Raw genomic sequence first — 72,089 nt, 5'->3', positions numbered from 1 at the left:
TGTAAATCATGATAGATGAATGCCATCATTAGTGTTTTAGCAGTTTCAGTTTAGACATGAGAATTGTGGCTTGGTGCAATGGGAATTATAGTGCAAGTACATCTTGTTCCTGACATTCTTAGAAGGAACTGCCAGACTGCACCCTAAAGATGCTCATTGAAACCTGGACTGTAGAGATGTCATCCCGCCAGAATGTTATCTTCACGGAGAGAAAAAAGAAAAAGAAATAAAATTAATGAGATATCCTTCACTATGTATTTTGTAGATATCTTTGCCTGACGCCGGACTATTCCATGACTTTATAGGCTACGTTTATTATCAATGTCAAAACCAATAGATTTAGTGGAAAAACAAAACACAGAGTAGAAAAGATGAAATATTGCATGGAAGCTGGTAGCTGACATTTTCAAATAGACTGGCTTTGTATAGGAAGTTTTGGTACAGGGGAACCTGCTGTGGTGTCGTCTATGAGAAAATGCCAGAAGCTTCTCCTATGTCTGATAGAGTCCCTGCCAGTCAGCTCCAGGATGGATCCACCATTGGCCAAAGCTGAGCCCATCAGTGGCAGTGGTAACATCTCTGTGATAACATATTTCAGAAGGATGAAAAACAAACCAAACCCAACAACCTGTGCAACTGCTTCAAAAGAGTAATGAGAATATGTGAGCATATGTGAGAGGAACAACTGTGCAGACTCCAAGACCTGTGAAGAAGGAGGGAGAGAATGTGTTCCAGGCACCAGAGAAGAAATTCCCCTGCAGCCCGTGGGCCATGAGGAATTAGAGATAATGTTAGCAACGGGCAGAGGTAACTGGCAAAACGTGGAATAAACACTGCTAAAAAGCAAGAATCAGAATGATTGTGGGGGTGTTTTGCTGTTGTAATTGAGGTGAAGGGATGAGAGATGGAGTGTGTGTAAATTGTTCATGGCTGTCAGCGTTGTGATGATGTTATTTTGTTACAGGGAATTCTTTTTGCTGATGTAAGTGAAATTTGTGAAGACTGTCAATTGATTATTATGTATTTCAATTATAATTCTTAAATATGTGATTCTCAGAGGTGAGGGGTGTAATGGAGGAAAGAGTGTTATTTGCAGAGACATCAGAATTTGTCAACATTTTTGGCAAATAACATATGGAAAGAAGTAGAATAATCATCTGAATCTGAAGACCTAAGTGAATGTGTAATAATAATTATTATTGTTATACATTACATAATTGTTGATAATATTATTATTTTCCCATTAAAAACACTTAAATTAAGCAGTTGGATTTCTAAGTATGAATTTTGTAACTCATTTTTGTTAGTTTCTTACAATTTTCCGTTGTTCATTGTCATGACTAATAGACTAATTATAGAATTTTTCCTACAGTGAATGCTGTATTATACAGCATTGGGCTATTGTAGTATGAAATGTGCATACAAAATGACTGTTTCTACAAGATTAAGCTTACATCTTAAAATTCTGGCAGTGAGCAACTGTTTTGTAAATAAGATGTATCTGCTTTTTAATAGGTAGTTCTTCCTTCAATAATAGCATGAACCTAACTAACAAAACATTGATTCCCTGTTGCTGTTATGTATTCTTATTTCAGCTTCCTAGCAGAAGCAGCACAAGGGATTGATAGTTCATTGGTGATAAAGAGTTGAATGTTCATGAACTACAACTGATTTCAACAGTTTCTAATTTACTGTCCTTCTTCCGAAGACTCTCAGGAAGATACAAGTAAAAAAGTTAGACCAATTGAATTTAATTTCTACTTACATTATTCTCTCAACATGCACATGCAAATACCCGATCATTTGAACATCTATGCGTTACAAAAATGCACACAACAATTAACCAATTAAATATGAAATGAAATAGTGGATGAATCTAGAATTGGGTTTTCCTGCTACTTAATGAATTCTGATATGCTGTACTGCAACAAAGAACTTTCAAATACATTCTCTAAAGTTAATAGAGACTCAGTACAATATACAACCTAGTCCTTCAGCCTCATAATTAATTAACACTTGGCCTTTCAAAGATTCACTGAACTTTCAAAGAACTTGACTGAAGATAGAATTTTGCAGCTATATTTGTTACTTATACTGGTTACAGTAGCTTCCATGTTGCACAAATTGTCTCTCCAGGAACACTGGCACACACTGGCTCCATTAACCAGAAAGATGACAAGATGACAAGAAATGAACTGTTTTCATGTTTGCTGCAGCATGTAGTTGATGCAGCATGACAGACCGGTCATTTCATGTTTAATTTCTCTTTTCATGATTTCAAAAGTACTGAACTGAAGCTGCAAAAACTTTTTTTAGTAAAGAAGAACAAACCTTCCCTTGTTGTACAATAGTTGTTCATTTTTACTATGACATTGATGAGTGAGTGACAGTTATTACATCTATTTTTTATACTGTACAGAATGATTCTGGTACTAGGAACTTTTTTTTTTCTATTAAATAACATGCACAGAAATATTTAAAATCTCAAATTAAATCCCAGAAGATGATGATGGTATATTAGGTACATGACTTAATTGAAGACACTCCAGCTCAGAACCGAAAATGGCTATTCAGCATTTATGTCTTGGGGAGCATTTACCCCATGACTATTTGATCTGTGTTGTAGAACTGGAATTAAAACAGCAGCCTGGGCCAAGCCTCATTTGAAAGACAAAGCCTAACTGCAATATAAGTGAGTGAAAAATACTATTATAGGACTGGAATTTAGAAATCATTGATAAATTCCCTGTTTTTCTGCAAACAAGGCAGGTTTTGACCTCTTATTTCAATATAAAAACCCACTTGAAACCGCAATACAGTCAGAAATCAGGCTGTGAGGTAGAAAATACCTTTAAATGACAACTAGAAGGCAGGTTCTATTTCATCAAGGCTTTTAGTATTTCGCAGAAGCTGAGTATTCAGAGAAATCAAGTAGGTAGAACATGTCATTGCAGACTATAGCACGATTACATAACAGCAGGGAAAAGGTGTTTCAATGAGTATCTGCTTGCAAAAGCTAAGACAGAGAAAAAACCCTGGTATCATATTTCTAGAGTGACTTTAATTTAACATTGAAATTGGCTTATTCAGAAGTTTGAGCATAAAATCTGTAAAAACTTTGCTAGATGTTCTTGGCAAACTGGATTTCCTTTCTACATCCAATACTTAAATGACCAAAGCATCTCAGTTATATAAAAGGAAACTTAAACTGTACTGTAAAATTTACGGATTGCTTTGTAAATCCGAGGCTTTCAATAGCCTCTTAGCTGGCTCAGAGAGTATAAGAAATGCAAGGCCTGCCTTTTTTCTCCATTTACAGTGGTGCAAGCAAAGCACTACATTGGTTTATTCAGACCAATGTACAAGCACTGATGCTTTCAATCCAAGTTTGAAAGAACTTACCTAAATTTTCTTATGTATGCTAACACTTCCAGTGTAGTGTTGCAAATGATGAAGTAGAAATGTTACTGTCTCTAGGAAATAAGAGATACAGGTAAATATCCCTTTTCCACCCTTGAAGTAGAGAGTCAACCAGTGGTGAGTTGTAAAAAAAAAATTATGTGCTATAGAATCATATTCTTTCCTAATCTTTGATTTTTGTATCTAAAACAAAAATTACCTCTGGTTTCTGAACCTCTTTTGAAGATACATTGTAGGTTTCCCTTGTAGATCAGGATGCAGAAAACAGGGATGGAAAAATAATTTGTGAAAATTAATTCTCCAGCCAGAACCGTATGTCAGACAGTAATTGAAGGAGTCATTTGGGGTTTGTAGCGGTGTTTGATTTCACCTGTTCTGACAGGCTTCTAGCTGCCGGGCTGCTGCATGATATTCAGGGTTGATGGACCATCAGTTTTCATTGTTCATGAGATCATAGTTCCTCTGACAGGAAAATTAAAGGTGTAGTCCCTGTGGTTTATACCAGTAAATTCTGAGGTTCCTCTGAGAGGAAGGAAAGATTGGTAGAGGATAATGACTTTTTCAATCTCCTTCTAGCATTTACTTGTCTGACCTCAGTAACTGGAAGACCTTAAGATCTGCTGGTAAATGGCAAAATTAAATGTGATTGACCATTAATAGTTAATATATAAATATTTTGGAAGATATTATTGGACTATATGTTATTTTTGCATTCAAAGATATGTATGGCAATTCATTATTAAAAGCAACTCATTATTTTTTTCCCTCTGCAGTTTCCTCATAAAGTCTTTAATGTGTTCTTCACAGTTACAGGTAGCTGGTAGTTTTCTGGAAAATATTTCTCATCTATTTGTTGGAACATGTACCTATTAGCCTCTTTCTCTCTAAGATAAATGCATGAGTTTCTGCCAAAATATTTTATCTATAAGTCTTAGCATTAAGGTTTTTAATGAGGCTCCAGGAATACAATGTGTAATCATATGGCATTGGGAAATATTGTACTGGGTCTAGGATCAACAGCCAGAGATTTTTAATGTGCCATTAAGTAGTAAACTCACAGCTGAATGATAGTGTCTGAGTGACTGTTGAACATAATCATTTAAAAATATGTCCAGAATAAAAGAAAATATGTATAAAAGTAAGGAGAGATCAGTGTTTTACATTTTATAATAATATTTTATCCATGGTAAAAGTGTTCTTTACATAAAGTAGGTAACATACTGTTTACTCAAAGGGAAAAATTGTTATAAAGTATTTAAAGGAGATGAGGACAATTGTGCAGGTAAAACAGTTTCTAATGTTGATTGGAGTGTTATGGTAGTAATAATCAATAAGTAGCATCAAAAATACATCAAAGGGAAAGAGATAAGGAGAAGAGCATTCTGCTTGCAATGCAATAACACTAAAACTCAATTTACAACTGTAATCATGTTAGAATCTTCTAGAAGAATAAACCACAGTAAAATATTAAGTGATGTTTTCCATTCCTATAAAAGAGGGGGGAGGGATTGTAGAAACATCAAGAAATATCAACACATAAATCTAAAAATATTTGAACTCAGAAGTGCTTACAGGTTTTTCATCATGGAAAAGCAGTGATTTGGTGGGTTCAGAAAACCAGCCAGACTGTTGTCAAGCCATAGACAGACAAAATGTCAGTGTTATACAAAAATAGTATGAAAAGAGGTGTTGTAACTATAAACTTGGTGAAGAGAATACCTAGGCTTTTTCCAGTTCTTGAGATTCAGCTTCCAAACATCTGGAGAAAAAGATAATCTTGATGAGATGGAAATGGATGAGAGTACCTTACAAGCTTTTCACATTTATAGGCTCTGATTGTGAAGATGGCAGGCATTCTTTTTCATAGGAACACTGTCTTATAGGGTGTGCATAATTTTAGCATGACATATTGCCTGGAGAATTCATGGCACCCTCACCCCTGGAGGTGCTGAGGGCCATACTGGATGTGGCTTTAAGCAGCCTGATCTAGTAGAAGGTGTCCCTGCCCATGGCAAGGGGGTTGGAACTAGGCAATCTTTAAGGTCCCTTCCAACCCAAACCATTATATGGTTCTATAATTACAACTGGAGAAGGAATCAAGAAAATATTTACCTATTTTACCTTCTCCAGGCTCTTTAGCCTGGAGAAGAGGAGGCTGAGGGGTGACCTCATTGCTCTCTACAACTACCTGAAAGGAGTTTCTAGAGAGGAGGGTGCTGGCCTCTTCTCCCAAGTGACAGGGGACAGGACAAGAGGGAATGGCCTCAAGCTCCGCCAGGGGAGGTTTAGGCTAGACGTTAGGAAAAAACTCTTTACAGAAAGGGTCATTGGGCACTGGAACAGGCTGCCCAGGGAGGTGGTTGAGTCACCTTCCCTGGAGGTGTTTAAGGCACGGGTGGATGAGGTGCTGAGGGATATGGTTTAGTGTTTGATAGGAACGGTTGGACTCGATGATCCGGTGGGTCTCTTCCAACCTGGTTATTCTGTGATTCTGTGATTTTATAACACATATATATTCTATTATTTGCAGTTCAGAGTTACTTTATAAAGACAGGATGTCACCAGTCAGAAAAGCATTTTAAAAATCTGAATATTAGAAACAAAGGAGAACAATAAAAATTGAATCTTGGACTATTCCCATGTGGTTAAAAATTCCCATCTGGTTAAAGACTAGCACACGCATAAATAATTGCATATATCATGGAGAAGTCAGGACTATACAAAACTGATGAGAATACTATTTAGCAATGGAGTGGTGAGTTTCAGTCTGAAAAACTTATATTTGGGGAGAATATCTAGTACAGTTTCTCTTTTCAATGATATTTTAGTCTAGGATATTAACTTGAAATATCTGTTTATTTCTAAAGATTCTATTTCTGCCTATTTTCAAGTTTCATATATTTGGGTTGTATTAAGGGCTATGATATTTTCGACTGCTACAAGAAGCATTTTTTCTTACTTAAAAGATATTAGTACATTTTGATGAAGTATTTTTCTTCATATTTCTATTCTTGTGCACTTTTTGTGTAACAATGTATTGTTATTTTCCTTATCTGAAGAAATTGAAGTTTTGCTAAATTTTGCTTAGCTCTGTAGATGATGTATTATATTATTCCTCTAGTTCATTTCAAGGACACAGTTCTTACTATATGTGCATTACATTTAAAAGTGCCTGTCACTGATTTTAATTTTTTATAAAGTTTTTTCCACTGTATGTTCTGTTTCCGCACAGCTATGGTTCTGATTTTTCCTTCCAATGCTAAGATAGCCATTTTATTCTTAGTGACTTTTGGAGTCTGTTTCCATAGGAACAACTTTTGTTCTGTAATTGATTTTGATATCTTCTGGTACACACTTTGCAAATGAAGAAGTAGCATCTAAAGCACAGAAGCTAATTGTTATTTAACAATTTCAAATGAAAAATCTTTCTTATCCTTTATGGATTCCCTTATATATTGAGATGAGAAGAAGCAAAGCCTTGCTGCAGGTAATCATGCATTTTTCCCCTGTATATGTATATTAAAGATTAAGATGTCCTTTTGGATTCTTAATTGGTTTTGGAATATGAATGACGACATCCTTGCTTTCAAGAAAAATGGACAAAGCCATATGAAACAGGACTAGACAAATAAACAGCAAATACTGTAGTAAACAAGCTCCCAAGTACAAATTTCCAACCTGTGGGTGAAATGTCTGTGGAGATGCATGCATCCAAATTAAAAAGCAGTGACATCAGCTTTGACCCTACTCCCTCTCCCCTGAAGAAACCACTGCTGGAAAAAAATACTCTAGCTTTGTCTTTTGTTTTCTTCCCACCTATTCTGAAGTCTTGTCTTCAGTGGTACTGTTATCTTTCTCTGCTTGGAAATAGGATAAACTGTGTTTGTCTTGTGTAAATTTTGAGAAACTCAGTTTCCTGGTCACACTGGACATGATACATTCCTTATAGGTAGTACAAAGGAATAAGTCCATCATTGCTGAAACAATGACTGTGTAAGGAAAGTCTTTTATTGTGGTTAGATGAAAGTGTATAGAGGATGGGAGAATATCAGGACAGAGTTATATCCAGCTGTACATTCCCACTAGCCATTTTCAGCCCACTGTGTGCAGCCAGCATGTACACTCAATTTAGACCTTACACTGTAACATCAACAGTGAAGGGCTATTGGAGACAAAGCTGATCTCACTAACCTTTACAATACATTGCTTGTTTCTTGCTCTGACAGAGAAGTTTGTATAGGCACAGGCTATAGACTACTTGTAGTCATTCTCAAGAAGGGCAGCAAAAAACATACTATGATATCAGATCTTTTCCCCCTACCTCATTTCTTGTAGGCTACATTAAAAGAGGCAACATTATTTTGTTGCTATTTGCAATACCCTTTAGTGACAAGCAGTGTTACTATGACTGGTAAAAAACAAGAGGGAAGTAGAACTCTTGCAAAATATAACATTCTAACTCAGTATGTGGTCTTTGTGCACTTGGGTCAGGGAAGTGTTCTGCTTTATAAAAAAATCCACGTGTCTATTTCTGGATACTCAACCTGTGTATATATCGAATTCTACACTCAAGTTTACAGAAATGTAAATGAAGTAAAGTTGGTTAAATCAAACAGTAAATCTGAAATATGCAGACTTGGCAAAGTTTGTTGTTTTTCCAGTAATAGACATTACAACATAGACATTGCAACCAGGTATTTTAGTGTTCAAACCTTCAGATTCTTGCCTTTGTCTGATGCTAATAACAACTACCTGTGTAAATGGGATCGGGTGTCACAAGAGCCAAAGATTTGAGGTGGATTTACTTAGATGTCTCCTATAGAAAGCTCCTCAAAAAAGCTCAAAAGATTTTTAAAATTAATTAGAATAATAAAGCCTTTTGAAACTTGGAGTGATAAGTTTTCACATGAATAAAAAAGATATAAAGATGTGGGTTTATATACAGTACTTCTCAGGTTCTGTCTGCCCTTGAAGGCAAGTCTTTTCCTTGTTTGATTTCATCAAACAGGTCCCTACATTAACGTGAAAGCTTTACAGTCCTCTTCTCTTAAGGAAGCTGTTTCTGGGAACACAACATTGGTTTATTGGTTTTGATAAGAAGTGCATTTTGGAAGTAAAATCTCCCTTTGTCCCCACTTAGTGTGCTCTGATTTGCTTTGTGAAGATGGGTGAAGAGGTGAGCTGGCTACAAAAAGCTGCAGTTTATTTTCCCTCACATTTTTCTGTGTGTCAATTGAGTACAGAGATGAAAAAAATTAATTCAGGAGAAAAAGGTCTATCATGACAACAATTTGTAAAGTGGATATCAAATATATAGCTTGTACAGCTAAACAATTTTTCTAACTATGTTTTTTCATGACATGACTGGATTTTACATGTTATGACAAATGTTATAACAGTGCAATGAGAATTAATAAAAAAGTCTGGGATTTTGAAACGTGCTGACCTTGACCATTTTTCACCATTAGAGAGAATAAAGAATTAAGAATTTCACCAATTCTTAAATTAATTGCCTTGAGCCATGCTTGTGCTTCTGTTGAACTGCTTTTTAGAAACATTTATGCATCTGAGTATATTAAGCACAAGAGTTCACGGAAGATCATATTGTAAACTCATTCTCTCAAATCCAACATGAAGGAAAGCATGTATTGAAAAATACTTTTTGCAGTATTTGACTTTACTGTTTCAAGTAATAAATATAGTATAATTCTTCCTCACCAAATAATATTGCACTCTCAGAATCCGTCAAAAACAAAGTCACCCTTTAAATGTCACACATTTTCTCCTCTGACATTCAAATTTAACAATACATTTTCTTTATTTGTTTCCCATGAGATAATTTGCATCTGCTGCAAGTTTATGGATGCTTACTGCTAGCTCTTGTTTCCTAGGATGATCCAATATTATAAAGAACACATTTTTTTTTTATAAGATCAATCCTTTCCACATTTCTAAGATGCTAAGGATGTGCTTATTTTCCAAATAAAAAAGTGTTTTTTCCAGAGCTCCATGATTATTTCTACACTTGCAAATTTTAATTTTTTATATGCCGTGCTTTGAATTTAATACAAAAATATTAAAAATATGATAGGGAAGAAAGAGCTTTTTCAAGCTAATGAGATTCCTGATTTTAGATAGCATGTTCAGTGTCAACCCCTTTGTGTTTGCACATAGTAATACAGGCTTTGAAGCATGGCAAGTATTTGGATTATGAATGAAAAAGGAATACATTCATAGGTAAGACTTTTCCTCAAAGAACCCTTTTATTTCATTCCTTTTTTGAAATAAAAATGTTAATTACATCATCCTACCTCCCAAAGAAGACTAAGTATCAGGACAGAAGATGATGACTGTGAAATAAATCATAGAAAATATTACCTTCAGTTAGATGAGCCTATTCTCTTGTTTATAACTGTTTGTTCTGTTGGTTATCATCATGAGAAAAAAAGTTTACCCTCCCCCATTTTATTTACCACAGATTCCCTAAACACACTTTCTACTTCATGGGATACCCAGTCCACAAAGTCACTGAACAGCCTGTTCTGTTTATCATAACCATCCAGCCTGACCTTGAATGTTCCCAGGGATAGGGTTTTCACCAAATCTCTGGGCAATCTGTTCCAGTGTTTTACCACCCTCTTCATGAAAAAAATTTCTTCCTTAGATGTAATTTGAATCTACTCTTTTTTATTTTAAAATCATTACCCCTTGTCCTATCACAACAGGTCCTACTAAAAAGTCTGTCCCTACCTTTCTCATAAGCCCCATTTAAGTATGGTAAGGCTGCAATAAGTCTCCCTAGAGCCTTCTCCCAACTCTCTCAGCCTTACCATACAGGTATTCCACCCCTCTGACCTTCTCTGTGGTCCTCCTCTGGACCTGTTTCAACAGGTCCAACAGGTCTTTCTATTGAATTGTTATGAAATATTTTTTGTAACATGAAGACTGTAGAAAAACCAGTAACCTGAGATGAACCTCTGCAGAGAAAATAAAAGAGGGCTGGAAAAGAACTGAAGTCTGAATAAGGTTTTATTATGATCACAAGCGCATTCTTGAGTTTATTTTAACTTATTTTCTGATCATTAATTTGTGAATGGCACTAGACTGTATATTCCACTTCAGAGTAGAAAGATAACAACCTTTGATTGATCTTTCTCTGTTAAAACAAATTTATTTTAAAATGGAGGTACAAATGAGTTAAACAGAAAAACAAGCACATACACACATGCACGCAAAACAACCAGCCACCAAAACCCAAACCATGACCAAAAATGTAGTCCCAGAAAGAAAAAAAGACCAAGAACAAGTACATATGATGTACATCATTGCAGGAAAATAGCTGGACAATTAGAATGCCAGAGTCCCTAAACAGACTCTTGATAGGGTACCATTAACTTCAGCCTTGAAAGCTACATGGTAGCCTGCAAGAAAGTAGACAGGATGATGACAGATGGCACTGACTGGTTTTGTGGAAGGAATAGGAAGAAATACAAAATTAATGGAGTTGTTTCTTCAGAATTAGATGAGGGTATAAATTACCTCATATGACTGTGTATCAAAGGATGACTACTTTTGACAAGGGAAGAAAGGAAAAGAAAACAAAAGACATCAAAATGGAAGGGCATCTGCTTACAGCTGTGCTTATGAGATGGTTGTGTTTTTCTTTAAATGTCATTCAGATGGCCACAGAAAATAAGAGAAGAAAAGTGAGTGGCAAATGAAGATATTATTTTTGTGAGTCAATATTTTTGGTAGTAGGATTTCAATGAAGTGTGATTATACAGGTAAAAAAGTGAATGGAAAAGATAGGAATTTAATTATTGTTTGTATTATGTGTTATGCAGCAGTGATTACAGCCCCATTTGCTAGATCCTGAACATGAACAAATACATCATCTGTTATGAAGAGGTTATAACATAAGCAGCAAAGACAGTACTACTGTAGAAAAAAGTAAAAAGATAGATACGCAAAAGACAAAGTGATCTGAACAAAACTGTAGAAGTCTTGTGTAATTTAATGATACATTTTGAATACCAGACCAACTCTGTTATTCTGCAGACTTAGGCACTTTTCTAAATGTCATATAAGAACAAGATTTAAAGGGAAATTGTAGAGTGGGGGTGTACAGTTTTACTTATTTATTTCCTTATTTTTTTTTCCCCCTCTGGAGTAGTAAGAATTCAATAAACAATTTTTCGTCTGCTTGGTATGATAGATTTTATGTGCTGTGATTGCCTGAGATACTTGCATGGACCTAGTATAGTCAGAGGTGTTTCCGTAACTTATATTTCTCCCTTCTGTAATTCACAGATAAAATATTTTAGTTCTCTTATAAACCGGGACTTGTTAGAAGCACTGACATAGCTAAATACTTTTGGATGAGATCTGGAGATTTGTCTTTTTCACTGAATGTTTGTTTAGCTTAGCTAAAATTAAAAACACTTTGCTTTTTTAGCTTCCTATTAGCAACAGCCATATTTCTATCTGTTTGATAACTAATTTTTGAACAGCTGAGGTTGCAGACCATGTTAGTACTGTCTTTCCGGACATACACACTTTATTTCTTCTTTCAATTTCTTCAGATTCCTTTTCAGAAAGGTTTTTCAGACATTGCTCGTTCACTTTTTCCACCACAGCTGTCCTTTTACATCCTTTTCACCACCCTTGTCTGCCTATACAAATAGATGCTTGCAGATGTCCATTCACTCTGTTAATGAGTTTACCATGAATATCACTGTCAGAGTTGAACAATGTTTAGGTATGCTTCCTCAGTGCCCTGTTTGCCTGGATGCAGAACTGACCTGTGTAGTTATCAAATCAGAAATATCTTGCATTTGGCAAACAACTTCTAGCTATAAAAAAAACCCCATATCTACTCATACTCATCTAAGAGGACACCTTTGTTATTTGATGTTCTCCTATTGTAAATGAAGGTCTTCAAGGTGAAAGAAGAAATTTTTACTTAGTCAATTTTCTTTGCTAAACCAGTTCACTGAATTCCTTATTTAAATTTGTCTGTTTGAATCATCATTTTTTTTAAAAAAAAAAGTTTATTGTCTTCAATATATCTGCATTAGTAACCAGAGCATATTCACCATAAATGTTTCTGGTAGAAGGAATTATCTTGGAAGCACTGAGGAACTTGGTCAGGCAGCAGGTTTTGAAAGCTTAGTATTAAGTAAAACTGTAGTTCATTGCAATTTAACAGTTTCCGGAGGTGAGACACGGTTTTGATAAATTTACTTGTCTTTACATGGGATTTGGAGACAGAAGAACGCATTTTGTAGAGTGAAGGCTCCCTTTTATAACTTTCAAAATGTATGAAGGCAGAAGAAAGTGGTGATGGAGGGGAGATATTCAGAAATGAGCAGAGTCATTTGAGGTGATCTCCTGTTCCAGTTACAGGAACAGGCTACAGAGACTTGAGGCTACATCCGATACAATGACTGTTGGGCAACATATATAGGCTTTCCTTGAATTTTTGCAGGAGGACATTGGGGGCAATCAAATGAAATCTAAAACTTAGAGCAAGCTAATTAGAAGCCAGGAGCCTGTCCTACCTCAGAGCACAGGTAACTCAATGTCAGCTGGATGGACACACTGAGTGCTCAGGACCTGGGATGGCCATTCTCCCTATCAGATTTACAAGGCAGAGATGGCAGAGGTCTTTTCTACTAATAAATGTCTACAAGCATGCTTCTGAGGAAGATACATGAGTATTTTCACTGAAAAGAGGCAGGAACCAAAATCCCTAAAATATGTCATAAAGAAGTTGTAATTGTCTGGCATTTTATGGAATAATAAGGAAAAAAGAGACATTTTTTCAGTAGCTTCACATTGAGACCTCCCAAAGCAATACTGAAGTAATAGACTGAAGACATTTTGCTATATACCCTTCTCAAAATGATACAACTGAGACAAAGAATATAGCCTTCACTGAGCCAGGAGGAGTCATCCAGATTCAGTACAATTTTTGAATCCTGATGATTTTGTCACCTTGGAGAGAGGAAATGCAGCTCAGTCTTAATCTGTGGGAAAATGTATTTAATTTGGCAATGTTTCATTAAACCAGAGATGTTTGAATGAAACCTTTCTGTCTCAATAATATAATTGCTATTCTCCCCTTCAGTAGGAGAATTAGCCTTGATTTTGCTTCTGCAGGCTACTCGTGGCCTGGAATACCAATGAGACTGAGTCCTTTGGAGGCCAGCCTTCTGGAACTCAGTCAGGGATTGCAACAGGCATGTGTTGAGATGATCGGATTTTTTAGGCCTCCAAGACTGTGTTTGTTTAGAAGAATGCCTATGAGGTGTAATGCTTCATTTTCATTGTTTTGTGTAAGTGGTGTGACCATTTAAGAATATAAACTCTGTGTTTAAATTTCTTCAAATTTTCACTGGAATATTAGTAACATCTATAAACTGTATAAGGAACTGAAATACTCTGGTTAAATTTTATTGTGAGATAAAAAGCAAATACATTCTAATAAAAAAATGTTTCATATCACATTCAGTAGGTAAGACTGTTAAGCAGTGTCCTGAAAGCAAGGATGTCATTGGGAAGCAAGCTGGCAGAACAGTCTGGATTTTACCCAAGACAGAGGACTTAATTGCTGTCACACATTCCATTGCTATTAGTCTAATCCATTTTGAAAGACTGAAGTCCAGAAAAATATGACCTTTCCAAAACTATGCTGCTGACTGATGTGGCCAAAGTTTTTTCTTTATTCTGGATGCAAATACTAAGTTAATTTTCTGTTGGTGAAAAAAAAAATAGTTTTTCATACTATTTTAAAATCACACATTAGCATGTTAGTCATGCAGGCAGACACATTGATATAAAATTTCCATATCTTGAAGAGATAAATCCCACAGAATTAATACTACTAGGTCTTTGAAATATGGTCTGTCTAATTTTACATACACACACTCTTAAAATATGAAACTTGCATACTGGGTCATTTGGAATGCTTCTAAACATCAATGATAGTTGAACAAATGTAAGATTAGTTTGGGTATCTTCTAAAACACACAAACTATTTTGTGGTTTATGTGTCATATTTATATAGCTTTTTAAATTTTAACATTATTAATAACTTACAGTGGAAACACCATTTTATTAATATTCATTTATTTTAAAAATGTTTTTATGGCATTTCAGTCTCATTATACACACATATATATATATAAGATCCTGGAACAAAAGACCTAGGAAGGCCTGTTTGATGCAAGGTTGGGGCCTGAAATTTTCTCTAAATAGGGAACCTGTCAATTGAGTGTTTTCAGTCCTTAAAGGCAACTGCTGGTAACATCTACTCTAACTTATATTTTTCCCTGCCAGTGTCTAAAAAGATATTAGTAGATTGATATGGCTCTAAAAACTGACTTCCAAACTTCAGGTGTCGTGTCTAGATCACAACTATGTCATATATAGCAAACAGCACTCAGTCAGAACTGACACTTCATTACAGGCAAATTTCCTTTTCAGGGTTCTTTTCAAAATAATTAAGTTACATGTTGTTAGTCTGAGCAAATTCTTACATGCAGATTTTTTGCCTACTGTGAATAAAAATGTTTTAGCCCTGGTGCAAGTTGCATATACATGGAAAGATTTAAAGATAAAAATAAATGCATGCATTTGAATGTTTTGCTTTGTTTAATATACCTGTTTTATTGCTTAGCTTTGTTGAACTTCTTCTGTCCATAAGTTGTTAAATGTTCATAATAAAAGTGAATATGTTCATTGAAAATGAATGCATCACTTTGCGGATTTCCAAGTCTTGGGCTTGGAGTTTTTTTTCTCCCTAAATATCTGTTAAAAATTCACTCATATTCTACTCCTTTGAGGATTTTTAAAATATGTAAATATCTATTCTGACTACTTCTTTACTGGGAAATATTTCCTGGAGTTTGAACAGCAGTTGGAAATGTAATCAGTTTTGATTTTACAGACAATATAAAGCTGAGCATCAATTTTGTTGCATAGTTTCTAAACTTGCAAATAAATCTGAATGCATTTTGCATGCTATTACCTCTATGGCTATATTTTTGTCCTCTTGCAGTGATGTTACAGATTCAAATCAAAACACCTTTGAAGACCTGATACTCTGGGTATTTTATACTCAGAATGTAATTATTTTCCCTGGAAAATCACCAGAAGATACTGGTGCATTGCAAATCATCTTTGAACTTGTACAGAAAACCTGAAGAAAGAATCTTAGTAACATTTTATCTTCTCATCTTTGTTGTTTTATTTTTAATTTTTCTTACAATTTGGATTCCTCAACTGGGAAGTTTTAATTATTCTCTTTCTCTTTTGTGTAGATTTCTACTTCTGACTGCTTTATCCTCCAGCAAACGCTGCAAACACAGAAAAAGAAGGGGAAAAAACATCAAAACACAGCCAGATAGTGAAAGAGCAAAAAGCTGTTTAGATTTGACATCTGCTTCTAAATATGTGCAGCAAAGACGAGCCAGGATACTGCAAATGGTGACAGGGACAAGAAGCAGAGTACCACTGCTGCTGTAGAAAACTGTATGAAAACACACAGGCGTGAGAGCAGCATTCATGGGATGCTAGTGTGTCACCTGGCAGGTACAGCGACAGAAGATACCACCATGACTAGTTGGCAATGTTCATTGATTACAGCCTGTTTTGTCACTGGTCAGGATAAATTGCTACATTTTTGGTAGGAAAAAATCTGTAGGATAGATCAGAGAAGATGCATGAACACTATTCTCAGTGGGAGGGAGAGGGTAGTGAGTGAGGAGGAAAGAAGAAACTTGCTGATCTGGATTGCTTAGCACAGATGTTTTTAACGAATTTGGCAACCAGACTTCCTTATTTCATAACTGCTACAGATTATGCAGATTATTGTGAAAATTTCCTTAAAACAAGTGTCTGAAAGTTCAGTAATTCATACTGGAAACAAAAAAAAAAGAAAGAAATTGAGGTAAAGTCGTATTTAACATATGTGCTTTTAAAAACTTTTTCTTTTGACAGCTTTTCTGCTTTCAAGTTCTACTTGTTAGATACCTTGTAGCAATAGCCAATATTTTGGGGTAAGTACTACAAGGGGACTGGAATTCCCTGTAGAAATCTTCTCCAAAATAATCCTGTTCACTAGTTATTCTGCCTTTCATAGTTTAACACCAAGGAGTGCACAGACGTTCTTTGTCAAACCTCTAGCAAGAAGCTGAGTTCCTCAGAACTGTGAATCTTCAATGATACCTGAGAGGGAGATGCTGCAATTTGATTCCTCTGATCTGTGGCAGATGAGATGCTGGAGTCCTCCTGGTGTTATTTGTCTCAGGTAGGTCCATTAGTTCCTGAAAACTTCTGCCAAGTTAAAAAAATTTGATAATAGCCAGACAAGGTTGGACTCGATGATCCGGTGGGTCTCTTCCAACCTGGTTATTCTGTGTGATTCTGTGAAGGAAATTTGTGAATATCACAACGAGCAAAAGAACAGACTCCTTCTCAAGCAATCCACATTCTATCACCCCCCCCCTTTGTAAAATTAGTTGTAATCAAAGTTCTCCTAGGCTCTGTAGCTGTACTTGTGTGACATTTTTCTTAACATTTGCATTACTGCTGACCACAGGTATTTATTGAAGTCCCGTTTCTGTTACAGTTTACTGTAAAATTCCTGCTAATATGATGCAAAACAAAAAAAAAAAAAGAAAAAGGAGGAGATATAGAAGACCGATGACACATGGGACGTGAGCAGATTTTTGGCTGATCACATCCAGTGGCTGTTGCTCTCCATGGCTGCCCACAGCTGCTTGTGCCATGGGGAGCCTGAAGCAGGTGCCTAGGGAGCTCAAGGCAAATAAAACCTTAGGAGCCTGACCACATTGCTTTCTCTGGAGCAATACTAGGGAGTTGGATATCATGCTTTGCAAATGACATGCCCTCTGGACAGGGGACAAGCACCATGATTGCAAAACAGGGCTCTGGCTGCTCTGGTGGCATCATCAAGTGTGAGGCTCAGTCATGAGCCAATGCAGAGCAGCGGCTCCAAGAGCTGGAGTCACCGCTAAGGCAGGCACAGGAAGAACGAATGCCCTGCACCCCTTCATTACCATTCAGAAATGTCTCTTTCAGAGTCCTCCACTCACACCAGCACTGCAGAAGCAGAGATCCTGCCATAGTGAGGGCTCATCCCACCACCAGGGTAAATCATCACCCACCCAGCAGTGTCACAAAGGTGACAAGAGCTGGAAAAGCTTTATTAAAAGCACACCCACTTCCTAATCACTCTGTCCTTTTCTGGGTTTTTTTTTATTTACGTTTTGTTTGTCTTGTATATGCAATATATCACAGACACTATATCTACTACATTGTAAACATGGCCAGAATTTAAGATGTAGATTTTTCCTATATTTTAGATATAATCTTCTTTACAAATAAGATCTATATTAAAACAGAGAAGAATATAGTTTGTTCAGTATTATAAACATACAGTAGTGCTTCAGTGTTCATACTGTAGTAACCTTTGAATATCAATCCAGTAAACAGAATGATAGGAATATTTTAAGTTATATTAAGTTCCTACAGTAGCTCAGACATTTTAAACTGCAAATAGCTTGTAAAATTGATTCAATTTAACTTAAAATTTTAAATATAATCTAAAATTGGGAGAAGTAATAAAATTAATATCTACAGCCTCACAGTCATTCTTTTTGTAACCATGGTTTGTCTATGTTTCGGAAGACCAATATAAATATTTCCTAGTTTATTTTCTTAAACCTTTTAAGAAAAATACAATATTATTTGAACCAGTGTGTTGATAAATTTACCATTGCTGGCTGAGCAGCTAAAGGTAATGATTGTTATTTAACCACAATAAAACTTGAATGAGAATTACTTTTCTAAATGAAGCTTCGGAGGCTCAGTCAAATAAACTCTCTACAATTCAGTCTATAAAGTGTAAAATAATCTTACTTAGCCATTGGAATGGCTGAACAGAATAATTTTAGTAGACAGAAATGGAATAATGATACAGTATTCCAGTAAAACTTGGCAAATATTAATTAATCCCATTAACGTGCAATTATTGCCCCTTTTTTTTTTTCTTGAAGAAAAGACTATGCAGTGTTTCATATTACTCACAGCAGTAAAAAGCTGATATTTTCAGAAGTTTGGGCTGTGGTATTAGTAATAGCAATAGTAAAAATAGAATGCTATTGGTTGCTACAGATCCAAATTGTAATTTTTTTATGTAGTAACCCAATAGGTATGAGAATATCGTTACTTTAAATGTTTCAGAATCTGAATCTTGGTTAGATAATGCTCTACACTTATAGGCATTTGGTTCATAGAGAAAAATGTAGTATTGGGAGTTCCCCTGCCAATAAATTTCTCAAGGAATTATGAATAAAGTTAGCGATAGGCTCGGAGTTATGATTTAGTTTAAGGTAAGGGGCTACTGGAGAACTTATTGTCTGGTTTTGGGAAATTGGTTTGGCCTCTTTTCTGGGCTACAGTTAGGAGATACAGAACAGAGAAATCAGCAAGATAAAGGTCCTGCATTTCTATATTATGTATAGAAGTGTCACTGATGAGGTAGGAAATGAGGACAGGAAGGATCATGAGTAAAAAGAAATTAGGGAGTCAAGTGTGACAAAGTTTGCAAGTTTGCCCAAAAGCTTTTCACTAAACCACATCCTCTTAAATTTACGAATTTAGTGTAAAAATAGGTAACTTGACATCTGCCCTTTACTGGATGCAGGGAGAACAAAGTGACAAAGGATGAAGACAAAGCTGAGGTACTTAATGACTTCTTTGCCTCAGTCTTTAATAGCAAGGTCAGATGTTCTCTGGGTACTCAGCCTCCTGAGCTTGAAGACAGGGAGGGAGAGCAGAACAAAGAGGGAGGCTCTGCAGAGGGATCTGGACAGGCTGGACCAATGGGCTGAGATCAATGATATGGTGTTCAACAAGGCCAAGAGCGGAGCCCTGCACTTGGGACACAACAATCTTGTGTAGGGCTACATTCTTGGGGAAGAATGGGTGGAAAGTTGCCTGGCAGAGAAGGACCTGGAGGCATTGGTTGACAGCGGCTGAATATAAGCCAGCAGTGTGCCCAGATGGTCAAGAAGAGCAATGACATACTGGCCAGTATCAGAAACAGCATGGCCAGCAGGACCAGGGAAGTCATCCTTCCCCTATGCTCAGCGTTGGTGAGGTGGCATCTCAAATATTGTATTCAGTTTTGAGCCCCTCAGTACATGAAGGACTGAGGTCCTAGAGTGTGTCCAGAGAAGGGAAACAAAGCTGATGAAGGGGGTGGAGAACAAATCTTATGAGAGGCAGCTGAGGAAGCTGGAGTTGTTTAGCCTAGAGAAAAGGAGGCTGAGGGGACAACTTACCGCTGTTTGGAATTATCTGAAAGAAGGTTATAGTGAGGTGAGTATTGGTTTCTTCTCCCAAGCAACAAGTGATAGGACAAGAGGAAATGGCCTCAAGTTGTGCTAGGGGAGCTTCAGATTTGGTATCAGGAAACATTTCTTCACTGTGAGGGTCATCTGGCACTGGAACAGGCTACCCAGGGATGTGGTTGAGTCACCATCCCTGGAGGTATTTAAAAGATCGGTAGATGAGGCGCTCATGGACATAGTTTAGTAGTGGGCAACTATGAATGGACTCGATGATTTCAAAGGTGCAACCAAATGATTCTATGATTATACGATTCTATATTCCTTCCATTTTGGGAGGTCTCAACTTCACTTGTATAGTTACATTATTTATCATACAAGGTATAACAGTTATTTGTTTTTGCAAAATAGAGCTACAACCAGAATTTTGTGTGCCATTATTGTAGCCTCCTCTCAAGCCCCAGGCAGGCTGACTACAAATATTTCTGATATTAAGTAGCAGAGTCATCAAAATCACAGATTTTTTGTTTAATTGCTTTCAGTCCGGAAATTGTCTATGTTTCTATGTGTATATTTATGTCAGTATGTATATGGGATTCATATGTATAATTTCCTATATGCAAGTCCCTATCCTGATAGTTTAAGATGGCTGAGGAGCTAGATAACTGCTGGGAAAATTCAGTGTTTAAAACAGGTTGAGTAGTTTCCCAGACGCATTCCCTCTTGGGCCAGTGTGTATCTACCTCTCCACTAGAAAAACGAGAAATTTTAAGGCCAATTTAACACAAAATTCTCTTGATATATTGCAATTATAGAACATCTGTGCTAAATAACATAGTGAAAATCCACTAGGAATATTCATAGTATAAAGTAGGTCTAAAAGTTCCGATTTCTCTCTTGACCAGTTTAAAATATATGAAAAGCAATACATAAAAAAATAGAAAATAAATCCCCAAACCCATAAAAAATTGTTTATAACCAGATAGATCAAGACATTTCAATTTTCTGGGTAAATGCTATATATTAAACTAAAACAGATGTTCTTATACTGGGCTTTTAAGGAGCATATTACAATGGCTGTTGTACAGAACTGTCTTTCTACAATCCTTTCTGTTTCAAAGGTAGGTTTCAAGTAATGAAAAGATCATGGTAATACGTGACAATTTAAGAAATTTTAAACTATCACTCACTGAAAAGATATGCATCGCTAAAAATTATTTTATTTTCTGAACATTTTGTTTCAGAACTGAGCATTCTTTCAATGTTGCTTGTAAAGGAATAGTTTTATTGATATTATTAACTATGCCATTTCTAACTGGAACAATCTCCTAGGGAGCTCTTCCAAGATCAGTGCCCAGAATTATGAGGTTCACATGACTTACGTAAGCTTGCCCAATGATCTCACTTGCCCTCTTATCAGGCAGTAGGATGAACACTTGTCTCTTCAGTATGTCTCACTAACATAGGGTATTTGTACTACATGAAGGTGGCTACTAAGAGCCATGGATGCAGGGAGTTCTTGCAGTCTGAGATGGGCTCTCACATGCCAGGTAAAGTTTTCTACCCCAAAAGAGACAAACTCAGCTGTCCTTCAAATCTCTGGAAGGTAAGTGATACAGTAACTTTGGTGTTAAACTCTGCTTCCAGGATACCTCTGAATTACACAGTGGATGTAAATAATATGAATACGTGTCTCCATGAAGGAAGAAGAAAGGAATTAACAGATCTTTGGCTGGGTTAGCTACTGCGAAGTGAAACAATTTCAGCTTCCAACAACTTTTTTCTGTTCTATTGTGCTTCAGAAGGTTGTATAACAGGGACACTTAACAACACTACTGAGGGTTACGTCTAGAAATACAATGGCAAGATTGCCAGTGTCATCTGGAAATGAAAAGAAGTTCTTAGGAATGCTGAATTTGATGTCTTCTCTTTGCCAGTGTGGAAACATATTTTATGAGTAAAATAAACCTATCAGTTCATGAAAATGATGAAAATAAACCTGACCGGTGTTGTTATAGTTAGAGTCTATAAATCCATGAGGAAATTTTCAAAGTTAAAAAAGTACTCTAAGTGTTCTATAATACACCATTATAAATTATTGTTGTGTATATGACATAGTTACACCAGAAGAAAGGAAAGTCTTAGTGCATGACATTAACCTTTATGCAGTGCACATGTCCTTAAGATCCAAATCAATGGATAATTTGTACTAGATGTTCAGTTTCTAGGAAAAAACCCAACCCATACCATAGGTTCCTGCAAGTATTTAACACAGTTTACCTTTGAAATATTTTTTTTTCTGAAATGCTTTACACAATATGAAAGCCTGGAATGTTGGCTGGATTATTTTTCTTTTTATGAAACGTTATTCAAAATACCAGAATTTTCTGAAGATGGAAAGTCTTATTTTCATTATCTCAGCTTTCAGTGGAATGTTAGGTGAGAGATATTCAGTTTTTTTTATTTTTATGATAACTGAAAAGACTGTTTGCTGCAGGGATCTTTCAAAGAGGTGCTTGATTGCAGTGCAGTTATATAGATTATTGTACGTCAGATCATCATTATCAAGGTTCCTTTTGAGGACCCTTGGCATTTCTGATGTCAGTGGGGTTTTGTCACCAAATATGTCTTTCAGAAAGTCAGGAATTGGACATGATAAAAATAAGAAAACTACATTAAGTACAAAGCTGGATAATAAAAAACCATTGCTGCTGGAAATATGAATAAGCGAGTAAAAAGCCTGGTGTTGGGGATCTGATGTTTTCCTTGAACATGCCTCACCGTGATCATTTGCCCAGTTTTTGTTCCATTTGCTCAGTTTTTGTTCCATCATTGTTGCTCTTCCCTTTTTCTCTGTATTCTTTATGGTCTGTGAATTCTCTGTTTTTATGTGTGCGTGTTCAGTACCTACAGTTAGATCTTTATTTGTACCCTTAAATGTACCTGTAACGTGGCTGAAACATAATTGCCTGACAGCCTATGTGAACCATAGTGAATTTTGTGTAGTCTGTGAAAGTAGAAGAGATGTTCACTTTACACCAGTACATTTTGGTTTCATTGACAGTAATTCTGATGATAATACTGCCTCATACAATTTAGGAAAAATACTTCTGAATTGTCCTCAGGTAGTAACAGAACATAACCCCTAGAGATGGAGCCTATGAAACCCTATGGATCTGTGCAGATTGTAGTTTAAATGTTAAAGAAAAGAAGTTACTACTAAAAAGCTTTATATAGGCAAAGGCACTAAAACAAACAGCTTTTCAAATTTTAGACTTTCTATTTTGGTTAATGCAGTGCTGTGAATGTATTTAATGAAGAATTGCATATGATATAAAGTGTCACAAACATATGTGCCTGAAGCAACTCAGTTGAGCAATTACAATTCTTTCATTCCAGATTGCTTTTCTCGCTTTGTATACTGTAGTTATAATTCATCTTTCCACTAATCTGTTTTAGCTTTCCCTCTTTCAATAAGGCAATATGCGAGTTCTCTAATTGAAATCAGAATTTGTCTGGCTTCTGTAGAGAAAGAGGAGCAAAATCCATGCCTGATGTTGAAGAAACCCTTCTCTGAGCCCAGTGCATTGTCAAAATTGGATAAGAGCACTTCATCGTTATGAAAACAATTTCCACGTATTACTCCTAATACTGTCAAGGAAAGTGTTGTCTTGGGTCACTGACATCTAATCACCAATCATTTGTTTCAGTCTGAATTAAAACCATGCAAATATATCAAGGAAGAAAAAAAAATTAAAAAGAGAGTATAAGAATTTCGGGCATTTTTTTTTTCCCCCAGCTAGTTAAAGGTTTTATATTGAAATCAAAATATGTAAATACAGATTTTGGAACATATTAGGCTCAGTCAAGTGCAGAGAAATGCTACTTATGTGTGATATGACCACTGGGTATTTTGTGTGGATCTCACAGCATTTTTTGGTGTAGATTTTCTGGTCAGTGTTTATAAATAGACAGGAAGCAAGTAACTTGAGTTGTTTGAGTGCTAAAACTTAATTTTGCCTTTACTGAAAAAAATAATTTTTTTGATTCTATATGAATACTGAAGTACAGCAATATTTCAGAAATAGAGTTAAATAGTGCTCATTTGCAAAATAGAGCTAAATATAATGTTATGTATTATGGCTGGTGTTTACAAAGCCGGTTAGGATAGACTCAAATCACTGCTTAAATTCAGGCTTTTGTGGAATTGTTTTCCTACTAGTTTTGAAAACCCCAAACTATAGATTTCACCATTCATCACACTGACAACACAGATGTTCAGTTCTTGACAAGTGCCACGTAGCAGAGTAATTTTGTAATTTTTCATCCGGTAAGATTTCAGAGAATATCAATGTTTATTCAGACAATAATTAGGAAGATCAATACAAAACTTTGAATGAATTCCCTAAGTCAATAAAGGGCCTTCCACCATGTGTTACTCAAGAAAAGCTGAAATCTTGCTTATATGTAGAAAAGCTGAAAATATTCCTCAATCTGTGATTAAAATTTGGGTACTAAGTTTGAATTAAAATGATTATATAACATAAAAACACCAATAAATTAACATGCCTTTGGACCTTGCCACTTTTTTAAGAAGGAACTTATCACTAGATTATTTCTAAAAATTAGTATATTGGAAAAACTTTATTTTATCTTTTTTAAGTACCATGGCAGCTTTTAGTGACTTGCTACCACACAACCACACAGACTTGCTACCACACAGAAAGTGCGGGAGAACACACCTCCGGGTGCTAAGGGAGATATAGGCAATCTGGAGCTAGCTACTCCAGTTACCAGGCAATTGGGAACAAACTCTGTTCCCTCTAAGAGGGCTGAAGGCTTGGCAGCTCAGCTGAAGTGCATTTACACCAATGCACACAGCATGGGGAATAAGAAGGAAGAGCTGGAAGCTGTTGCAGGGCAAGGAGGCTATGATGTTGTTGCCATCACGGAAACGTGGTGGGATGACTCATATAACTGGAGTGCAGCTATGGTGGGGTACAAGCTCTTCAGGTGGGACAGGAAGGGTAGGAGAGGAGGCAGGGTAGCCCTCTTTGTAAGGGAGGACTTGGACACCATTGAGATGGATTGTGGCAATCAGGAAATTGAGTGCCTGTGGGTTGAAATCAGAGGAGCCCACCAGAAGGTAGATTTTGTGATGGGAGTCTGTTACAGACCACCCAGCCAAGGAGAACCAGCTGATGAGCTCTTCTATAAACAGCTGGGGTTAATCTCTAGATCAATGCCTCTTGTTCTCGTGGGAGACTTCAATCTTCCTGATATCTGCTGGGAATACAATAGAGCAGAAAGGAAGCAGTCTATGAGGTTCCTGGAGTGCATGGAAGACAACTTCCTTGCACAGCTGGTGAATGAACCAACAAGGAAGGGTGCCCTCCTGGACCTGCTGTTTGTGAACAGAGGAGGCCTTGTGGGAGATGTGGCAGTAGGTGGACGCCTAGGACTAAGTGACCATGAGATGATAGGGTTTTCTGTTCTAGGTGAAGTGAAAAGAGTGGTTAGCAGGACAGTAGCATTGAATTTCCAGAGGGCAGACTATGAACTCTTCAGAAGGCTGGTTGGCAAAGTCTCATGGGAGACGGTACTCAAGGGCAAGGGAGCCTATGAGGGCTGGGAGCTCTTCAAAAAGGAAGTCCTAGCAGCTCAGGAGAAAGCCATCCCTGTGTTCCGGAAAAAAAGCTGGCAGAGGAGAAAGCCAGCTTGGTTGAACAGAGAGATCTTGAGTGATATCAAGAAGAAGAGAAATGTTTATGGGCTCTGGAAGAGGGGACAGACCTCCTGGGTGGACTACAGGAGGGAAGTGAGATTGTGTAGAGAAAAAATCAGAAGGGCTAAGGCTCAGCTAGAAATCAGATTGGCAAAGTCTGTGAAAGAAAACAAAAAATCTTTCTATAAATATATAAATAATAAAAGGAGGACTAGGGAGACCATACAGTCCCTATTGGACACAGAAGGAACAACAGTGACAGGGGATAAGGAAAAGGCTGAGGTACTTAATGCCTCCTTTGCCTCAGTCTTTAATTCTAAAGAAAGTCGTTCCGTCTGTGTACAAACCCAGGAGCTAGAGGAGTAAAATGAGGCTCCCGTAATCCAAGAGGAGGTGGTCAGAGCCTTGCTAGCCCGACTAGACACCCACAAGTCTGTGGGGCCGGACAGGATTCACCCAAGGGTATTGAAGGAGCTGACGGATGTGCTGGCCAAACCCCTTTCCATCATCTTCCAACAGTCCTGGAAGACTGGGGAAATCCCACTGGACTGGAGGCTGTCTGATGTTGTGCCCATCTCCAAGAAGGGTTGGAGGGAGGACCCAGGGAACAACAGGCCTGTCAGTCTGACCTCAGTGCCAGGGAAAGTCATGGAGCAGGTGATCTTGAGCGCTGTCATGAAGCACATGCAAGAGAACCGGGTGATCAGGCCCAGTCAACATGGGTTCACAAAAGGCAGGTCTTGCCAAACTAACCTGATCACTTTCTATGACAAAGTGACTCGGCTGCTGGATGAGGGAAAGGCTGTGGATGTGGTCTTCCTGGACTTCAGTAAAGCCTTTGACACAGCTTCTCACAGCATTCTGCTTGAGAAACTGTCAGCCTCTGGCCTGGACAGGCACAAACTCTCCTGGGTGGAAAACTGGTTGGATGGCCGGGCCCAGAGAGTGGTGGGAAATGGTGTGAAATCCAGCTGGAGGCCAGTAACAACTAGGCTTCCTCAGGGCTCAGTGCTGGGTCTAGCCCTGTTCAATGTCTTTATCAATGACCTGGATGAAGGCACTGAGTGCACCCTTATCAAGTTTTCGGACGACACTAAGCTGGGTGGAAGTGTTGATCTGCTGGAGGGTAGGGAGGCTCTGCAAAGGGATCTGGACAGGCTGGACCGCTGGGCAGAGTCCAATGGCATGAGGTTTAACAAGGCCAAATGCCGGGTCCTGCACTTGGGGCACAACAACCCTATGCAGTGCTACAGACTGGGAGAAGTCTGTCTAGAAAGCTGCCTGGAGGAGAGGGACCTGGGGGTGTTGGTTGACAGCCAACTGAACATGAGCCAGCAGTGTGCCCAGGTGGCCAAGAAGGCCAATGGAATCTTGGATTGTATCAGAAACAGTGTGACCAGCAGGTCCAGGGAGGTTATTCTCCCTCTGTACTGAGCACTGGTGAGACCGCTCCTCAAGTACTGTGTTCACCACAAGAAGGATGTTGAGGCTCTGGAACGAGTCCAGAGAAGAGCAACAAAGCTGGTGAAGGGGCTGGAGAACAGGTCTTAGGAGGAACGGCTGAGAGAGCTGGGGTTGTTTAGCCTGGAGAAGAGGAGGCTGAGGGGAGACCTCATTGCTCTCTATAACTACCTGAAAGGAGGTTGTAGAGAGGAGGGTGCTGGCCTCTTCTCCCAAGTGACGGGGGACAGGACAAGAGGGAATGGCCTCAAGCTCCGCCAGGGGAAGTTTAGGCTGGACATTAGGAAAAAAAATTTCACAGAAAGGGTCATTGGGCACTGGAACAGGCTGCCCAGGGAGGTGGTTGAGTCACCTTCCCTGGAGGTGTTTAAGGGAGGGGTGGATGAGGTGCTAAGGGGCATGGTTTAGTGTGTGATAGGAATGGTTGGACTCGATGATCCAGTGGTCTCTTCCAACCTGGTTATTCTATGATTCTATGATTCTAACCTTGCTGAAAGTGATCTGGGAGTCATGGTGGACAGGAGGCTTAAGATGATTCAGCAGCACAATGCTGTAGTGACAAAGGAAAATGAGATCCTGGTCTCCATCTACACGTCTGTTACTAGCAGAGACAGAGATATGATCATAATTCTCTATACAGCATTTGTCAGGCCACACCTGGAATATTATGTCCAGTTCTGGCTCCTACAGTTCAAAAATGGCATGGACAGACTAGAGGATCTGAAGGAGAGCCACAAAAGGGCTGAAGAATGTGGTTCACGAGGGAAGACTGAGGGTATTAGGTCTTTTCACACTGGAGAAGGCAAGGCTCAGGGGGTACCTTATCACAGCTTTCCATTATTTAAAAAGAGGCTACAAAAAGGACAGAGGCTCTCTCATCACAAGGAGCCATGTGAAGAGGACAATGGGCAATGGGTACAAGATGCACTGGAGAGATTTTATCATGATATAAGAAACAATCATTCCCTTGTTATGAGAACAATCATTCATTGAAACAACCTCCCCAGGGACATAGTATAGTCCCCACAGTTGGAGGTTTTTAGGATGTGACTGGATAGGTTGCTAGATAAGCTCATCTAGGCTCCCTTTCTTCCATAAAGGTCAGACCACATAGTCTTTCAAGGTCCCTTCCAATCTCAGCTATTCTATGATTTTATGATTTGGTAAACTGACTAGAAACAATACCTTCATTTATAATGTTTTCATTTCATTGCAAAATCTATGTAGAAACAGAAGGTCTGGCTGCTTTGCCTCACTAAAGCAATAGGAACAGTGGGAACATTTATCCATGTTCATTGCATTTTGGGAGGCACAAGAAGAACTGGCTTCTCTGCTCCACAGCTCTCCCAACTGAGTTTAGCCTTTGTCATGCTATCTTTTCTTTATCCAGAAAAAAACAGATGTTTAGATTTCATGAGAGAAAAGATGTGTCTCCTCTATACACAAATTCTTGGGTTTGCTCTTATTTCTTTTTTTAAATATACCTGTTCTAGTGCTTGTGGGTAATAGAAAGCCAGACGTATAGGGTTATGTATGCCATCTTCATGTCAGTGGTTTTAGTTTGTACTTCATGTCCTGCCCTAATTAACATGTATCATTTACTTTCAGAATATAATCTGTCTAGATGAGATTTACGGAGATTTGTGGTAGGCTTAAACCACAAGAGAGATATTTATTGGAGATTTAACTTTACCAAACCAAAAACTTTGCTCAGTGATTTAACTTTAGAGTAATCACTCCTTTCTAGGGAGGATTAATATTAATGGCTTCATAATAGCTAAATTTTATAATTCACAGATGTAGCTTCCATGCTATTCAGGAGGACTTAACAATAAAGTTCCCTCGTAATGGGAATTTCGTGAAGAATATTGATAGGTCTACTGGGTCCATCAGCTTAAAATGCAAACTTCAAACCAGTCACTTTTCCAAAAGTAAACTAGAAAAATGAACTAAACAAACTTCATATCTGAATCACTGTTAAGACACTGAATAAAGCTGCAGCAAAAATTTAGAATGGGGTATGTTACCTTACAGGACTCGAGACATTTATAACTAACACAACCATTAATTAATTTCAAAAAGAATGACAGGTAAAATGTGAATTGGAAAAACAGTGTGGAAAGCATCAGACTAATAGCTTTAAAAAAAGGGCCTGATTCTATACCTAAAAGTAAAGGGCTACCTATAGTGGAGATACAGTATGCTGAGAGTAATGAGATGGAGGAAAAATCATGTTCTCCTCTCTTATTTTAGTGGGTAAAGAAATTTGTCATGGTTGAAGAGATCCAGAGTTTTGTAAAATGTGTCTGTGAAATAACTCTGAAGTTCACCGAAAGATCAAGTGGCCGAATTCAGCTTAGTGCAGTGTACTGCAGACAGAAGGTATTATATACTTTTAACTAATGAGAAGTATTGTGAGACTTGTAATATTCCTTAATTTTATAAAGCAGTCAAACATATTACGGATAAAATTATAGGAGAGAGGATCAAGTGTTAATAAGAGATACTTTTTACATGAATTCTTGTACCTCCTTTAACACCAACATCAAAGGATCTTCCAGGAAAACATTAACTAATGTGATTGATATAGTCACAGAGGGTTTGCATTCTCTCTCTCTCAGGAAAAGCTGACATTTTTGAGCATAAGCCTGTTTATTTTTCTTTTATTAAAGAAATCAGGTTAAAGAAGTCTGTCTCGCATCTGGAAGAGAAAGCAATGATCTTTAGATCATCTGCAAATTCCTTCCATGGACAGAAATTGTGACAAAGGTCAGTCTTCTGCGGAGACTACCTTTAACTTAACTTTGGAACATGACGTTCATAGTTTATCTTCCTACATTACTATTTATGTAATATGGTTGTACCCTCTTAGTATTTGTGTTTCTTTCACATTTAAAAATATCAAGTAGCATTCTCCTTTTCTATTCATGCCCAGGACAAAACATACTTTGTTACTGTTACGTATGCATCTGCTAGTTTTCAAACAAATAAACCTGTTACACAGTTAATGTATTTATGTAGCTAATGTATTTGTTGTCCAAAGTAAAATATCTCCCAAAGTGAAATCACCAAAGTAGGCAGGTTTGTACTTGGAGTTCACAAAATCAAATTACTAAAACAGATGATATGTATATGAAGATATATTGTTGCATTTAAGATCTCCATGCAAATTGTAATATGCACTCTGTTTTATACATGAATTTCATATACGTATTTAATGGTGAATATAAAATGTCATGACATCTGAACACAGACACATTTGGGGAAAACTGATGGCTTAGATTTATCTCTAAAAATAAATATGCATGATTTTTTTAATAAAATAACTTCATAGTGACATGCAAAGACATATAAAGCTATCTGTTTCTAGACGCCAAGGATTAATTGTAATTAAATGCACACGAAATAGTTTTACCTATAGTAAAGAAAACCTAATATACCTATATAAGCATGCTTATTTCTGCAATGTATTGATCAAAAGGCTTAGAATTAAATTTCTCGTTCTTTATTATTATTTTCATACTAAGGACTTGAGGATTTTTTTGTAGCAGACCTCATATAGCAGGAAACAAATGGTAAAGCTAGATGTGCAGACGAATTCATCTTATGCTGTAATGGTATCCTGCTGCTTAAATGTCAAAAGCAATTATAAATTTACCACACTGAAGTTAGTAATTGGAAAAAAATACCGTAATTACTTACAGTTTTGTTCCACTGTTATATTCTGGTAGCACTCATAGGAGTTAACTGGTTATGAGGACATGAAATACATTGGACTACATATTACACTATACTGTAACGAATAGTCAGACTTTTCAAACTGATGGCATAGTTTGCTGTCAAGCAAATGTATTTATTTTTAAGTAATCATTTTTTTCTTACATTTTCATGAGGTTCTGTTGGCTTTGGAATTTCCTACAGCATGCATGTGAAAGGTTAATTTTCAGAGGAATAATACTGTGTCCTTAGAGTATTCCTAGACTTTGAAACGCTGTCCCTAGCTTCATAGCACATTTCTCTTGTGATGACCTATAGAAATGCATCTACAATGCAATTTCCCATTATGATGCTGTGGTGAGAAATCTTAACGATCATTTTTTGCAGCTAGGTTGTCTATAGCACACTGCAGTACAGTCACACACTGTCTGTATATCTCTATCTTGCAGTGACTCAAAGCCTTTTCTGTAAAATGAGAAATAAAACAATAACCTCATTATCTTTAACTCACCCACTGTATCATGATTCTTTCATTTTTTTTAAAAAAAATTTCCTTCCATTTTAACAACATGACAAGAATATATGCCTTCTATCATAGAAAAATCTACACAGAAATAATCATTCATACTCTAGACCACAGAAAAAAAGGTGCTTTGATCGAATTTTAAAAGAAGGAAGTGGGTATGCCTTGGTTGGAAAGTTGAAATGCTACCCATAAATGAAAATAACCCCTTCTATTTACACATTGCTTTACAAGCAGTGACAAATTAAAACTTTTCTTCAAGAGTTACATGTTTTCTCTGTTGCAAATTGCAAAGGGAAATCTGTAGCAGCTACACTCACTGGCAGGGTGCCAGCTTTGCTCTTTACCCTAGAGACTTGAAAGAGCAAGAAAATGAAGTTGTTCCAGGCTTTATTTGGAGATGAGCTATTTATTTTATAGAAATATAAAAGTATTGAAATTCAACTTATAACAGCCTAACATTCTATGAATGAAATCACAATTTGTTGATAGGACTGCTTTAAGAGTATTAAAATTTATTATGTATTTTTTTTAAATTGGATCCCTATAAACTGCACAGTGAAAACTCCTAAGATCTTACTCCGTGCTTGAGAAAGGTCAAAGATGAAAAAAAAAGAAGCAAAGGCAAATCTGAAAATATGGCACATGAAAAATAACGGAAGCAGTTAAACACAAAACTTAATAATCTGCTTGGCTGGGAATATTGCTCTCAGTTGAAATACAGTCTTTTACTCCTCTTTTGGCTCTACCTCCTTATGCAAGAGAATGTATTTTAATTTCTGTGTCCTGACAGTCAAAATTTTCAGCAGAAGGCTACCGCTAGCGAAGAGTGGGAGGAGAAGGGAAAATGAAGAAGCAAGGGTGTAAATTCTGTGAGATTGCCTAGTGCTCGTAAAGGGGAATTAAGGAGTTTGAAAATTATTTGTTTTTAAGACAGCTATTTGTAGCAGCAAGGTATTGACAGCTATTTGTAGCGGGGAGGTATTTACCCTAAAGACATATTCACTAGAATTACAGCAGCAGATGGGACAAACAGAAGGACTAGGAGAAACTGAAGTTTATGACAGTGTCCAGATTTCCAATGACAAACTGAACAAGACATGGGTAAAATGTTAAACTGAAGAATTGGAGCATGGAAGTAATGCTTTTTTGACGGTCTTTCCGAAGTCATTTTGGATGAACTGGAGATGATGGAAACCACTCTGGAAAGAATTAAAGCAATAAAGTGACTCAATTTTTGAAATGAAGATACTGCATCAGGTACTTTGTAAGGCACTTACAGATTGAAGCAAAGTATTTTCTAAAAGTGATTGAGGGTAAGAATTATTTGTAGGCCAGAAGAGGTATAAGATCAGGTAGATGTTAGGGAAGAGAGGGAGTAAGTGAAGCAAAAGCAGAAATGTACAAGCACTCATTCCCCCCCCAAAATGCTTACCATTTTTGCTACCTATGCAGTGATTTCTGTCTTTGTGTATCCTCCCAGAATTTCAAGAAATAAAGAGCTTACAAAGTCATCTTATTATGAAAAGAATAAGAAAAAGAAGGTTTGAAAAAGAAAACAAACCGAATCTGACTGCCTCTACCATGCTTTGAATATTGTATACAAATGTGTAACTAAGATAAGGAAAAATGGTTTAGGAAAAATGTTTTTAAAAAATGAAACATCCTTTTGTTTTGTGCACTTCCATGCACCAACCGACAGTAAGACAGAGTGAAGGATATGGGAGAAAGTTCAGAGTAAAACTCATGTGAGATGATGTACCTAACAAATACACATAAGGCAAACGTTTCTTGAAGTGCCCTGGGAAGTCAGGAAAATCAATGATCAGAATTATTTGGTGCTTGAGAGTCCTAGTATGATCAACCTGCAAGCAACCTATGGTAGATACATCTGTGCGTGCTGTTTAAGCTGAAGGAGTTTGTGGTTGCAAGGCAGAAGTCTGCCTGTAAGGATGCTAGTTCCATACAGGATAAAACACGGATATGTGTATTCGCAGGGTGAATGCTCCTAGGGCATGGAGAATGAAAGAATCGAAACAACAAAGCAGAGTGATTAAGAACATTTACAGGGCTACTTATGGGAGGATCGTGGGGTGATAAGTGCTCTCTGCTACTGGTTTAGCAAAAAAGAAAACTAAAGCGGAGTGGCCTGCCACAGACAGGCACTGTTTGGGCAGCTAGAATTAACGCTTGGGAACAGATACAAATGGATGCTTTTTACACTCCCCTTTTCCAGATTTCCCTGGTTTTATGAGAGAGGAGGGAAAAGGAGAAGATACGAAATCTGGATGAAACCTGTATAATGTGATCATTTCCTAATCTATCATAAAAGTCACTTACGTTTTAAAAATGCTTTATTTATTTCAGCTAAAGAGAGCAAGAATAGGCACATCCAATTAGAACATCTGCTACAGAAGTCTGAGAAACTCGATGCTTCAGAAAGAAAATGATTGAAGAACAGCTCCATGGGAGGTGGTTTGGAAAGTTGTCAAGGTAGTGTCACTCTGGTTCTTTAAACCTGTGCTCTTAAAAAACAGTGGGATTGTTGGAATGGAGCTCTTTCTTAGGCAGAGCCCAATCTAATATGAAGCTGCTTTCTAATCAGCTTTATAGCTGAAATTCAGTCCATAGAGTCTACACTTCTAAGGATACAGACAATGATCGAGTCAAGGAATGGAAATTTTAAATTCAGAGAGATAATAGCTCCATTATGAGAACAGAAATATATGTACTGGTTGTGACCCCTAAAATCAATGTCAATGAAAGAAAAAAGCATAATCATTTTAATGAACAAAGTAGACAACAACAGTCTCTAGATTTTCTAGGCCTTTATTTCTTCATAAATTGGTGCTGTGCTTCATTGTGTTATCACTAAAATAAGGAAGGATATATCAGAGCTTTAGTATAGCTAAGCATATAAATAGCGTGGTAGGATGCAATTTTTCAAACATTAAGGCACTCTTGCATAAGACTGAAGGATGCTGTTTCCTTGTAAGCTTTGTCTTTTTACTTTTCTTGATAGTAACCAGAATGTGATGCATCCCTCTGGAAGGACAGTTACATAGTTCAGGAGCTTTTCTGTTTTAAGTATGGATTTCTCTATTATAGTAAATATGGCTTAGATATATGTATCTCTATAACATGCTGGTGACGGTGGTGGAAATCAAGCTGTGGTATTCCTCTTTTCTTTAATTAGTCATGCAATTTCCTTTCTATACTTCAGAGAAAGCAGCAAAATATCCAGGAGCAAGAACCAGGAGCAAGTGGGAAATCAATGAAACAATTTAATGAAATACTTAGTGGAGCTGAAAAAGTAAAATCTATAGATGTTTAGCAAATTGACCTTAATAACAGCCACCGGGAAGATATATGCTATCTTTATATGCACATTAACTGTAAGTCTGTTGGGACATAGATCACATACAACTCCAGCAGTCTGGTAAAACATCTGTTCTTTGAACACTGTGTTGTGCATTGTTTTGTACTGCCAAGGCTGATTGATGTGTGCTAACCAATACGACATATAATAAATGAGCCACAGAGCTAGTTTAGGAGACAGATGTAAGCTGGGCTGTGGAAGAGGTGTGCACCCAGGAAAAATGTCCCAGAAATGAGATTCTCTGTATTGTACATAAAGCCGATGCAGCAAAGCGAAGAGATGAGTTTTTATCTGGAACTCTTATTATTAAATATTAGTTTACAATGCACACTAAGAAGAATGTCTGGGAGGAGATTTTTTTTCAATAAACCTGAAAAGTACCACAGCATGAAAAACACCTGTGGCTCATGTATGCTCTTAATAAGAGAATAATTACTGTAGCAATGTAAATATCATGTTAAATTAACCCTCTCCCACCTTCCTCTCCCAGCTCTAACCCAAACTCTGTTATGCCTCAAATCAACATTCAGCAGCTGCTATTCAGCTGTGACACCAGATCCATCTGACTTTTATTTCTCACAGGTTACTGGTCGTGGACTTGTTGAGGCCAGAAGTTGACCTGGATGCTAACAGGAGTCAGATAAGCAGACAGGTGCTCAGACTGCCAAATCTATCAGCAGCTGTGCTTTTCTCCAAGCCAGGCAGAGTATGATGGGCAGGTTCCCACAGCCAGCAGGTAAATATTGGAATGCTGTCTCTGCCCCATCTTGCACTGTGGTATATCAAGCATCCCTGCATCACATTTGGCAGATAGGAATGAATGGGCTTTTCTGGTCAAATTTCTATAAAGTAGATGTAATTTATTTTTCACCTGCTATGAGTGTCTGCCCTCCATGTTATCACAGTTTTGTTTACACTGAATTTTTTTTTCAATCAAGACAAATTCTTATGGAAAAAAGGCTATTATGATTGCTGTTTCACCATTAGCCTGTGCAATTTGTGTTAATGCAAAGTGAAAACAACTGGCTACCTGATCCTATTAAGTATTTTAGCTTTCCCTTCCACTGCTCTAAATGATGATGCAGAGTGCAGCCATGGTGAACTGAGCAAATAGGAGAAATGAAAGATGCATTTTAGTTACTCTTTTATTATAAAAAATATAAGGTCAGATGAGACAAGAGGTATGACCTTGTTTTATTAATACATGTTAAACTGATTTTAATCTTTGGATTTCCATGATGATAACTGGTTTTGCCCATATGGGCATAAGGAAGATACTTCTTATCTTTTTTGCTGAAGCTGTATTGCTAGCAGTAAAGAATTCAAGACTACATTTGCAGCACACAGTATAGCACCATACAGAGGTCCCTGTAGTATCTTCTAGTAAGCTAGCTGTGGGGTGCTAAAATGATATGATTTCTTTATGGCTCTTAGTGTGACCAGTGGTTAGCCCAGAGTTCATGTTCCTCTCACTCAGCTTTATCATAGTCTATGAGCTGTACCACTGCCCTGTGGTTCATTCACTCTTCCAGATTCATATATAAGAGAATTACTTCATAGCCTGTTTTTCTTTCTGTAATCAGACAAAAGTGCCTCATAGTCCAACCCTCTTTATTTTGAGTCCTAAATGTTCCTCTCAGCTGTTAAATATCACAGCCTTGCAAACACAAGGAATAACTATTCCTTTGTCTCTCTGTAGACTTGCAAGTTTTGTTCCTCTCTCCCCAGTACAGAAATGGGTATGCATGCAAATGCAGATGTGTGAAAGCACAAACATACACACATACAGCCTCACTCCCATGCCTTATCCTGGCTTATCTCTGTGAAAAACACAAGTGCTTCTCCAGTTGCTTATTAAGGCAACACTTAAATTTGCGAAGGACTATGGACTAATCTATTCATTTTACTTGTTTACAAGACTTTTGGTAAAGTGTTCTTGCTGTATCTTCCCTTTTTTTTGTCTCTGGAGTTATTTTCTATGACTTAAATGAGTCTTTGTCTTGAGGATATTGTATAGGCAAGGTTACACATCAGCATAATTGTATACAGGACTCTCAATATTAATGTCCCCTCCACAAAAGGTTTTGAAAGGAGTTAGTGAGCCATTAGCAGGATTCTTCACCAGAATGGATACAAACAGTGCAAAACCAAAGTTATATCACGTGAAATGAATCACCTGTGGGTGGGGAGAAACATGGCATAAACTGAGAATAGCTGAACAAATGTTTTCCATTGCGAATGGATTAGTGTGTTTTTACAATCTGGAAATCTTTAGTAAGTGCATGAGTTGTTCCCTATCGGTATGCTGTGACTAACCATGCAGAATAAACTATATTAGCCATGAAATTTTATTTACTTAAAACCAACAATCTTTACATCTTTTAGTCTCAGTTTCAATTAGACTGGGAAAATATTTTCTGGCAGTTTTGGAGAAAGTTTAGTAATGTGACATTTTACAGCACAGGAAACATAAAACTCAAGAATCTGAAACAGGCAGATGAAGCCATCTCTTTATTTATATATTCCATATAATGCAAAACTGCACCTGAAAAATTAATTGCAAGAATTCAAAGCTAGATGGGGTAATTTTAGTTACTGGCTGCAATGGCTTTGGATCAAGTCTTTCATTTGGTTACTCAGATTCAGATGCAAACTGCAGGACTCAAAACTTTATCATAACATATTCTTGAGTATTTAGTTAAATTTTCAATTAATCATTATTTGAATGTTGGCCTTTCAGCTGCTGAAATATATTTGATTAAGAATTAGGCTACATTTAAACCTACATTAGTATATGTACATTAAGCTTTTAATAAAAGCAAACTCCACAAGCAGGGCTCCTTCAGCTGCAGGACAATTCAGCTCTTGCTGAAAAAAAAGAGGAATCCTTAGATTATGTATCTCTGTTTAAGACAACTCCATTGCAATTTAGTTAAAATCAATTATAGTTGTCTTGAATCTAGGTGCAAAATAACCCATGCAAAATGACCTGAATTCAAGGAAGATACTTTTTTCTTTGTATGCGTTGTATATTTCTTTATATACATACTAAATTATATACAATGAATAAGTTATTGTACATAACAGAATAATCTATGTGATTTACACTGAGGTTGTGATCTTTGGAGCTACAGTATCTTTTCTCTTATTACTGACAAGATTTGCAATCAAATATCGCGCTTAGAATAATCATAGAATCATAGAATAACCAGGTTGGAACAGACCCACTGGATCATCGAGTCCAACCAGCCGCTCTCAGCCGCTCCTCGTAAGACTTGTTCTCCAGCCCCTTCACCAGCTTTGTTGCTCTTCTCTGGACTCGTTCCAGAGCCTCAACATCCTTCTTGTGGTGAGGGGCCCAGAACTGAACACAGTATTCGAGGAGCGGTCTCACCAGTGCCGAGTACAGAGGGAGAATAACCTCCCTGGACCTGCTGGTCACGCCATTTCTGATACAAGCCAAGATGCCATTGGCCTTCTTGGCCACCTGGGCACACTGCTGGCTCATCTTCAGTCAGCTGTCAACCAACACCCCCAGGTCCCTCTCCTCCAGGCAGCTTTCTAGCCAGGCTTCTCCTAGTCTGTAGCACTGCATAGGGTTGTTGTGCCCCAAGCGCAGGACCCGGCATTTGGCCTTGTTAAACCTCATGCCATTGGACTCTGCCCAGCTGTCCAGCCTGTTCAGATCCCTTTACAGAGCCTCCCTACCCTCCAGCAGATCAACACTTCCACCCAGCTTAGTGTCATCCGCAAACTTGCTAAGGGTGCACTCAATGCCTTCATCCAGGTCATTGATAATCACCTGTTCCATGACTTTCCCTGGCACTGAGGTCTGACTTACAGGCCTGTAGTTCCCTGGGTCCTCCCTGTGACCCTTCTTGTAGATGGGCACAACATCAGCCAGCCTCCAGTCCAGTGGAACTTCCCCAGTCTTCCAGGACTGTTGGAAGATGATAGAAAGGGGTTTGGCCAGCACATCCACCAGCTCCTTCAATACACTTTGATGAATCCTATCCGGCCCCATAGACTTGTGGTTGTCTAATCAGGCTAGCAAGGCTCTGACCACCTCCTCTTGGATCATGGGAGCCTCATTTTGCTCCTCTAGCTCCTGGATTTGTACACAGACGGAATGACTTTCTTTGCGATTAAAGACTGAGGCAAAGAAGGCGTTAAGTACCTCAGCCTTTTCCTCATCCCCTGTCACTGTTGTTCCTTCAGTGTCCAATAGGGACTTGTATGGGAATGTCTTAAAATTTAAAGACTTGATTATTTTACTACATGCCAATGTCCTTCTTCAAGAACGTTCCTAAAGAAAAAACTAAAAAAAGGAGAAAAATAATGCTCATTTTCAGATAGTCCTTACAATAATGTAAGAATAATTACCTGAAACTATTGTACCAAAAGCAATCACAGTTTTGCCAGTCAAGTAAGAAGGTAAAAGGATGAAATTAAAGTATATATTACCAGTACAAAAATTTCCAGAGCTGATCTAGAAGGTTATCAATACTTGAAGACAAAAATAATTTTTTGGGGGGTTTCATATAATTTTTTTTGTTTCATTGTCTTAAACACAATGTAAGGTAACTTTAGTAGCTTTTAACTGGTGATTCCTTTGTTATTACTATTTAATATTCATTTTCTGAACAGTGTCAGAATTCACCTTGGTCAAAGGAGTGGTAGGACTCTCAACACCTTTTTGTAAGCGCTGCAAAATTACCCAATTCGAATTCTTAAAAATATTGAATATATTTTGTATTGCTGAACAGACAATCCGCAATCATATTTTGTGTGTTTGTTTCATAATATTTGTGTTAGTATGCAAGTAAGCATTCATAATGAAATAGCAATCCATTAGGTGAATGTATTTGAATACCATGTAAATATATATAAACAAATGTAATGTGGGACTTAAGACTCTTTATTTTCTGGACGGATAGTGCAGTTTTTTGGTTCTCATTTAATAACGACCATTCTTATAGCTCAAGGTATTAGCTGTGCCGATTAAAATAAATATATTCTTTTAGGTAGAAAAGTAATACTTTAAGAAGAAAACTAAGTTATGAAACCTTTATAGCTGTTAAGGTATATCTCCTGCACCCTGAAACTCAAAAACAGAGATTCATAGAATAACTATATAATGCTACATCTTGTTTTCTTCATTCTCAAAGAATGAAATAGTCCAAGATTTTCTGCATAATTCTTTCAACCCAAGTTCATTTTTTGTGGAGGATCTGAGATATGAGAAGGTATTATCTTTCCTACTGTAAATCTTGGATCAGAAGAAATTTGAATTTTATATTATTTAGCATCTGTTTATATTCTAGCAGTCAGACATGCCATGGTCAGAAGGATTGTGGGTGCTGGTCATACTCTTCTCTGTCTTGAAGAAGTAAGTGGAAACCAATAAGCCAAGATACTTTTTCAAAGATGGCTAGACCAGAGTAGAGTTCAAAATGGATACTTCAGTTTAAAAAATAAACAAAAATAAAAAAATAAATCTAGTTTTATAGTTCTACCTGTGGATCGAGCCAACATGTGTGTGATGAGATATGAAGTCAGTGAAAATAAACCTAGACTATCTATTAAATGTTCTTTTGAACTTATTTTTTTTAAATATCATTTTTTAAGTATCTTTAATTGTGGCAGAATGTTCCTACTCTGAGAAACTAGAAATAAATTAATAGTTCTTTTTCTGCCTGGTGGCATTTAAAGCTAAACCTACTGCCGTGTACGTTCTGCTGACATTATTTTACCTCATGTTAATCATTAAGCATTCTCTGAATTCTACCAGGACCCTAAACTTCTTCATTCATAATTATTTTCATTCTGAATAATTTTCTCTAAAATTATAAATGTCATGTTAAGAAACTTTAAAGGTCTTAATGTCTTGACCACTTCCCTGGGCAGCCTATTCCAGTGCTTGCCAAACTTTTTGATGAAGTGATATGTCCTAATACCTATTTTAAACCTCCCATGGGGCAACATGAGTACATTTTCTCTTGTCCTATCACTTGTTACTTGGGAGAAGAGACCAACACCCACCTCGCTATAACCTCCTTTCAGGTAGTTGTAAAGTATAATAAGGTCTCCCCTCAGTCTCCTTTTCTCCAGACTGAAAAAACCACAGATCCCTCAAATGCTCCTCATAAGACTTGTACTCTAGAAGGAGGAATCCTACTCATATTGGCTAATCATTTGGATGTTTTTTTGATGACTGAACATTTTGCATGAAGGATCACAGAATCACAGAATCACAGAATAACCAGGTTGGAAGAGACCCACCAGATCACCGAGTCCAACCGTTCCTACCAAACACTAAACCATATCCCTCAGCACCTCGTCCACCCGTGCCTTAAACACCTCCAGGGAAGGTGACTCAACCACCTCCCTGGGCAGCCTGTTCCAGTGCCCAATGACCCTTTCTGTAAAGAGTTTTTTCCTAACGTCTAGCCTAAACCTCCCCTGGCGGAGCTTGAGGCCATTCCCTCTTGTCCTGTCCCCTGTCACTTGGGAGAAGAGGCCAGCACCCTCCTCTCTACAACGTCCTTTCAGGTAGTTGTAGAGAGCAATGAGGTCACCCCTCAGCCTCCTCTTCTCCAGGCTAAACAACCCCAGCTCTCTCAGCCGCTCCTCATAAGGCTTGTTCTCCAGCCCTTTCACCAGCTTTGTTGCTCTTCTCTGGACTCTCTCCAGAGCCTCAACATCCTTCTTGTGGTGAGGGGCCCAGAACTGAACACAGTATTCGAGGAGTAGTCTCACCAGTGCCGAGTACAGAGGGAGGATAACCTCCCTGGACCTGCTGGTCACGCCGTTTCTGATACAAGCCAAGATGCCATTGGCCTTCTTGGCCACCTGGGCACACTGCTGGCTCATATTCAGTCGGCTGTCAACCAACACCCCCAGGTCCCTCTCCTCCAGGCAGCTTTCTAGACAGACTTCTCCCAGACTGTAGCACTGCATAGGGTTGTTGTGCCCCAAGTGAAGGACCCGGCATTTGGCCTTGTTAAACCTCATGCCATTGGACTCTGCCCAGCTGTCCAGCCTGTTCAGATCCCTTTGCAGAGCCTAAATAAGGATATTTATCTGTTCTCCCATAAACACATAGAAACATTCACAGGCACACACTCTTACATTCAATTAAAGCTTGGATTAGCTCTCTAATACACTGAAATGAATTAATGTAAAAGGTATGCTTGTATAATATGACATAAAGTATTTCTAAGTAATAGGTTTTCCCACAGGAAAAAGTTGAAAGTAGTGGATTATTTTAAAGAGATAAAAACACCCTGAGAGTCATGAAAGAATATGAAGAAAAAATTTTCCTTAACACAAGTATAGAAGTAATAGAGCAGTTGCAATTACAGACGTCTGCTTTCTTCATCCAAGTGACAGTTTATATTCTACTCTTCTACTTTTCAAAACTCCTGATAAAACTATAGAGTATTGAATTTGATCTGTCTGTAGAGTTCTTAATCTGCTGTGCTGGTTCTATAAAATGAGAATGGATATAGCGCAGATAGTGTGGGTCAGATAGAAAATTAAGTATCAGATGCACTTTAGTTACCAAAAGGTTTCCTTCTTGCAGGGAAGCCTGCTGGTTTGTCAGTGTCTTCAGTAGCAGAGAATATGCTTTCCTGCTGAGCAGGTACCTTTCCTGCTAAACTGGTCTTCTGTGCTGATAGTAGGTTCAACATTCTCCTCCTATGAGAAGTTGTATTTCCGTGTGTGATAGCTGGATTATGGTAAGCTTCAGAGCTGACTCATCCACAGCTTGAGTTTAAGTGAGCTGTCCGTGCTTTCTGTCAGCAGTAGGTCAGGAAGTTAAATCTGAATTGAAGACATGATGCGCAAAAGTTGTTAGATGTACTACTTATGCTTCCCTTCTCAGTCTGCTGTTTAAGTCACCAGTGTGTGACAATTGACCAGAATGCGCATACATGTATATGTTTCATTTGCTGCAGGCCTTCTATAATACCAATTTAGTTTAGTGAACAGCTTGAGGCATTTGCTTAAATGTCTGATACTTACTTTTGGGTTCACATGCCAGATAGCTGAAATTTTTGGGTAGGAATTCTAACGATACTAGTTGCTAGGATATTATTGACTTGTAATGGGAGGCATAGTAGAACTCTACTATATATATGTGCCCTATGTTTTCATAGCATTAACTATTTACTCTTAAATTTACTAGGAAAGTAGCTAGCTGATGAATTAGCTGATAGTTGTACAAAATATTTTTTTGCAAGTGTAGATGAGATGGCAAAGTTATGAAACAGATAGCTCTGCAAGATATCAGAAGAGTAAACCAGTTTTATATAAAGAGTTCTTTGTCAGAGCTGGAGCACCATACTTGATTGCAAGACCCTGGCTGGGCTACAGTATTTTAGATGATAGGATCGAGATGGAGGTAAGGGTTCTTCCAGCTGGAAGCAGTGCAGTAAAGAGGAGTAGGTCAAACTAAGCTGTATATTCTGTGACGCAGATGTACTGTGCAAGTCAGAAGATGGCAGTCTTCACTCACTGTTGAAATTGCTGCATAGTTAACCTAATGATGTGAACACTTAAGGAGGAAGAATAAAATGAATATGCAGCTTCCTTTTTATTTTTAGCTGTTAAATTTTAATTTCAAATGCATCTCAATAATGCAAAAATGATAGCTTTTTTTTTCTCCGAAATCGTTTATGGTGAGGATGACCAAAATTTTAGTTAATGTTATCTGATTCAAACAAGAATTAAAAAAAAATCAGTTTTAGTATAAAAAAGTTCTAAATACGCCAAAAGCATAGGTGATGTAGAAAGTAGTGTCCAAAAGGAGGATTGACAGAGGCTGCTCAGCAATTGTGTATGCCTGGAGGCACATATGCCTCAGAATCTGATTGCATTCTCCTTCTGTTCATGTCAAAACTCCTCATGTAAGCAGCAAAGAATTTAATATCTTTTCAAGTCACACTGGGATACAGGAATTAGAAAGAAATGGGTCACCATTCCCCAAAGGCTCGATCCAATAGGTGAATGTTGAACGAGTCTGCGTATGCACAGTAGAGTTAGTAATGTCAGCTGCTTGTTATATCCTACTGATTAGTGAATGTCCATGGGCAAATTTAGCTTTAAGTAGCCTTGACACTGAGAAGGATTGAACTTTTATCTTACCTGTCCCAGAATGCAAAGCAAGAATGTGTAAGCAGCTGTAACCCTGCTAGTTAAGGCACTTCATCATCAGCAGGAATTTTTCCTCTAGTCTCCTTTCATAAGAAGGCAAAATATCTTCTTACTTTAGGAAGTTCTAACTGTGACAAGCAAAACGCATAAATTTCTTTCAACAAACTTTGGAAAGTAAGAAACCACCCTACCACTTGAGGGCCTTATCCAGTAGGATTCATTTTCTTACACTCCTTCTGGCAGAGAAATTTTGAATGATTTCTTTGCAGGCAACAAGCGTTTCCTGTTCTCAGGTAGTTGCTAGCCTCTCCCATAGTGCAAAATATATGAATGGGAAGGGAACTGATTTTGGATGCCTTGTATACTGGATAAGTTCCCTGACCACCAGACTACTGTAGAACCTCATTTCCTCTTACCGTCCCACCAAGGACTTGTCAGATATTTGTAGAAAACCTTCATTTCTTATGCAAAGGCTGAGAGTTTTAACACTTATGGACTATGTGGGTCTTTTGCAGCAGACACATTGTGTGTCTGCACCAGCGATTTTCTGCTGGAGTGTTCCTTTTTGGCATAATTTCTCTTTGTGTATGTACTAGGAATTGCACAGCATCCCTTTGAGGACACCATGGATGGAAACTTTAAACAGCTTGCTTCCTAGGGGAACAAAAGCTGAAGGAATGCTTGACTTCTTCAGGCACAGAGGGAACATGTCAGATATAGTTGCTTACAGCAGGAAAACAAATCCCTTTTGCAGCCCTTTAAGCATGCACCACATGTGCCTGGGGCCTTCAGTGCAAGCTTCACTGCTGGTTAAGGTGTGATGTGGATGTGCAGTCCTGGAATAACAGTGAGTCACATCGCATTCAAATTTGGTCCTTCACTCTTGTGCCTCACCTGTCAGTAACTTAAGGACCCGTCCTCCTAAGAAATGGTAATTTTTCTGCTCTTTCTCTTTAACATTTTTGTCTTAGAAAGCATGCTTCCTATCCACCACACAGAACATTTTTTTTTTCTCATTTCAGGCACACATAAGCCAAGTTCTTGGTTTTGTATTCTTATCTGGCTTACAAGTAATTAAAAACTTAGGTTTAAAAGGGTTCAAATTTAAAAAATGTTGTTACTTCTGGTCCTAGTTTATATAAACCAAATACCAGTATCTCTTTTTTTTATTTATAACGCCAGTTCTATAAAGACTTGAATAAAAGCTTAGCTTTAAACATGGGAAGACTCCATACATGTTAAGTCAAATGGGCTATCTGAACATGTTTATCTAAACTTTTAGGCACTCCTCAAGCCTACAGCTTCCCATTTGCACTTTTAGAAATAATAAATCAGATGAATAGCTATTGAAATTCAGCTCCATTGGCTTCAGCAGTGACATACTAATTTTAATCAATCAAAAATCCCAGATGTTAAATGATACAAGCTGGAGGTTTTTATTGGTTTAATAGTAAATATTAAGACATTTCCTATTTATAATGTTGAGAAAATGAACAAACGTACCTTATTTATGTTAATATTTTGACTATTGAAAGTACCTGTCATAGTTAATAATCATAATGTGTTTTTGTAAAGATTTAGCTTTGCTTGCAGATCAAACTGAAAAGACAGTAACTTTAGATTTGACAAAATTTAAAGTTAGGAAAGCAATATTTTCTTAAGAATTCTGTTGATTTGGTGTTATCAACACCAAAACCAATATACCTAATGCTCTGTTCAAAGACAGTTACAATGTCTTACTTGTAAAAAATTGGTAGCAGCATTATTAAATTATTTATTTATTTTATAATCCATCTTGCACACAGAATCCAGAAAAAATATGAAGGAACTCTCTTATTTTTCTTGCAAATAATATTTTATAAAATCTGTTTGAAGTCACTTAGCAGTGAAACAGAAGAGGTAGTAGGTAACAGAAAACAGAAAATTAGTAGCATAAAGAAAAAATAAAAGATTATCCAGTGGGAAATATGTGTTTGTGTATACTTTTTATTTATATTTATATGCTTTATTTAAAGCAGAGTATTTTCTATTAAAAAAAATAGAAGAGTTTAATATTGATTTCATCTACTATTGAGATCAAATATTTACCCCTTCACATGTCAAGGATTGTACCTGGAGAAGTAGCTATCAGCCACAGAAACTATATTGTTCCAGTAAAATTTTCACTTCAGTATTTAAACTGTAGCCTACTAATTTCTCATTTTGTACTGATTTTTCATGAAGTAAACAGCTTGTCTAAACAGAGTGACTTTGAACAGAAAAACGAAGAGTTTCATTTAGATAATGTGAGAACTTGAAAAGTTTTCCACTCTCCTTAGAAAACAACTTAAACCTTTTCACACAAATTTTTCCTTTGAGAAAATATAATGCTAAAAAATGTTGAACAATGGTTGCAGGGTGGAAATTATCATTCTTATGCAACTGCAGAATATGTAGAGAGGTATATAAGTGCTTAAGTAAATAATTCTGATATTGATTTAATGAGTTTGTAATATAGACATATGATGAGATTTTTGAACACTGGATTGTTTGTTTCTATGCATTTTTGTGGTTTGTCTTTCATAGTTCAGCTATGCTTTATGCTTCAACACCAGCACATGTAGCTCACCATGTATCAAGTTCAAAAAGTCAGAGGTTTAAGTCTCATTCCTCTTAAGATGGTCACTTCTGAGTGAAAGTATGCCTTGAAACACCAGGAATTGATACCCTCAAACATATTTTTTTCTGACTTCTACCAGAGACTGTTTCATAATAAATGAACAGGTAGCCTTATTGTTCTACAGAGCTGAGTTAGCTGCTTTGTTAAGATAAAATATTTTCCAACTTGTTGTTTTGCTTACATCTAAGACCAAAGCATACTTTTGAAGTTGGTAGCCTCCGTTAATTATTAATCCTCCAATTTTTGTCCTCTTATCATTGGGAAGAGTATATTTTCTTGTCCAATTCTGCTGTTGAAAGCTTCCTTGTTATATAGCTTGATTCAAGAATACTGAGGAAGCTCAGAGCACCTCTAATTCAAGACAAGAGTACAAGTGTGCAAGTGTTTGTAAAGTCTATTGTTGTGGCAGACCATAGTAAAATGTGATGCACCTTGAAGAGTATTTCTGCTACTAGTCATAAAAGGATACTCTTTCAAGGAAAGAGAAAGATGTAGAAGGAATTGCTGAGTGACCTTTGAAGACTTCTGTAATATGAAGAATAGCTGGATAGTCACATAAAGTTTTGTGGGGAAGATATCTGTCACAACCCTCCAAAATATTCTTTGAGCAGTGATAATTAACAGTGGGAGTTTTCTCTCTTGTTTTAATGCTGCCTCATTCAAAATATATTGTATATGTTTAAATAACCACTTTAAAACTAAAAGATCCATGCCTGCTCATTTCACTCACAGAAACCAAAATTCAGAATGCCTTGAAACACATATCTCCATGTCCCCACTGACACGTCCTTGCATTAAAATTCTCTTTACTGTTTAAAACTGTAAAATTACAGAATAATTCCTCCTTCCCTCATCTAATGAATTTTTGGAATTAATCTTGAAATTTATAACTTACAATGTGTAATTTGGGGGATTACTTTAAAATAAAATAAATAATTAAAAAAATTTAGATATTTTCCCATGAAATTTTCCATTGCTAATGTTTTCTGAATTGAATACCTCTATTGTTTGACATTTTTCTGGCTAGAAATTGTATTTCTGATTTGAATCAATTATGAATATGGAACATCACACTCCATTTGAAATCACGACATAAAGCTATGTTTTTGCAACGCTTTGAAGATCTCTAATCCCTTTGCCTGTGGCATCATTCTCCTTCTGACCTAGTAGGCATTTAATTGGTTATATACTAGTGTAAAGAAACAGGTAATTTCAATCATGAAATATGTGCCCAACTACTAGTCCACTCTGGCCCTTTAATTAGTAATTTCAGCATCTCAATTTCCCCATTAATTGTCTTTTTTAAGCTAGGAATCACACAAAAAGAGCATTTGTATGGAAAACTATGACTTTCTACATAAAGAATACCCGCACCAAATACCCCTTAGTGCCTCTAGAAGTATGACAAAAAATATTTGTTCTTAGTCACATTAAATTCGAGAAATTCCACTCATTTCACTCTATTTCACTTGGCAAAAACTCAGTATGTTTGCTATAAATTTGCCTTTGTTGATTTGATTTTCTGTCTATTACATCTCTGTATAGCTAAATTATTTTTATTTCTTTGCTTGTCTGCTTCTTGGTGTAAATGCCATGAAGTGATGGGTATGTATCTAGGGCGCCTTCTTCAAAACTAAAATACTATACAAAAGTAAATATGTCATTTAGAATCATGGAATGATCAATGAGTATTATTTCGTACTGTGTAGTACAATTTTGGGCCATATTAGGCTTGGAAAAATTACTGAGACACTACAGCTCCATACCCATGCTTATCCAAATAAGGAATATTTTAACTTACTTATTTTCAGGCAGATAACCAAACAAAATCCCAAAAGACAACAATTAACCCATTTGACAGTCTATCCACTTAAAATAAATGAAATGGATTTGAGATATATTTGGATATGGCACACAATATTTTGAACAAGATTGCTACATGATGCTTATATATGGAAACCTCATAAAATTATTACAAGAAATTTTGAAGTTGTATGTATCTATACTTGCATATGTTTGTACATGTTTCATAAATACAAAATGGCCATTGGTATATAAGCATAAGTGAATAGTATGAGAATAAGTTAAGGTGAACGTGCAGAAGAGTTTATGTGGCAGTTCAGTCCACTCACACTATCTGACTCTGGCTTTTTTGTGCCTTGGTCTCTAAAAACTAAAGTCTTGATTAATGTGATCACCCACTATTTCTAAAACAATGCAAAGCAGGACACAGTTATTAAAGAAGACATTTATTCATATATAAGTCATCTTTCTCTTAACCACTTTTGATGCGATTGTTCTGAACTGTTTAGCTTCATAAGGAAACAGAAGTCCCATTTTACCAGCTTAAAGTGCTATGACTACAAATGTAGGTAACTATCAGGGATTGTTTGCCACATTAATTTTTTTTGTTTACTCTTAATGCACTATTGAATATATTTTTATCTTTTTTTTCCCTTTCTAGTGACTCTAATTCATTGTTGGAAACAGAACATCCAGGTATGTGATCAACATATTTCTAGCACTTTTTCTTTAGTATAGGGCATATGAATTTAATCCTCTTGTCAAGATAGACATAACAATATCCATTCATAATGTTTTCATTTAATATACTTTCAAAATATCTATCTGCTTAGTGGAAAACTTCTATAGACATTGTACTTATTCCAAGTGGTGCTAAAAGATACCATCACATTCCAAAGTCTGTAATGAAATAAGATGCATTTAAATCTGTTGCAAGAACAGTCTTTGAGTTTCTTCTGATGTCTTGAGATAACATATAAAACATCTTCTTCAGTAATACAGAAAGATTCATTTTTTAAATAAAATTTTGCAGTTTAATCACTCCCAGTGTATCCTACCTTTATTTCAGAGTTGTCTTTCATCTATCAGTTGCTTACAGCATTTTGCAGCTTAGGTACTACTTCTTAAACCACAAAAGGAGAAGAAAGATCATGCAGGAATATAAACAGATTGGATTTCATGGATTTTTTATGCTATATTTTCAGTGAAGTTCTCTTTTGCTACTTAAATGATCAACAGCACTCCTGATGATGTGCAAAAATAAAGCTAAAATTGTTATGCAGACTCTCAAAATTTTTGGAACTTTCCAAACATTAGTAAGACAAGCTCAGATGATTTTGCTCACTAGAGCGTAGGAACAAGTGTGAATAACATATAGAGGACAGACAATCCAAGTAATAAGCCAAATCCAAGTTGCTGTCACTAAAATATGTATTTTATTTTACCAAAGCCTCATCTACAAAGGAGAAGACTTAGATAAATGAAATACATTGACAACATTAAGTACTGACATTTTAAAAGATTATCTGAAAATGTTTTGAGAATGTTCTATGAATGCTGCATTATAGGACTAACTGATACCAATTATTTATTTCCTGAAAAAAATTATGGAACACACACAATTCCAAGGACAATAATGTGTAAAAGCTGCTAAGCTATTATTTATTTGCATACATCTTTCAGTCCTTGCATTAATGTGCAATGCTATATTTGATAAAGTAGTTTATGCCTTTTTTCCTTCTTGCTAAGAAGACGTGTTTCATATTCTTGAAAAATAGACTTTATTTCTTTATGCTATTCTTCTCTTCTGTCTAGTATTTGGCAGAAATGTGATGTAAGAATTAAGCTGAATGCTTAGGAATGTTTGAAGCCATGACTTTGGCTAATGAGAGCAGCATAACTTCAAGAATGACCTCTAGTTTACATCTAAACTGTGCAATTCAGTGGTAAAATCAGTCTTTACCTACAATGAACCCTGTAGAATATGTTGCATTTTAGCACTGTTACCCAAATATATTCTTCATAGCAAGAGATATATTGGTAGTTAGGCATATATTTTTACTAGTAAAAATGAAATATTCACCCTTTCAGCTTTAAGGGACAAGAAGTCTCATCTTGTCTCATCAATATTCTTGTTCTCTCTGAAATTGTTAAGATAATGAGGCTGAACTAATAAAGATCCTATTTAATATCACGGTTATACTGTCTGCATTGCAAGTGAGTTAATGGGTATTATTTATAAACATACACATATGGTTATCAGTGCCACCATGCTATTAAAACAAGAACCTATAATATCAATGTCTAAACGGCCCTTAAGTTATATTTATTTGCATGTGCATTAACAGGAACAATAATATTATATGGTGGAATTATGTGAAAAATGGGGTCCAAAAATGAAATTTTTGACAAACCACTCTGAGTAATTTCATGATGAACCTTCTATCTTGAAACTTAATAGGAGTTTAAACATTAATGACATAATAGTGAGTTTGTTCTGCAGGCTCATTTAGCTCCATTTGCTATTCTACACACTAGATGAGGAAGTAGTAGGGGAATGTAGAAGGAAGGGCTCCTGGATAAAGCATAGGCAGGTGAAAGTAAAGCCAAAGGGTATGAATGCCCACAGTATGTATGTCAGAAAAGTGAAAAAAATTGAAATTCTCCTACCCTCAGTTATTTGCAGAATGAGCTTGCCCTGTCTAAATTTGAGAGTCACAATTCTGCATAGGGTAGCAGGTTCCCCACTCAAATACAGCCATAATTAAGAAAAAAGGGAACCCAAAAGTAGTGCTTCCTGGACTCAAATGAGGAGCTGCAGTCTTTGAAGTGAATACTATTTGGTGGTTTTCCTTCTTACCTCCTCAAAATACTAGTAAAAGTTTGTAATGGAAATAGTTCTATAAATTAATATGAGAAATCAATACTGTTTTTCATGATAATGTCAATTCACAATCAACATTCTGTAAATCTGTTCCCTGTAATGCTTTTAGGTGCATTTTAATTTCATCAGGCAATAGCAGAAGCAGCCGTTGTAAATGATACCACTGCTGAATGCAAAGGCTGAAACTTTAAAGTTAATGACACTATTGAGGAGTCAACAATAGTGCAGAGAGGTTTTAAATTGTCTCACAATATGTTCTCTGTGATAGCATTTGGGTGTCTGCCCCAGCGTCAGCTCTCAGTTAAGACGCCTGCAGCAGCAGCAGTGTGAATCGTAACTCCCTTGTTTTATCTCTTCTGTTAAAGTCATTCTCATTTCTGCATCTGTACTTGGTTGGGGCTCTGTCTCTTCTTTTCTATTTACTTATACTTAACGTGTACACAGTAAGCCTGACATACTAGAACAGAATTCAGAAAAAAAATCAGAAAAAAACCAAAAAATACCGCTAGGGACATGACTTCTGAAGCTAAAAAAATTAAGACTGTTGTAGGATTCTGTCTGTCCTTCAATCATTGCAGTCATCAATTAATCCACACATCAATTTTCTCTCATCTATCCCTATGTTCCTAAGTTTTTCCCAGTAAAATCAGCAGCAAATTCCCTAGTGGAATTTCTGGAATATCCAACTTCTTGGAGTCCTTTCCACTTCTGGGAAGATAAAGTAATGAGGACAAGCATTTCAATTCATGGCAAAAGTTAGAAAAAAATTTATTGGTAAACTGAAGGAAATCCCATTTCCCATACAAAGCTGAAAAGTATAAATGCTGCTCAGTTTCTTAGGTAAAAAACTAACTTTCAATTCCAGAACAGAATTTTTATTTACAAGAACAAGCACCAAGGAGGAAAAAAACATCGTAACATCTATGTAAAAACTATGCTCTGAATGTTCCTAGTAGTGCTGCTGTTTCTCATCTCTTCTCACTCAGAATGTAGATGTCTGCATTTCTTGCAGCTACACTTGCACAGGAGAAAGTCTCATCCTGCCCTCTGTGTTTTCCTTTTTTCATCTACATGAGGTCCACCAAGATTCAACAGATGTGTTTAAGTCCTGATTAAAAAGGCAAGGATTTGATTAGCTAAAATATTGGCAAGCCCCAAAAGCACTGATAATCCGATAATAGAGTTACCTCATCCATTCTGTATGATGGGACTAAAACAGGGTCAATGCAGAGGCAGCTGTCAAGAGTATTTTCATGGACTACTTGAAGTTAGAAGAAGAAGCAGAGAAACCGTACAGAAATGCTTAAAGATGGTTAGTCAAGTGGATAACTAGTATAACACACATAAATTTGTTACAGCAGATTTTTGAAGGCCTTAGGCAATGTTAGTGACTGTGTTTGTCTGGAGAAATATAAAGAAGCAACCCCTGGCTGACTGCATGCAAGCTAGGGATGACTTGGTCAAAGCCTTGAAATAAAAATCTGCAGGAATTCAAATTCATTCTAAATCTGTATTTTTAATACAGACTTTCCAAGTTAACTGGAACAGACAGAAACTGCGGGAGGGACTGTGAAATGTCAGAATAAGAAGAGCTAGAGAATTCTGAAAGTACAAGATGACTCTTATTGCAAATGTAGTTTCTGGAATATTATTGCAAGGGCATCACAGCAAAATGTCAACTGACATAGTAAAGAGTATGAATCTATTACATTTAGTGACTTCAGTGATAAATTCCTCATTATTTCTATAAAAGCATGTTTAAAACAAGCTGTACTGAAGAACATCTATTGTAAAAATGTGATCACAATAATTAATATAGTTCTACTGACTTACTTAAAATTGAAGACATAACAAGGAGTATTGCTAGAACAGAAAAATAAATTGCAAGCAATAATAAAAGTCACAAATACAGCCTGCAGATCATATCCAAAAACAAGGCAGAGTTGAATTCTGTGGTTATATTTAAATAAAAAATAAGGGCTACTTGAAAAATCTTTATTTTTTTTTTGTTTCACATTAATTATCAGAAGATAGATTAACTTGTTTCCTCTCATTAGGGCCTTTTCATGTTAAATTTGCTCTTTTTTTCGCTCTTTCCTTTAATGTAAAATACATATTCCTATGTTTTTTCAGACTATGTGAAGTAGCTACTTTTCTGCTACTTTTCCACTGTCTTCCCCCCATACTTTTTGTCTCACAATTTCAGTTCCATGCTCATTTCCCAGTTATCCTGAGTGTATTCTAGTATAAGTTCACAGGCTGCTTCTAAGTGGTTATAGCAAATTATCTGAAGTAACACTTAATATCACAATAAGATGTCCAGAAAAAAGTCAAGTTAGTCTGGGAGACATTTCTATTCTGGTCCCCTATATAATTGCATTCATCTTTTTATCTATTATTAATTTTTCACAATTAACCAAAGACCTTCAGGAGATACAGATTGAGAAAACCAGGATAGTCTAATGCTACCTACAGTACAGATGAACTACTCAGATACATAATAATTTCCAGTTTCTTTTCATAATAATACTTATGCATGTCTCTACCATGTACACTTAATTTTAAATTTCAAAGGAAAAAGATGTTTTAATGGCATAACACGGGTGAAAATCCATTTGTAAGTAATCTTAGACAGTAAGAAGCAACAGATTAAAATCATAACAAAGATTAACTGATAAATTATTATTGCAGCAAACATATGTGTCTAGGTAATGTTATAAACAATGTAATTTACATTTTCATGCCAGTTAATGTTTGAGCTTTATAGGTTATAACACCCTTCAGTCCAAGATGTTTTATTCAGGTACAAAATTAGTATTTGCTTTTAGGATGAATAGAGAGCTAAAGCATGTAGATTCTTCACACTTGTATAAACCAAGCAAAGATTGTGGATATCATATACTATTCTCATCAAATCCCCTTTGGGAAACTCCCATTCTGATTCTTCCATTACAGTGAGATCCAGAAAGCAAAAAGCTATGCCTACCCATCACTCCGCCTCTGCTGAAGACATGGAGTGTATAGGGATCTTCAGCTTTCCAGGCTGGCCACTACAAACACCACTGACAGGGACGCGTGGCCTTCAGCACATTCTCTTACAGAGAGCTCCAGCTTGACTGTGCAGGCTTCAACCGTGCTTCAGACCACAGCATGACTACATGCTAAGATGCTGGCCCATCATTATCACTTTGGGAGTGTAACAAGGCCTCCTGCATTACCACATATCAGTCTTGAAGCCAGACACATTCACTCTCCTGCTGCAGTTGTTCAAGCTGCAAACCATATAGCAAACACCACCAAATGTGGCTGTGGGACCTCCACTCTGCCTGCACTCTGAAAGGAGGAGACCCTCAGTCTCATTCCTTCATTACATCTCATGTTTTACGATCTATGTGACGTGGGCTTTTGTGTCTGATAAAGTATTCATGGCTGAGCATCTCCTATCTGTGAACTATTGTTGAGAAGGGATGCTTATTTCTTTGTTGTGTAGTGAGATGTAGACACTTCCACTGCAGCAAAGTTGATCTAGGTCTCCAGAAGTGTCGCATTTCTAAAACCACTACCTTATTTTAGCATTTCCTTTTCTCACTAATGTTTCTCACCATTTTTGTCACCTTCTCTCTCAAAAAATTTGTTTCCTAAAACAATTTCTTAGCTTTTATTTTAACATTCAAGGTCCTACATGCTAAATAAATCAGTTTTCAGAATAAGGAGACACTGTTGTAAATTTTGCAGTACATGTCTGCATTTAGGTGGGATATCAGTCACCTTCAAATTCCTGTATAGTTTCTTTTTGGATGATGAGGTTAAATTTTAGTGTCCTTCAGCTTGCCACACATATAAAATTATCCTTTAGACTCAAATTACAGTTATCTTCTCATATACAGAATATGTTTGTATTCTTAATGGTTTTTAAGAAAAGGAAAACATTGCAGGAGACAATTAAAAATACTAAAATCAATTTAATCAATAAAATTACAGATATTGTTTTCAAGTTAATGAAGAAAAATGTCTTTATAATTAAGTTTTTTTACTAAGAATTTATTGTATAAGTGTTACTTTTATTTTAGAGTAGAAAATCCTGTGGAGTATTCTAGAAAATAAAATATAGTATTTAGCCATGCAGTCACAATTTACAGTTTTAATTTACTGAAGATTGAAAGAGCCTTATCAGCTGAAAATCAATACAGAGCTGAATTTAAGATTTTGTAGCTTGGGACTTATAAATTATACCGAAGAACTGCCATAAAAATGAGAATGATTGCCTAAATAATTTATCAGGTAACGGTTTCTTTATATTCTTTCAAATATGGATATCTAAACTGGACCAACAATGCATTTTTATTATGTATTTTTAACAATACTGCTAAAGCAGGTTTTTTACTTAACTCCAGAAAGACATACCCTTAATTTTACTGACTAGTTCGAATTTTATTGTATGAGTATACATATACTGAACTTCTGTAAAGCCTGTGACAGAGTCCCCCACAACATGCTTCTCTCTAAATTGGAGAGACATGGATTTGATGGGTGGACTGTTCAGTGGATAAGGAATTGTTTGGGTGGTCATATTCAGAGAGTAGTGGGTAGTGATCAATGGCTGGATGTCCAGAACGGGTCTGTACTGGGACCAGTGCTGTTTAATATCTTTATCAATAATATAGACAGTGAGGTCAAGTGCATCCTCAGCAAGTCTGCAGATGACATCAAGCTGAGTGGTGCAGTTGCCACATGGGAAGGATGGGATGTAATCCAGAGGGACCTGGACAAGGTGGAGAAGTGGTCCTGTTTGAATCTCATGAAGTTCAACAAGGCCAAGTGCAAGGTCCTACATTTGGGCTGGGGCAATCTGCAGTTTCAATACAGGGTGGGGAATAATGTGATTGAGAGCTGCCTTGCAGAGGACTCGAGAGTGCTCATTGATGAGAAGCTCAGCATGAGCCGGCAATGCATGCTTGCAGCTCAGGAGGCCAACCATATCCCAGGCTGCATCAAAAGAAAAATAGCCAGCAGGTTGAGGGAGGAGATTCTGCCCCTCTACTCTGCTCTTGTGAGACGCAGCCTGGAGTATTGTGTCCATTTCTGGAATCCTCAGCAGAAGAAGGATATCGAACTGTTGGAATAGGTCCAGAGGAGGGCTACAAAGATGATCAGAGGGCTGGAGCACCTCCTATATGAGGACAGGCTGGGAGCGTTGGGCTTGTTCAGCCTGGAGAAAAGAAGGCTCCAAGGAGGCCTTACAGTGACATTCCACTGCCTGAAGGAAGCGTACAAGAAAGGTAGGGAGGGATTTTTTACAAAGGCCTGTAGTGATAGAACTAGGGGGAATGGCTATAAATTGAAGAGGGGAAGATTTAAACTAGACACAAGGAAGAAATTCTTCACAATGAGGGTGGTGAGACACTGGAACAAGTTGACCAGGGAAGCTGTGGATGCCCCATCCCTGAAAGTGTTCAAAGCCATGGGGCCTTGAGCACCCTGATCTAGCAGGAGATGTCCCTGCCCATGGCAGGGGGTGTTAGAATAAGATGATCTTTAAGGTCCCTTCCAATCGAAACCATTATATGATTATATGATTCTATGAATATGTCTTTTTAGAACCAAGTCCAAAGTTTAGAGGCAGCAGTTAAGATTACAAACTGAGCTGAATTCAAGGCACATTTACAGCAAACTATTTGGCCTGACTCTATTGAACTTCAAGCTGAATGTTGCTAGTGCGGGATCAATGGTCAAAATGTCAATATAGTATCTCAACGGCGTGAAGGGACTGCGTATTGTGGCAATACTCCATAAAGGTCACATAATACAAATGTGTCAGCATCCCTGATCCTACATGCCAAAACATACATGTAGCAGAGTAATTTATCATGCACCTCAGAGAGAAGGTATGTGGAAGGCAGACTATCCAGAAAGGTAACACAGAAAGCTCAGAGGTTCCTCTTCTCCCACTCAGGGTAGGTATGGCTAGGTTAGTCATAAAACTGGTAGTTAGCATAAGCTGCTATAGTGAACTTTCACAGCGTCATTTCCATCCACAGGTGGAAATTTGGGTATGCAAACACACCTTCAGTGGTGATCTTGTGGTACATCTCAGCAACAGCAGCCATGTTCATGTTTCATCTGTTCTCTGGATGAGTGCAACACAAAAGCCATTCCAGCTAATATTTTATCAGGAATCATTTTAGGAACTGATATAATAACAGGAGTTGTAAATAAAATTTAAACTCATTTCCAGGACTGAACTAATTGTGGACTTTCCATGAATTTCTACAATGTTAGGAAGTTATTCTAAAGAGTAAGGTGTTTTGGAAGAGTCCTTAATTTTGTTTTATTGCCCTCTTATGCAAAATGCCTTACTGAGGCACAAATTATTTTCAGTTTTATCATTAGTATTTAGAATTTATAGTCAGAATGCTGGCTGAATGAAGTCTACACTTTGAAAATTTTCTTTAATAATTATTAAGTGTTCAAGAGTGTAATTTTTAGTCGGTCTAGAATGACTGTATGTCAATGGTTTATATGAGTGACAAAATGAGAGTAATGTAAGAAATCTCATGAATACTTTATGCTGTTGAGCACAGACAGGAATTTCTTATCAGCCTTTGAAAGCCCTAGCTTTTTGATTAAATAGCTTGAATAATCTCTGTAACAGCATATATTTTCTAAGAACTTATATTTTAAGGTCTCTGGAAAAGAGGCAATCGTTTCATTCCACATGTGTGCAGGACCTACCACAATGAGGCCCTAGGCTTTAATTTTTGCTAAGTTCTATTCAAAGCAAAAAAATTATGGAAATTGTAGTCCATTTCTGTGAATTTGGATATAAGAGATCAATGAAAGTCTAACAAAAAAATCCCAGAAATATGCTAAAAAGCCACCCCCTCCAACATTTCTACGTACTATATGCCCTACAAAGTTGTTACTCATTTCATTTTGTTGTATGTCGCACTGCCTTTAAAGAGACATAGGAGACATAGTGATGCCAGATGAAAGAAATCCCTTTGCAGCTACTCACAGTGCTCATGGGTAATGCCCAATATAGCCAACCTACCACCCATATGAAGATATTATGAAGAATTTTTTTTCACTGAGGGAGGTGAAACACTGGCACAGGTTACCCAGTGAGGTGGTGGATGCTCCATCCCTGGAAACATTCAAGGTCAGGTTGGATGTGGCTCTGAGAAACCTGATCTAGTTGAAGATGTCCCTGATCACTCTGTGTGTGGGGGTGGACAAGATGACCTTCATGGTCCCTTCCAACCCAACCCATTCTATTATTCTATGATTCTATGACAGCAAGTATAGGTGAGATACAATAGGAGGTGCACTTATGCTCTTTGGTAGAGTGATGGGGTGGCACAGCTCCTTCTCATACTGTCTCAGAAGGGAAATGTTAGGGAATGAGTGCAGAAGGCCCAGTCAAAACCAAGAAAGGTAACATCATGAAAAATTGCCAGGCATTATGTGGTGGATTGACCTTGGCTGGATGCAAGGTGTCCACTAAAGCCACTACATCACTCCCCACCTTGGCTGGACAGGGGAAAGAAAAATATGATGAAGGGCTCGTGAGTTGATATAAGGACAGACAGAGACCACTCACCAATTAATTATTTATTTTAAATCAAAGTAGAATAGAGTAATGAGAAACAGGATCTAAATCTTAAAACATGTCCCCCTTACCCCTCCCTTCTTCCTGGGCTCAGGTATGCTTCCAGTTTCTTTACGTCCTCTTCCCAAATGAGGCAAGTGGATGAGAAATGAGGGTTGTGGTCAGTTTACCATGCAATTCTGTCACTCCTTACTCACGCTCTTCCCCTGCTCCAGTGTTGGGTCCCTCCTGGGGCAGAAAGTCCTCCATGAAACTGTCCAACATGAATCCTCTCCACTGGCTGGAGCTCTTCATTTGCTGCTTCAGCGCGGGTCATTTCCACAGGACGCAGTTCTTCAGGAACAGACTGCTTCAGCATAGGTTCCCTACAAGTCCTGCCAGCAAATCTACTTCAGCTTGAGTTCCTCTCTTTGTGCAGTCACAAGTCCTGCCTCCAGGCTGCTCCAGCATGGGCTTCCCATGGGGTCATAGCCTCTTCCAGGTGTATCCACCTGCTCCAGCATGGGAAATTCCATAGGCTGCAGGCGGATCTTTCTTCCACTGTCAACCTCCATAGATATCAGGGGTACAGCCTGCTCACCACGATTGTCACTGCAGGTTGAAGGGGCATCTTTGCTATGGTGCCTGCAGAACCTCCTTTCCCTCTTTCCTCACACCTTAGCATCTGCAGGATTGCTTCTTTTGTGTATTCTCAGTCCTTTCTCCCAGATGCTGTTGTGCAGCAGTGTATTTTTCCCTTCTAAAACATTTTATCTTAGAGGTGCTACCACCCTCACTGAATGACGGTGCATTGGCCAACAGAAGGTGTGACTTGGAGCTGGCTGGTTTTGACTCTACTGGACATGGGGAAGCTTCTAGAATCTTCTCACAGAGGCCACCCCTGTAGCCCCACACTACCAAAAACAATGTAATAATATATGTTTATGATAATGTTATTAATAATGATACATTATATTCCTATGGTGCTAGTTCTATTTTCTGATTTTACACATTTTGGTAATAACAAGGGATTGTTATCCTAGAACATCACTAGAACTAGTACAGACAGCTCTAGAAGTAGAACAGATTTGCCTGTCTGTACCGAATACAAGAATTTCATTTGTGCTGAGTACAAGAAATCCTTGACATTGCCTGAATTAATGTTTTCTGACCACTCATATTTTGGTTCAGAAAAGTTTTGTTGAATATTAGCTTATAAAGATTTATACTGGAAAATACCTAGCAGAACTAATAATATATTTTTATAGCAGATTTTTTTCCTTTCTCACTGCAGCATTAATTCTGGAAATCAGTATGCTCTTTCCCTCAAACTTTGTTTAAGATTTATCTATGTTTTATGTGTCATCTAATGATTACTGTATAATTGTGTTCAGGTAAGTTTTATAGAAGACTAGTCTTTGTTTTGCATCTACCAATCTATATTAAAAAATTCTCTTTTCTTGCTTAAAAGCCCGCTCCAGTGCTTGACAACCTTTTCCTTGAAGTAATAATTCCTAGTATCTACCCTAAAACTCCTCTGGTATAAGCTGAGTCCATTTCCTCTTGTCCTACCATTAGGACATTCTCCTACTTAGGAGAAAAGATCAACACCACCTCGCTACAACCTCCTTTCAGACTGTAGGGGGCGAAAAGGCCTCCTCTCAGCTTCCCTTTCTGCAGACTAAACGGTCTCAGTTCCCTCAGCTACTCCTTATAATATTTGTGCTCCAGAACCTTCACCAGCTTCATTGTCCTTCTCTGGACATCCTTCAGCCCCTCAATGTCTTTCCCGTAATGAAGGACTGAAAACTGAACACTATTTGAGATGAGGGCTTACCAGAGCAACGTACAGGGAGTCAATGACTTCCCCAGTCTTGCTTGCCACAGTGTTTCTGATACAAACCTGGATGCTGTTGGTCTTCTTGGCCGCCTGGGCACACCGCTGGCTCATATTCAGCTGACTGTTGACCACCACTGCTGGTCCTTTTTCACCAGGCAGCTTTCCAGCCATTCGTCCCCAAGTCTGGTAATGTTGCATGGGGATTCAGAAAATTAAATTTCATAGTTCCATTAAATCACAGTCCATTCAAATGAGACTGGAATTTTCATAGCAGCATAATCTGGAAATATTGAAAGTAGCTAACTGAATGGTGGACGGGTTAACCAGAGTTCCAAAAATGTTTCCAAATATTCTTTTCTGGAGATGCATAATTCCTTCAGAATGGTGCAGATAAACTAACATAACTGTTAAATTTTCATTAGAAAAAGTAAACCTCATTTGGAGGTTTTGTGTTGAATGGATCTTTAATTTTGAGAGGGTTAACCAGCTTTAAAAGATATTATTTACATATCACATGTTAGACAATGATATAATAAAAATTGATGTTTACAATATAAAACTCTCCCTCACTTCAGTTTTATTGTCTTGTATTCCTGTTGGCCTTGGGAGAGTTGTTTATATTTTACAGTGCTGAGAACAGAAGCAGAATGTGTCAACAGTTAAATCATAAATACACCAATTCACAGTTCTTGGTGTAAATATTACCAGAGGCATGTTGTGTGGCAGAAGAGCATAACATGTTTGCACTTTGCTGCCAAGAAGAGTCCAAGAGGCCAGGGAGGGACAAGAGATAGTGAGCAGGTACCACCTGTAATTGGATGTGAGTGGTAAAACATTGTTTTCCCACAAAGAGCTCTCACGAAGGCAAGACCTTTCCTGTTACTTTAGGGGCTGTGAATAAGTAAACTCTTTTCTAAAATTCAGTTATCCAATAAAAAACATTGTAGGTGTGGGATTTTTTGCTTGGTTGGGTTTGGGAGTTCGGGGGTAGGGGAACATGGTAGGTTTTTTTCTTTTGTTGGTTTTCTTTTTTTTCTTTTCTTTTTTATTTCAGTAAAACCAACCAACAATGACCTACAAAGTTTCAGGTTTTTTGAAACTTTTCCATCTTGTAGATTTTCAACAAAATGCCATGTTCTAAAGAAAAACAAAAGAAAAAAAAAAGCAGGTTCTTAAGAACTTTAGACTTCCCATTTATAAAAGATGCTGTACCTTGTCTCTACAGCACATGATCAAGTATCAGGAAAAGTGCAGGAAAACTACAAAATGCAATTTCAAGAAAATTTTCAGGCAAATTCATTGTCTGAAAATGTATAGATGGAATGGTTTGGAGTAAACTTTCAAAGAAATTACAGAGAAATTTAGAAGGTTAAAAGGAACTTTGGCTATTCAGTTTTTAGATGACCATGGCAGTTCACATGGTGAGCAAGAAATTGTTTGAAAAAAATCATTGTTAATTATACTGTCATGAAATTCTGTGCATATTGTTTTCATGTATCTTAACAAAATGAACAAAAAGCAACTCCTTATGGTATTGTAACATTGACATAAACACATAATTTGTGTTTTGCTAACATTAATTTTCCCTGATATTTTAGACTTTCGTTTTAGTTGCATTATATATTTAATTTCAAATTCAGGAGTAGATAGTAATGTTGTTAGATTCAGCATGCAGATTAATTTCTTTTGTCGTGTTTATTTGGACATACATATTGATCCTGGCCATATAGGTAACAGACAGGGTAAGAGTTATGCCTGTGACCTCATCTACTGAAAGGTAATAACTTTATCTTATTTTAGTTTTGAAAGAAGGATCAGAAAGGGAATATTTTTTAATGAACTACTATCAACTGAATACAGACCTTGCTGTATCTGTAAACTATGAAGTATCTTACCGTAGTCTAAGTACAAATCTTAGCCCTGTGATTTTTTAACTGAGTATACAGAACTCTCTACAGTTTAATGGTTAATTTGAGAACCAAGTGGCTGGAAGATTTGGCTGCCTTAGAAGCCTCTGTATGAATATTTCCATGTTCTTCTGCACAGACGGGATCCCAAAACATTAATCGGACAAGGGATTATAAGGAACCTCATGAAATTTACAGAGTTGAATAGGGAAATGACACCAATATGTAGCTGAAAACCACCAGAAGATTCTTTGCTTTTCTTTTCTTCTTGATTTCTGGAAATTAAAGCAATATTAACAAGCAAGTAATGTGTAGAGACTTACATTACATAAAAATATAATGTGTAGAGACTTACATTACATAAAAATTTGTCAGTTGCTGATTATATCTGTAGCAAAAAGATGAATTTTTGAATCAGTATTTTTAATTATTTATGGATCAAAACAACCTATACTGATTTTTAATAATGTGTTAGTTTACTTCCACGCCAGGAAGAGGAAATGGGCCATTCTGCTGTGAAGACAGCCTGTATTCTTAAATATCTATGCCGTAAATACAACCTTTTATGTTACAGAATGCATTTTAATTAGTAAGATCCAAAATATCGTGTATGTGTATTCAATATAACAAATGTGAAAATTAGAGGTAGTCTGTTCAGTTGAAGTTAGGTTTTTCTTTTTTTTTTCTCCAGCAACTGACAGCTCTAAAATTTATGAGATTGGAAACTGTCGTATGGAATGTAGTTGTCAGATCACATTAATCAAGTTCTCTAACATAAAACTGTACAATCATATTGCCATATTTAAGCTTTATTTTTAGATCATCATATGGTGATACAGGAAAATAAAATAATCTCTTCATTTTCCTGTAGACTCAATTATGTCTTAAGTCTTTTTAAGAGATAAGTTTTACCAAAAAAAATTTGGATTCCAATATTCCAAGTATCCTAAGCGAATACTTGCATCCATCAAATCATAAGGAAAGGGGCTTCAGCTTCTTTGATCATGGGGTGGCTCATGCACCCCCAGACTTTGTTGCTAAGGATGGGACAGGTGTGTCTCCTAGGGGGGGTTAACCCCTTGTTAAAAACCTAGCTAAGCTCATAAACCAAGCTTTAAACTAGATGTGAAGGGGGAGGGGGTTGAGACCAGGCTAGACAGGAGTAAGCCTGGATGTGGGGCACTGGTAATTTGGAGAGGGTGTGCTGGAGATGAGTACCAGTACATCACCACACAGAAAGTGGGGAAAAACACACCTGGGGGTGGTAAGGGAGATATAGGCAGTCTTGTGCTAGCTACTCTAGTTACCAGGCAATTGGGAATGAACTCTGTCCCCTCTAAGAGGGCTGAAGGCTTGGCAGCTCAGCTGAAGTGCATTTACACCAATGCGCGCAGCATGGGGAATAAGAAGGAAGAGCTGGAAGCTGTTGCAGGGCAAGGAGGCTATGATGTCGTTGCCATCACGGAAACGTGGTGGGATGACTCATATAACTGGAGTACAGCTATGGTGGGGTACAAACTCTTCAGGTGGGACAGGAAGGGTAGGAGAGGAGGCAGGGTAGCCCTCTTTGTAAGGGAGGACTTGGACTCCATTGAGATGGATTGTGGCAATCAGGAGATTGAGTGCCTGTGGGTTGAAATCAGAGGAGCCCACCAGAAGGTAGATTTTGTGATAGGAGTCTGTTACAGACCACCCAGCCAAGGAGAACCAGCTGATGAGATCTTCTATAAACAGCTGGGGTTAATCTCTAGATCAATGCCTCTTGTTCTCGTGGGAGACTTCAATCTGCCTGATATCTGCTGGAAGTACAATAGAGCAGAAAGGAAGCAGTCTAGGAGGTTCCTGGAGTGCGTGGAAGACAACTTCCTTGCACAGCTGGTGAATGAACCAACAAGGGAAGGTGCCTTCCTGGATCTGCTGTTTGTGAACAGAGAAGGCCTTGTGGGGGATGTGGCAGTAGGTGGATGCCTGGGACAAAGTGAGCATGAGATGATAGGGTTTTTTGTTCTAGGTGAAGTGAAGAGGGTGGTTAGCAGGACAGTAGCATTGAATTTCCAGAGGGCAGACTTTGAACTCTTCAGAAGGCTGGTTGGCAAAGTCTCATGGGAGACAGTACTTAAGGGCAAGGGAGCCCATGAGGGATGGGAGCTCTTTAAAAAGGAAATCCTAGCAGCTCAGGAGAAAGCCATCCCTGTGTTCCAGAAAAAAAAGCCGGCGGGGGGAAAAAAACAGCTTGGTTGAACAGAGAGATCTTGAGTGATATCAAGAAGAAGAGAAATGTTTATGGGCTCTGGAAGAAGGGGCAGGCCTCTTGGGTGGACTACAGGAGGGAAGTGAGGTTGTGTAGAGAAAAAATCAGAAGGGCTAAGGCTCAGCTAGAAATCAGATTGGCAAAGTCTATGAAAGAAAACAAAAAATCCTTCTATAAATATATAAATAATAAAAGGAGGACTAGGGAGACCATACAGTCCCTATTGGACGCAGAAGGAACAACAGTGACAGGGGATGAGGAAAAGGCTGAGGTACTTAATGCCTTCTTTGCCTCAGTCTTTAATTGTAAAGAAAGTTGTTCCATCTGTGTACAAACCCAGGAGCTAGAGGAGCAAAGTGAGGCTCCCATGATCCAAGAAGAGGTGGTCAGTGTCTTGCTAGCCCGACTAGACACCCACAAGTCTATGGGGCCGGATGGGATTCACCCTAGGGTACTGAAGGAGCTGGCGGATGTGCTGGCCAAACCCCTTTCCATCATCTTCCAACAGTCCTGGAAGACTGGGGAAGTCCCACTGGACTGGAGGCTGTCTGATGTTGTGCCCATCTCCAAGAAGGGTTGGAGGGAGGACCCAGGAAACTACAGGCCTGTCAGTCTGATGTCAGTGCCAGGGAAAGTCATGGAACAGGTGATCTTAAGTGCTATCATGAAGCACATGCAAGAGAACTGGGGGATCAGGCCCAGTCAACACGGGTTCATGCAAGGCAGGTCTTGCCAAACTAACCTGATCGCCTTCTATGACAAAGTGACTCGGCTGCTGGATGAGGGAAAGGCTGTGGATGTGGTCTTCCTGGACTTCAGTAAAGCCTTTGACACAGCTTCTCACAGCATTCTGCTTGAGAAACTGTCAGCCTCTGGCCTGGACAGGCGCACACTCTCCTGGGTGGAAAACTGGTTGGCTGGCCGGGCCCAGAGAATGGAGGGAAATGGTGTGAAATCCAGCTGGAGGCCAGTGACAAGTGGGGTTCCCCAGGGCTCAGTGCTGGGTCCAGCCCTGTTCAATGTCTTTATCAATGACCTGGATGAAGGCATCGAGTGCACCCTTAGTGCTGTTTGCGGACGACACTAAGCTGGGTGGAAGTATTGATCTGCTGGAGGGTCGGGAGGCTCTGCAAAAGGATCTGAACAGGCTGGACCGCTGGGCAGAGTCCAATGGCATGAGGTTTAACAAGGCCAAATGCCGGGTCCTGCACTTGGGGCACAACAACCCTATGCAGTGCTACAGACTAGGAGAAGTCTGTCTAGAAAGCTGCCTGGAGGAGAGGGACCTGGGGGTGTTGGTTGACAGCCGACTGAACATGAGCCAGCAGTGTGCCCAGGTGGCCAAGAAGGCCAATGGCATCTTGGCTTGTATCAGAAACGGTGTGACCAGCAGGTCCAGGGATGTTATTCTCCCTCTGTACTCGGCACTGGTGAGTTCTGGACCCCTCAACACAAGAAGGATGTTGAGGTTCTGGAGCGAGTCCAGAGAAGAGTAACAAAGCTGGTGAAGGGGCTGGAGAACAGGCCTTACGAGGAGCGGCTGAGAGAGCTGGGCTTGTTTAGCCTTGAGAAGAGGAGGCTGAGGGGAGACCTCATTGCTCTCTACAACTACCTGAAAGGAGGTTGTAGAGAGGAGGGTGCTGGCCTCCTCTCCCAAGTGACAGGGGACAGCACAAGAGGGAATAGCCTCAAACTCCACCAGGGGAGATTTAGGCTGGACATTAGGAAAAAATTCTTCACAGAAAGGGTCATTGGGCACTGGCAGAGGCTGCCCAGGGAGGTGGTTGATTCACCTTCCCTGGAGGTGTTTAAGGCATGGGTGGACGAGATGCTAAGGGGCATGGTTTAGTGTTTGATAGGAATGGTTGGACTCAATGATCCGGTGGATCTCTTCCAACCTGGTTATTCTATGATTCTATTCTATGATTCTATGATAAACGGCTTAATGTAGTGGAATTTAGAGAAAGTTGGCATATACTTTTAAATTTCATTCCTGTTTCATGAACATTGATTTTGCAGTCTGCTGCAAAACTCTGATATGATGTGAGATCCTTCTCTTTATGTGCCCTAGGAGACCTCAGACTGTGTTTGCCTTAGGTAAGTCTGTCTGTTATGGTTTGAGAAGACTTCATTCTAGGGAATTGAGGCTTAGATTAGGCAGGTAGATTAGAATACACATAAATCTAATACGTGATTTCAGCTCAAGTTAGTTGACCGTGTTACACCTGCAGTTTTTACCAAGAACACAAGTTCATCATCCCATTTTAAAATAAATTCTCATGTCAGCTGAGATTATTTTACTTCTGGATTTGCCTTTTATGGTACAATCTACAGTCAGCAAACTGTCTGATTATTAAAATTAAGCAAGAGATCTGTCCTCTTACTGTTCACAGTTTCCTGAGATAAGAGAAAACATGGTTCTTCAGGGTCTAGTTATTCTCTTTGCTTTGTTATTCATTAAAGTGTTGTGATATAAATAGCTTATCTTGAAGAAATCTGTTCTGGTTCTAGATCTAAGCTTCTCTTCTATCATTGTTTTACTTAAATTGGTTTTATTTCCTGTATTGCAATAGGACTCATTAAAAAGAAATATCTGTTCTGTCAGCCTGGCATAAAAACGTGACGAATTTGCAGGCGTCCCAAAATTCAAGTATAAATCCCATGGATCTTGAGATATTCAGGAGACTTTAGGATTTATAATCAGAGCTAAGTTACTTTTTCTTTCTTTTCAGGATGCTCATTCTGATGCTGCAAAGTCTACCAAATTGCTACAACCTCAAGTCATTCCTTTAGAATAAGAAGTGGGCCACGTTAAGGTTTCTTGGAAGAGATTTCTGACAGTATCACCTTGGAAATATGGTGGAATTCCATGCACTTTTAATGATGTATTCAGAAGGGGCATAGTTTGATCTTCACTTATTCTGTAAGAGAAATGCTTGGTCTTATTAAAGAAATCCAAAGTGCACAGCTATAGGACATCAGGCATGAATATGATTATTTGGGGAGTCATCCTACACATCTGTACACAGGGAAGTAGGAAAGAGAAAACTGAAGCTCTTGATGTGTTCTGTAACAGACTGTGATTTTAAGCACTGTAATTATATGGTAGAAAATATGATTTTCGGTGTTGTTAAAAAAATTAAGTACTCAAAATTATACACCATTAAAAATTTAGATGACTGCTGCACAAGACAAATAGACTAATTACTGACTGAACAAAGAAAAGTTTATACAAACATTAGCATTTAATTTATCTGTTTCTAAAAATAGTGATTGTAATGTCTTTGTACCTATAATCTATCTGGGTACATTGTTTAGCTTATAGTTTATGTAATGTTTAAGTGCCTTGTTAATTTTATTTGTTCAGAAACTATTTTAAAATTTTATTACTGGATGCATGATGCCTTTGCTTAAAACCATGAATATTTGCAATGTTGCTAGACAGTTTACCATGTTTAATCTCTTAGATGAATTGTCAGTGACCTTCACACAGAGTCTATTTTCTGCACTTCAGCTTAAAATCAAAATGTCAAATTCTGGAGAAGCTTCTGAAATATGTCAGTGAGAGACTGTTAAGAATCTGAATTAATTTATTTATAAACTACAGCGATCTTCCAGTACCTGAAGGGGGGCATACAAGAAAGTTGGGGAGGGACTTTTTACAAAAGTATGTAGTTAAAGGAGTGGGAGGAATGGCTATAAATTGGAGAGGGGAAGATTTAGACTAGATATAAGGAGGAAATTCTTCACAATGAGGATGGTGAGGCACTGGAACAAGTTGCCCAGGGTATCTGTATATGCCCCATCCTTGGAGGCATTCAAGGCCAGGTTGGATGGGAGGTGGGTGGTGTCACTTCCCATGGAAGGGGGCTTGAAATTAGATGATCTTTAAGGTCCCTTCCAACTCAAATCATTCTATGATTCTGTGATTCTACAGAAATATTGTTCATTGGAATTAGCTGTTACTTTGCCAACAGTATGTAGGTTTATGTTTTTCTAATTTATTTTTAGCCTTTAATGCTTTTCTAGATCGATTTACTGTCACCAGCCCAGAGACAAGGTTGCATTTTAAATATTCTGTAAAAGGGAAAACAATGCATGCAGGTTCTTGAGCTCTGTACAATTAATATTGTCTTCCTTCTTAATAGTGCTAAGGAAGATGATGCCTTTAAAACCTTTTTCCACCATATATGGCTAAATTGTCAGTTTGCAGCCATGGTGCTCCAGTGATTTAGGTCAGATACAACTCTATCCATATTGTTAGCTATTTAGATGTATAGGAAACACAAAAAGCTTCAAAGGCCCAATGCAACTCAACTGATCATTAAAACCATACGTCAAATTAAAAACATTTGCAAATTCTCCATCTGTTTGGGTTTTATTTAACCTTATACAGTGTAGTATTCATATGAAGTAAAAGCCTCCATGGATGTATTAATACACAGTATCAAAGCGTTATTGCTTTCTAAATTAAGCAGAGCAACAGGTGCTAAATACATGGATAATATTGCATAGTTTGTCTGAGGAGGGAAAGTAGCTAAGAATCAACTGCTTAATCTTAGCCTTTAATTGAGAAAAAGATAACTGTTCTTCAAATACATGCATTTCATGAACTTGACATAGCACATTTTCTTTCTCGTTTTTCATTTTACTCTCTCCTCACCTTTTATTTCATTCCTACTGATATTTTCACCCCTCCTCACTCAGGCACTGTGTCTGTCTCACTCCACGTCTTAATTTCACACAGCATTTGTTGTCTCTATCTGTCTGCCTCCAGCAGTATCTGGAGTGGCACTGAGGCAGTGTTCAGTACAAAGGTAGAGAAACAAAGGTGACTATAATGTAGTTTGGAGAGAGTTGGTGTCTATTCATTAACTTGATGATAAGATTCACATTTCAATAAAAAGAAGGTCACAGCTTAATTGCAAAGAGCCTTCACTCATATCAGGATAGTTTATCCATGATGAGCTGTGGTCAAACATTACTCTGAAATAGGTCTAATCCTGCCGCATTTTTTAGCTCAGGCATGTTGGTGAGTAAATGCTCTTCTCTTTCAAGGACCAGCAGAGCAATGCTGTCACTTCCCAGCTGTACACAGAAGTGAGGATGTGATTGGCTTTTAGCTACCTCTAGACAGCTTGTCTCTCTCCTACGTTCTCTAGAAACCTTCACCTGAGAGGATATATTTTAGGCAGCAGTGTTGAGTTGACTTTGCACTGTGTCCATCCAGCTGGAAGCCTTGTTGTGATGCATCCTAGAAGAGAGACTCTTTGAAGCAAGCACTAGAGAAAATGCATCATAAACATTGACATGACCCTGCAAGAGCCAGGCTGCATCCAGCAAGACAAGTGCCAAGTTGCTTCTACATGGCAAATGTAATTTCTCTAATTACTTAAAGACTTACTAGTCTCTACTCTGTACTGTGGTCCCTAGCATGATCTGCAGTGTTTTTAATATCCAGATTCACTCATTCATCATCTGAGATTACACTATATTTAATACCAGAGGTGTCTACAGCATTCATTTTGGAGTGAATGACTTGAGTCGGTGATTTTCTCAGATTCTTGGGTTTTCTTTATATTTTTTAATTGCAAATTAAAATAGATTTAGGTGGTGAGTATCAAAGACAAATTATATCAATACTTTCCTTCTTTCTCCATTTTCCCAGGTTCAACTTCTTCATTACATATCCCCCTACTTCTCCACCCCTGAGCAGTGAAGGGGAATGGGAAATGTGGCATTGTGGTTAGTACATGACTGTTCTTCTCTGTTTCTCCTTCACCTGCTACAGTGTGAGTCATCTTCACGGGCTGCAGTCCTTAGGATAGATCTGTTTCAGTGTAGTCTCTCCATGGGCTGCAGTTCCCTCATGACATATCTACCTGCTCCAGGGTGGAGTCTTCCATGGTCTGCATGAAGGCTTCCTGCTTCACCATGGTCTTTTCCAGGGGCCACAGGGGAGTCCTTGCTTGGGTACATGGAGAACCTCCTCCCCTCAGTGCTTGCAGGGCTGTTTCTCACACTGTTGCCCTCACCCTTCACTGCTGGGCAATGTTTTGCCCTTCCTTTCACAAGTTTTCCTGAGGTGCTGCCATTGTGGCTGCAGGACTCAGCCATGCCCTGTAGTGGGGCCGCTGGAACTGGCTGGAACCATCTGTGTCCAGCAAGGGGCATCCCCAGATGCTCCTCGCAGAGGCTGCCCTGCAGCCCATCCTGACATCGCCTGGGCACAGTGAAATGAAAAATAAATTAGAAAGAACCATACACATATAATCTTATGCTGTTAAAATAACATCATTCATTTGAGGAGAAAGACAATTTCACCACTTAAGGAAGACAGATTTAAGAATTATTACACAGAATTGGATGAGGACCTGACAAGACTCTTTCCTACTGTCTGAAGTTTGACAGTGAATTAACAGTCATGACAGGCTGATGTTATGTTACCAGTCATCTGTCCAGCAGTATAATTTTCTAATTAACTGCTTTTTCTATGTTCCCAAAAAGATTCAAAATTTCTTCCAAATCTGCTTACATTTGGGAAGTTTATGGTCAGAATTATATTATAGAAAAATGCTTGACAAAAGTTTGCTAGTTCAAAGTTCTGTGCTTATCTTAAAGGGACATCAGAAAGTCATGTAACCATATCTCCTTCATGTCAGCAAGGTCATAGGTGTCTGACAAACCTGGCAGGCCTATGGTGGTGGAGGGCTGCCTAACAGTTACCAAACTGTTACAACTACCTGAAAGGAGGTTGTAGAGAGGAGGGTGCTGGCCTCTTCTCCCAAGTGACAGGGGACAGGACAAGAGGGAATTGCCTCAAGCTCTGCCAGGGGAGGTTCAGGGTGGACATAGAAAAAAAATTTTCACGGACAGGGTAATTGGGCATTGGAACAAGCTGCCCGGGGAGGTGGTTGAGTCACCTTCCCTGGAGGTGTTTAAAAGACGGATGGATGAGGTTCTCAGAGACATGGTTTAGTGATTAACAGGAATAGTTGGACTCGATGATCCGGTAGGTCTTTTCCAAAGTAGTGATTCTATGAGTATATGATTCTTCCTCCATACGCAGAAAGGTGATGGAACTGACTATCCTAGATATCATCTGTAAGCATCTGAAGGAAAAGAAGGTTATCAAGAGTGGTCAGCATGGATTCACTAAGGGAAAATCATACTTGACCAATCTGATGGCCTTTTATGATGGCATAACTATCTAAGTAGATGAGAGGAGACCAGTAGGTATTGTCTACTTTTAATTCAACAAGGCTTTTGACGTTGTCTCCCATAACATCCTCATAGGTAAGTTGAGGAAAGTTGTATTAGATGAGTGGACAGTGAGGTGGATTGAGAACCAGATGGATGGAGAACTCAGAGGGTTGTGATCAGTAGTGCGGAGT

The sequence above is a fragment of the Phaenicophaeus curvirostris genome, chromosome 1, assembly GCF_032191515.1.
Source record: "Phaenicophaeus curvirostris isolate KB17595 chromosome 1, BPBGC_Pcur_1.0, whole genome shotgun sequence".
Classification (NCBI taxonomy): Eukaryota; Metazoa; Chordata; class Aves; order Cuculiformes; family Cuculidae; genus Phaenicophaeus; species Phaenicophaeus curvirostris.
Note: the sequence above shows the minus strand (reverse complement) of the source record.